Source organism: the organism of the source record quoted next, unplaced genomic scaffold (assembly GCF_019419815.1).
Source record: "Pyrus x bretschneideri cultivar Hongxiangsu unplaced genomic scaffold, Pyrus_bretschneideri_v1 Contig6, whole genome shotgun sequence".
In the NCBI taxonomy this organism is placed as follows: Eukaryota; Viridiplantae; Streptophyta; class Magnoliopsida; order Rosales; family Rosaceae; genus Pyrus; species Pyrus x bretschneideri.
The window spans coordinates 4,901,947-4,974,035 of record NW_025999798.1 but is presented as its reverse complement, the minus strand read 5'-3'; the positions used below and the strand labels follow the sequence as shown (position 1 = coordinate 4,974,035).

The 72,089-nt window shown below is 36.9% G+C and overlaps 4 protein-coding genes across 6 annotated transcripts; 3 read left to right on the top strand and 1 right to left on the bottom strand.

Annotated features, from left to right (window-relative positions):
• The first annotated feature begins 39,324 nt into the window (after window positions 1–39,324).
• On the top strand, window positions 39,325–40,594 carry LOC103935126. The gene is made up of 2 exons (XM_009344883.3): window positions 39,325–39,945; window positions 40,208–40,594. Exons 1-2 carry the CDS (start codon window positions 39,325–39,327, stop codon window positions 40,421–40,423), a joined length of 837 nt encoding a protein of 278 aa, XP_009343158.2. The 3' UTR covers window positions 40,424–40,594.
• A 3,680-nt stretch (window positions 40,595–44,274) lies between these two features.
• Window positions 44,275–45,682, top strand: LOC103935106. The gene has a single exon (XM_009344856.3). It carries the CDS (start codon window positions 44,687–44,689, stop codon window positions 45,518–45,520), a length of 834 nt encoding a protein of 277 aa, XP_009343131.2. The 5' UTR covers window positions 44,275–44,686; the 3' UTR covers window positions 45,521–45,682.
• A 13,052-nt stretch (window positions 45,683–58,734) lies between these two features.
• On the top strand, window positions 58,735–61,692 carry LOC103935107 (protein LAZY 1). 3 transcript variants are annotated; one of them, XM_048572285.1, is made up of 5 exons: window positions 58,735–58,866; window positions 59,211–59,277; window positions 59,473–60,278; window positions 60,415–60,694; window positions 61,418–61,692. In XM_048572285.1, exons 1-5 carry the CDS (start codon window positions 58,861–58,863, stop codon window positions 61,435–61,437), a joined length of 1,179 nt encoding a protein of 392 aa, XP_048428242.1. In that variant the 5' UTR covers window positions 58,735–58,860; the 3' UTR covers window positions 61,438–61,692. The 3 variants fall into 3 exon arrangements, with proteins under 3 accessions (XP_048428242.1, XP_048428244.1, XP_048428243.1); XM_048572287.1 differs by having other exon boundaries at window positions 58,738–58,866; window positions 59,497–60,278; XM_048572286.1 differs by lacking the exon at window positions 58,735–58,866 and having other exon boundaries at window positions 59,202–59,277; window positions 59,497–60,278.
• A 628-nt stretch (window positions 61,693–62,320) lies between these two features.
• Window positions 62,321–66,583, bottom strand: LOC103935108 (sphingosine-1-phosphate lyase). Its single transcript, XM_018644469.2, has 16 exons — window positions 66,426–66,583; window positions 66,080–66,301; window positions 65,926–65,971; window positions 65,396–65,547; window positions 65,048–65,107; window positions 64,735–64,959; window positions 64,514–64,655; window positions 64,294–64,344; window positions 64,074–64,165; window positions 63,849–63,975; window positions 63,701–63,716; window positions 63,297–63,404; window positions 63,144–63,198; window positions 62,879–63,025; window positions 62,683–62,761; window positions 62,321–62,564 (listed from the first exon to the last, which is right to left on the bottom strand). The coding sequence occupies exons 2-16, from the start codon at window positions 66,280–66,282 to the stop codon at window positions 62,442–62,444; spliced, it is 1,626 nt and encodes a 541-aa protein (XP_018499985.2). The 5' UTR covers window positions 66,283–66,301; window positions 66,426–66,583; the 3' UTR covers window positions 62,321–62,441.
• Window positions 66,584–72,089: the final 5,506 nt, after the last annotated feature.

The following is a 72,089-nucleotide window of genomic DNA, read 5'->3' as shown; positions in this document are numbered from 1 at the left end:
TCTACTATTAATATTTTCTTGCAATAACAATATAGAGCTCAGAAGTTCACTAAGTTCTCGAATTTGATCTATGTTTTATTTCTCGCTGAAAATAGGGCTGGGTTCGGTTCAAAATGGTTCGGTTTTTTGTCAAAACTGAAATCAAACTGAAATTTCAGTTTGCTTCGGTTCAGTTCATGTGTTTTCGATTTTTTTTTGTTCGATTTTGATTTTTTTTTTAATTTCTTTTAAACTTTTGTGAGTTCACATAGTAAGGAGAATGTCTCTAAACCTGTAACCAAACAACCAATCTCCCCTACATTCCACTCATCCGTCCTTCTCTTATCCCCAACCATGACACAGATCTCAAATCCAACCTAAATTTCTCCCAAACATGCCCACTCATATCCAAACCTCTTGTCAGCCATGGCAACACCTATGCATCTGCTCATTCACTGGTCGCAACTTGGCGCAACTTCTTCTCCTTGCTGCCATGGTTGCACCGAGAATAAAGATGGTGGATTGGGGGCAGCTTTCTCTCCTTGCTACCAAATTGGAAGATTATAATATGCAAAACTCAGTGTATCAAATTTCTTATAAATATGAAAAATCGAAGACTACATAAACGAAGTGTCTGCAACTTTCTTTAAAAATTTCCCAAATAGATACAAATTATAATACAAAATTTAATCTTTTTCTCTCAATGTTCACACAAATATCAGACAGAATCAATTCCATATAAAAGCTTCTACATTGAATCAATTCGAAGTAAAAGACTATACATTGAATCACGAGCAAGTTTACCTTGATCAGAATCTTGAAGGACAAAAGCCACAAACTTCCATCTCCTTCCGTATCAGTATCAAAGGGAAATACCCAATTGGCCAAATCTTCAAGCAAGTAGAACACGTCGTAGAGGACCTCAAGCCTATCGATCACGAACATGGCGTTCACATACGATGATGCTCTGGCCCTTATGTGCCCTTCATCGGATCTCCCAAACCCTAGCTCCCTCATGCAGTACCCCACTGTAACAGAGAGGAGATAGTGAGTGATTTTGAGGAAAAGAGGAATGAGAGAGAGATTAAGGAAGTAGAGAGGAAGAAAGCAGCGGAGGGGAGAGAGTGTGTGTGTTTGAGAAAATCAAAAGAAAACTGAAATGGGAGTGACGACTAGGGTTTGTAAACCTTAGAAATTTTATAAAGCATTAAAGATTAGAATACCTATAAATAACTTACTCGTACAATTATACCAACACAAAGCCTACAGTCAAGTTGGCTTGAAACATCCATCCCCAACCTAGAAGGAAAGGGTTCGAATTCTCATGCCACTAAGTTTTGGGTATTTATATATGACTTACATATATCGGTTCGGTTCGATTTTTGAACCTTAGAAACTAAAATCGAACCAACCAAATTCAGTTCGAATTTTTTTTTTGGTTGGTTTTTTTTGGTCTCGGTTGGGTTTTCGGTCTAGTTTTTTTTTTTTTTTTCAACCCACCTCTAGTTGAAAAGTAGAACTAGTTGTTAATGAAGAATCATCAAGCTCGACCTACTGGGGCAACTGCTGAGCCTGAAGCACACTATAACACAAACCAACGCCCAAAATGCCAAAAGAGGCGTGGTAGGGGCAGTCAAAAGCCACATCGCCAAGGTCAACAGAGTCAAGGCCCATTTAAGGGAGGGAACAAAGCCCAGAAGAGCCCTAACCTCGCTCCCAAGGCCCCAAACTTCAAGAATAATGGCAAAGCACCTAAAACCATGAATGCAGATATGTGCTATTGCTATGGTTCAAAGAACCATTGGTCCCGTATTTGCCGAGCTCCCCCAGAAGGTTGTAACTGAATATCATTCTCGTCGTAAGAAGTTTGAATTAAACTTTGTGCAAGTGGACGATCTGGAGAGTACAAAGATGAAGGTTTCTGACTTTCAAGAGGCTATCACACATATAGAAGATTAGAATCTTATACATAGACTTATTTTTTTAGTTGAAATAAGACAATGGGGCCGAATTCCACCTAGTGGCCAAACCCCTCCTTGTTTTTTGGTTAAATTTGAACAACTTACGTTTATGTTTAGATTATTTGTTGGTGATTTGTTTTTGGATATTAAGTTTTTAAATTAATTTCCGTCCTTGAATACTTAAAAATTATTTTGAATGGATATTTGTTTTTAGAACTTTTATACATGTGACCAATTCAAATTAATTATCATTCTAGGTATGACTAGTGGGGAAGTTAGTTGTTTGGCAAATAGTGCAACTTAGTTGTCTGGCAAATAGTGCAACCACGCACATCGTTTTACGTGAACGCACCTATTTCACTAACTTCATACCTAATAATGCACCTTTGACAACCCTTTCAGGCACATCCAACTTAATCGAAGGATACGGTAAGACACGTATAATCAGTGTTCTAAAAATTGGCCTAGGCGGCCACCTAGGCGGTGGATGGTGACCGACCGCTTCGATTAATTGTTAATTGGTCGTAAAATTAGAAAATGTATTAGGCGGATGCCTAGGTGGGATTAGACGGGTCTAGGCGAAGCTATATGGGTCTGGGCGGAAGCTAGGCGGGCCTAGGTGGTGTATGAAAAGACGCCGGGATTTGAAAATATTTCTAGAAAAATGATGTAGCAGGTCGCGAGGAAGAAGATGAACGGGTGGGGACCATCATATTAACTTTCAATTTAAAGTTTAAACGGACGGGTGGGGTGAATTCTTTATGGTCCCACCATGTCCTCTCTTTTGATTGCACGGGTCTTGGTCCCAATAACTTTTTTTACCAATTTTTTTTATTCTTTTATTTCTTTTAAGACGATTTACACAAACTAGTAAAGATCATTTACATTAGTATGTATTTAAACCCTAACATGACATATATTATTTTAAAAGAAAAAACATATTATTTATATATTATATAGTAAATTTAATTAATTTATCATTCTTTTATTATCTTATCCATGGATTTCATACAAGTATAATTTTTTGTAAGTTAAAATATACACAATAAATTTACCTAAATCCACCTAGGCCACTGCTTACCGCCCGACTAGCGCCTAGCGTTTTTTAGAACATTGCGTATAATGTTGTCCAATAGTACAATCTTGACCATTAATGAGGCTCTTTATTCTCCATGTTTCGGAAGAACGTTGCTGAGCTATAAGGATATTAGAGATAATAATTACCAAACTGAAACCCACGTAGAAAATGAAGTTAAATTTCTGTGCATAACTTCATATGAATATGGCCAGAAACGTATTCTAGAAAAGATAGAGCGTATCTCGAGTGGTCTGTATACTACGACCATATGCCCTATAGAATGCCACTATGTGGCCGGCCCTACCTCTGGGACCGCGCACAAAATTACACTTTGGCATGACCATTTGGGACATCCTGGATGAATAGCGATGCACTGTATCCTCAAATCATCACACGAGCATCCATTAACCCGATTCAAGGAATCGCATATCAAACATGTTCCATGGGAAAACTTATTACTAAGCCTTCTTATGACAAGATTCGTTCGAATCCTCCCATTTTTCTACAACGGATTTAGGAGGACATTTATTGATTGATTCACCCTCTATGCGGACCATTTAGATATTTTATGGTTTAGGTTGACGCTTCCACATGGTGGTCACACATGTGCTTGTTGTTTACAAAGAACGCTGCATTCTCCAAATTGTTGGCTCAGGTTATCAAGCTCAAGGCTTATTACCTTGATTATCCAATCAAATTTATTCGATTGGATAATGCTGGAGAATTCACATCTAAAACTTTTGATGACTATTGCATGTCGGTTGAGGTTGAATTTGAACATCCAGTACCCCATGTTCACACCCAGAATGGCCTGGTAGAGGCATTCATTAAGCACTTACAAATGATTGCATATCTAAAACTTTTAATGACTATTGCATGTCGGTTAGGGTTGAAGTTGAACACTCAGTACCCCATGTAATATTGCACGCAGCTATGTTAGTCCACCTGAGGCCTGTTGTGACCCAACCATATAACGTCATTCAATTGGTTATCGGATACGAACTTGACATATCACTTCTACGCGTTTTTGGTTGTGCGGTCTATGTGCCAATTTCACCGCCCTTGCGTACAAAAATAGGGCCTCAGCGAAGGATGGGAATCTATGTCGGATATGATTCTTCTTCGATTATTCGTTACTTAGAACCTTTGACAGGCGATCTGTTTACAGCTCGTTTCGCGGATTGTCACTTCTATAGGACAGTCTTCCCGTCGTTAGGGGGAGATAAGAACATCACCGTTCCTAAAGAACGACGCGAATCATCATAGACGACTCCCATTTTTTCTTACTTAGATCCCCGCACCGCTCAGTTTGAAACTGAAGTGCAGCACATATTAGATCTTTAGAGCATAACTTAGAGCATGCCAGATGTTTTCACCGATCTAGCACCCGTGACAAGATCACATATTGAGGCCCGGGACACCAATCTTGGTGATCCACATACATTAGCAGTTAGCCAAACATTTGACTCTAAACGAAAACGTTGCAGACTTCTTTGTTCAAAGGATTCACATCCTCAGAAAATGAAACTCATGGCACAGGCACCTGAAGAGCCTACCGTGAATCCAACTGTTGCTTACTCATTCTATCTAACTCATGAAAAAATTCTACATTATGGAAGCGTCCTTGAAGAGATGAATCCTCATCCCGAGAATCGTGAGATTTCGGTCTATTATGCTAGGTTAAATGACATGTGGTGTAGAAATGAGATGATCGTCGATGATGCATTAACATATGCAGTAACTAATGTGATCATGTTGAGCGATGACATTGAACCTCGTTTCGTTGATAAATGTCGACATAGAACTGATTGGTCAAACTGGAAACAAGAAATCCAAGTCAAACTCGATTCGCTTGCGAAATGTAAGGTGTTTGGACCTGTAGCTCATACTCCTCCACAAGTGAAGCCCGTTGGCTATAAGTGGGTTTTTGTTCGGAAGCGTAATGAAAAGAACAAAATTGTGTGTTACAAAGCTCGTCTTGTTGCACAAGGCTTCTCACAACGCCCCGCGATTGATTATGATGAAACTTATTCACCCGTTATGGATGTGTTTTCATTACCTTATCAGTTTGGTAGTTTCTGAAAAACTGAGTATGTAGTTAATGGACGTAGTAACTGCATAACTCTATGGGGATCTTGATACGAAAATTTATATGAAAGTTCTCGAAGGACTTACATTGATTGGATCAAATATTTCCAAACCCCGGAACACGCTTTCAATTAAGGTGTGGCGTTCACTTTACTATTTAAAGCAATCCGGAAAAATGTGGTATAACCATCTGAGTAAGTATTTAACTAGTCAGGGATATGTGAACAATGAATTATGCCCTTGTGTGCTTATTAAAAAGTCACATTCCAGATTTGCGATAGTTGCAGTATATGTCGATGACATGAACCTTATCGGAACTCCTGAAGAGCTCGCAAGAACTGCTGCGCACCTGAAGTAGGAATTTGAGATGCAAGATCTAGGAAAGACTCGATAGTATCTCGGTCTTGAGATAGAGCACCGTTCAAATGGAATCCTAGTACATCAAACGAACTACACCCAGAAGGTGTTGTGCCACTTTAACGAGGATAAAACAAAGCCTTCGAGTACTCTTATGGTCGTTCGATCGCTAGATGCAAAATGAGATCCCTTCCGTCCGAATGATGATGGTGAAGAGATTTTGGAACCTGAAGTTCCTTATCTAAATGCGATAGGCGTTTTATTGTATTTAGCTTAATGCACTAGACGTGACATCTCATTCGCTGTTAATCTTTTAGCAAGGTACAATAATGCACCAACATGCAGACACTGGAATGGCGTGAAAGACATCTTTTGTTACCTTAAGGGTACTACAGATTTAGGCTTGTTTTATACCTGTGGATCCTCGAGTGATGCCGCACCCTTTGCTTCTCGAGTCGATTCTCGCTTTGTTGGTTATGCTGACACATGAAACTTATCTGATCCGCACAAGGAGCGTTCTTAAACAGATTATGTCTTTACCTTTAAAGGCATCGCAATCTCTTAAAGGTCAACTAAATAGACCTTAGTTGCCACTTCATTTAATCATGCTGAAATTCTCGCCTTACATGAAGCAACTCGGGAATGCTTTTGATTGAGAGCAATTATGAGCCATATTTGAAGCTCATGCGATCTCTACCCTGTCGTAGACGTCCCGACGACGATTTTTTAAGACAACGCAGCATGCATTGAACATCTCAAGAAGGGTTACATCAAATGAGACAACACCAAGCACATTGCGCCGAAGTTCTTATTCTCACATCAACAACAAAAACATCAGAAGATTGAAGTCACACAAATCCGTTCACAAGATAATCTGGCCGACGTCTTCACCAAATCACTACCAAAGAAGCTAATCTCTTTGGAATTATGTCAAACTCAGGGGAAGTATCCTGAAGATACTTGCTTGATCTTAATGTACTATTTTTCCCTACGATTAGGAGCATTTTTCCTACTGGGTTTTTGCTGCCTAATTAGGTTTTAACGAGGCACGCACCTTGGGCTGGTCATATCCTTGATGACGTCCCATAGACGTTTCTTTTGACTTTTGCATTTCTCACGCATTTTTCCTTAGACTATGGATTTTGTCCATACTTGGGTTTTTGCCATAGCCTTAGGGTTTTTTAGCGAGACTTACTTCTTTATGCAAGTTCTTACCTTATTGAGAATAAGCGTTGTTCCCAGAATCAGTGCCTACGAGTCGACTTCCTCAACTTCTACATGATGTTGAATCTACCTTGAGTATTTACACACTCAAGGGGGAGTGTTGTGAACTTTTCTAGTTTAAGTGTGATTGTGTAAATCCTAGATTAGATTTGATTCTAGTTATTCTTTCCTATATGGACTTGTATTCCTTGGGGATGAAGGATTTCTTCTCTCCTTTTACTACTATAAATAAAGGCACTACGTAGGGGGATAACACATCCTCAATACACTTCCCCTACGATTCTACAAATACATCTCTCCTCTCTCTCTCCCCTTGCCGCCGGCCCTCTCCTTCTTGTTAGATAAAATAGACTACTACAAATATATCAAATATCTCAGATTCTCAGAAAAAAGGGACTCTGCACATGAATGACGTTTTCATTTCTTAACTTTAGTTTCTTAATTTTATTACTAAAGTTTCTTTGTTTTAGTGGGGGGGGATTATACTTCCCACCTTCTCCTCTCCCTCTCCCTTTCACTCTCTAACTTTGGACTATATATAGTTATTAAGTTCCGATGCCTTTCGCCTGAATGATCAGTCGGGCTTCGCAATTAGAACTTTAAGGTTTAAACTCATGCATTATTTCCACGAGCACATGAATTATATGATGCTTAATTATATGTTGATTAGGTATTTGACTATGTCACAGCGAGTAAATTATTATATATTAACAAAGAAGGTAGGTTTGGTTAAAAAAAAGTAAGAAGGTAGGCAGACTTTCAGCTTCTCACAACTTGGTTTTCTTCATTTTTTTTTTCCATCTCTTCGGAGCTAAGGAAGGAATTTCAGCCCTGGACATGAGCGTCAACATCAAACCCATGCATATAATGCTGAGTGCTGAGTGCTGAGTGCTGTGGTAGTTAGGGTACTTGCTACTTTCTACTTGCCACCCTAAAGCCTGCAAAATTCCCTAATCTAATACAGTACTGTTTTTTCCTCCAAATTAGAATGAGCACACAGGAATTATGACTTGTCTGAGTGTTTCTCCTCCTTTTTTTGGGTTCGGGTAATGGAACAAGTATTTAAACATTAATTTCCAGAAATTTAAGAATCTCAACAACAAAATTATTTATAAGCATGTCGTTATTGAGGGGAAAAGACTGCAACAGACAACTATGATTCAAATAAAACGCACAAGAAAGAAACATCAACTTGGTGTTTATTTCGTCCCAAGAAAGCATTTACTTATCAAGTATCAACTAATGGAGGATTCATCTAAAGATTATATATGCATTCAATTTAGAGATGTTTTAGCAATTCTATGCATTTCAAATGGACGATTCATCATAAGGTGCTACTTGTTATCAAAACTGTTGATTGGTTTGACACGTATGAATGACTCTCCAAATCGAATAAATTTTAACAGATATAATTTTTAAACCATGATGATAAAAAGAATAAACAGTTTTAATTATGATATTTATATGATGAAAATACGTTAAACATAAAAGAGAGAGACAAGTAACTTCCATCGTAAGAGGAACACGCGCATTATCCTTTCTTTATTATGCAGGCAGAGCATCCCATAAGGCGTCTCATGTTGTAGTGGTTATTTTTTCCCATTTCATTTGCCTTGATTTCTCCAATAACTAAATATACATGACCTCAAATGACATTACCACAAGAAACTGTTATTGTAAATTTGTAATCAAATATTAAATAACATTACATTTTAAGTACCCAAAAGAAAAGAACAAATAAAAAAAAACCCCCTCTTCTCAAGAATCATGCTTCAAGCCACTAATGCCATAGAATAACTATATACCCCATCTATTACATTAACCGAGTTTCCAATTTTCGGGTACTTCAACATATTGGTCATGCTTTACAACAAACCAAAAATCTAGCCTCAAGCCACCTTTGCTTATTAACCCTTGCAATGAAGTCTTCAACTCTTTTGTTTAGTTCCTCAGCAGGTATTCCAGCCTTTTCTTCTTCCTTTTCTTCCTCTATTTCCTCCTTTTCTTCTTCTTCTTTTTCTTCCTCCGTTTCTTCCTTTTTTTCTTCTTCTCTTTCTTCCCCCTTTTCTTCTTCCCCTTCTTCTTCATCATTATCTCCACATTCTTTAAAGTCTTCTTCTTCTTCATGATCTTGATCATCATCTTCTTTACCTTCATCATCTTCTTTATCTTCATTACTCTCCGCATTGCCCTCGTTTATCGGATTCAACATTTCCGGCACGGTCCTCTCCTCTTTCTTCTCTTGAAACGTGGAAGGTGGTCTCCTGAGACTTCGACTTCTCTCAATATACTCGTTGTACATCTCGGTGACTGGAGACAATTGCTTGCCACCGCTGAGCCTTGATTCTCCAATAAGGAATACGATTATAAAATTCACCACAATGAAGAGGCACTTGGGGTTGATAAACCCCGAGCAAAAGTTCGGAAGAGACATAAATAGCAAGTGTTTGATAGTGAAGAGAGAAGGAAACGAATAAGAGTATGAACAAAGCAAACTGCATGTCACTGCAATAAGGGAATGAACAAAAAGACTGTAAAGAAACTGACTATTGCTGTTGTAGTAGGTCTGCTTCTTCTTGTGGCATTTCATGGCGCGAAGCCTTTCAGCCTTGATTGGATCCATTAACTCCTCAAATGGAAGTATGAGGAATTTAGATGGATAGTTTGTCTATGTTAAGGTATATAGTGAGGAATTGTATTCACATCTGACTGAACATAAAGAAGGTAAAACGAGGAGGTATATATAGTGGGGGAAAAGGAGGGAGCGGGTATTTTGGTCAATTTGTGGGATCAAGGCATGCATGCATGCTACTTTATAAAGTTATTGTTAATATTTCTTATTAGTTTTGTGTTTGGGAATAGGTATTACTTTATGAAAAAGCCATGGCAGGATTTCGGAGAATGTACATTGATTGAGTGCTTTTGTTTTCCTGCCTCCGTTGTAATTGCTTTTCACAGTTTTCTTTTCGTGTGGTGTTTGATGGTTTTCAACTTTTCTCTTCTGAAGTAAGAAACGATACATTTGCATCAGCAACGATTTGCGAAGTTAGCTACTGGTTTTATGCAATTCGATAGGTGGTTTTGTCGTACCCGTTACATCAGCCCTATTTTATTCTTTATAATTAGGGTTACAGAAATTATAGAAAACAATGCAGCTTCCTTCCTGAGTATTAACCATTTTCTTAATTTATGCTGCAAACTAAATAAAAAAACATACGTACACAGTGTATATATACTATACGTAGTCGCATGTGCGCAAGCACGTCATACATGGTTTCTCTTATGTTCATCGATTTTCGAATAATATTTTTTTTTAAATTTTAATATGTTATATTTGCATTATTCATAGTATCGTACTGTGATTTAAAAGGTAGTATGTACTTGGAGTACTTGGACTTTTGCCATAAAAAAAGAGCTTGCCATTCCTTAATTATATAAGGTAGGCGTTCGGCATTGAGGCCATCTCCAATGATATTCTTGTACTTAGTCTTCATTTTTAAATATAGCACACCAGAAATATATTAGCTAAAAGGTGTAATGTCGGGCTATACCTTTTAATTTCCAGTGGTGTAAGAGTTATATTTTGTTCGTCTTAATATTTTATTACTTTTAGCATATTGAGAAGTATTCTAGTACATCACTCACACATTAACTATATGTATTGTTTAAATTACAGAATCACTGTAGGCCATTATCTCTCCAACAGCAGCACATGGGACGTGCCCATTGAACAGGGTTGGCACGGGGATGAGGTCGGCTATGTTGGCCTTTCCCAGCACCCCTTTCCCTGTGGAATTTTTTTCAAGACTTTATTTAGCCCGCCCATTAGAATGAGTTTTTGTCGAAAATAGGTTCTATCTCACCATTTAGCTCTTCATTGGAAATGGTCTGATGAGAGATCAATACGACATTAATATACCCGAGTTGATGCCCCAAATGCCATTTTTTTGCTTTTTTACCATAAAAAATTGATACGCATGGTTTGCTTTTCTTCTTATAATTGAGGCCAACAGTACATGTGCTTAATGAATAGAAAAAGCACTTTGTAAAGGAACCGCACACTTGAAGAGCTGGAGGGCAGGGGACGTCGTAGTCAAAACTCAAAACAACGGACTTCAAAGATCGACAAAATAAAAATGGAAGGTATAGTTTAGTAGTGACATTAACAAGGGTTAGCATGATCACTTAGCTTAATTTGATCAAATTGTTCTGTATAGTGCCAGATATATGGAGCCCTGTAGAAAGAGAATTTTGAGTATTATTTTAATAGCTATTGCTCTCCAAAAGGAAGCTAAAAGGAAAATTCCCAATCACCAAAGTCCAATTAAACCTACCTTCCACAAAGAGGGTATTAGAGAGTTACTGAGGTGAAAGGCTTTGAGGTGAAAGGCTTTAAAGTGATTTAAAGGAAGTTGAGGATTCATTTTAAAACTTAATTGATAAATATACATACATGTGTCTTAACTTTTTGAGGTGGAATAACATTAATTTAGATTCTCATATGATTTTTACATGTGACAACACTTATGCTAAATAGAGATAAACAACACATATTAGGTGATATTGGGTCGAACTCTCACAAGTGGATCAACTTGACATCACGAAGTTTGAGATTTCACCCCAAAATTAACTGACAAAAGAGAAATTTGCTCGATTCCTTATTATAAGCCCATGTAATGTTTTTTACTTTTTACATAGATAAACCCCCTACATCCTCACATAGCTTTAGATGGAAAGTGGTGGGTTTGTAAAGCAAGGCCATATAGGTAAATTGAGTTTGATTCTAATTAAGTAGGCTTTCTAATATTTTTCAGTAGCACACTTCCCTTCTCCTAATTCAAAATTCTCCATGTAACACATTAATTTGATTTTTGACCCATATATATCTGTCATGCATATTCATATACAACCCCAATTGGGCTTCCAATACCATATAGAGCAGGAGTATGATTCTCTTCCTTCTTAGTCTTCTTCCTCTTCTCTCTTCTCATATTTAAATGGTTACGGTTAAGTCACGTCAACGTTTTGTGTTAATTTTTTAATACCCAGAAGAAGATAAAAAACAATCTGTGAGAGGAGGGAAGGAAATGAGATGGGAATATGAGGGATGAGAATCCTACTCTTATAGAGCATATGCATGTTGCTTTTTTTTTTATTTTTTTTTATCATCTTTTGGAAGCTAAATGTTCAATGTATAGGCATTTGACCAAAAGAAAAAGGCATTTGTTTTTTACTAAATGGACGGCTTAGAGATTCTCCTACAAAAGAACTTCCACTTCTTACCCGAGAGAGATCGAGAGATAGTGGAGTCCATATGTATTTGGAGGTGACTGAAGCTTCACGGAAGGACTCAAAATAATTGCTCGTCTCTACAACTACAACCATGCATAGTATTATGCAGCAGATTAAAGAAAAAATTAATCTTGTGATGTCTTTTCCATTTTTTATCTTGTGACTTAGGTCGACTTTAATGGTATAAGCATACTGATGCTAGTGTATCCTTGATATTAATTACTGATGCGAAACAACTTTTATAACCCTCATTCTTGACTAAGAAAGATTCTGTCGTTTTTTAAAACAAAGAATTTGGCTATAACGAAACAAATGTGCTTAAGAATTAAGAAGTCTCCAAACGTGGGCTTATTTGGCACTTCAGGCCCTCATATAGCTCTAGCAATCAAGAAAAGCAATTCCGGCAGCGATGATTTAATTTGAATGATTAATATGACGAGTTAAAAGACAAACACACCGAATTGAAAACAAGGCATGTTTTGAGAATGTGTTACCTGAGATACAGTTGAAACTTTTTGTTCTGGTGGAGAGTGGGGTGTACGATGGGTGCTTTGGTTTTAGGGTTTAGGGTTTCAATTTTCTTCTTCTGAAAATAAGAAACGTACATTTGCATTAGATCATGTCATGTCAAACCCATTATTTTACCGGATCACATGATAACGAGTTAATCGGAAACTTATTATTTTGTATCATTTCGTGTCGAATTAAAAGATTATGCAAAAAAATGCTAAATTTAATTTGCATCACCAAACGACTTTATGAAAGCTAGCTAGTGGTTTTCGCAAAAGCTTAGGTGGTATGATCGTATGTATACTCGGTGTGACATCAGCCTTTTTTTAATTTATTCCTTAAACATTAGGGTGATGGAAATTAAATTAAAACAACATTGCTTCCTTCCCTCCCTATTCTCAATTCATTTCCGTTTCCACCCACCCGTGAAGATGCTAAGCTCCAAATGCCATTTCTCTGCCTTGTTTTTGTTTTACAATTTTTTTTTCTTCAAGTTTTGAGATGAATGGCTTGCTTTTTCTCCTTATAATTGAGGCTTGTGGAAGTATGGCACATCAATAAGGGCTAGCGTGACTCAAGATTGATCAAAATTGTTATATTTAATTTCCGTGTAACTTGGTGCCAGAAATATGGGGTCCTGCAGGAACTTAATTGAATATTCTTCAAAGAGTGTGAAGAAGCTAACTTGGGAGATGAAATGCTTTTAGATGGAATTTTAACTAGTGGTTGCGTGTTTGTAAAAGCAAGGGTATTCAGACAAACCCTAACATTTGATTGTTGTCCCATATTTCTGTCATGCAGATTGATTTACATGTACAAATCCAATTATCAAGCTACATGGGGAACTGATATTTGTACATATCTTTTTTTCTTTTACTTTTGATTTATTTATAACCTTTGAATTGAATAAAACTTTACATCTTTTGAAACGGTCAAATTTTTTTTAATATACTCCAAGACGTATAACTGTTGGATCCTTAATTAGTCAAAGATATAATAATTTAATAATAAAAAACCTTATAAATAAGATACTTCGTAGCATCATAAAATTTTCTTGAAAAGCAAATACAATGTAGGCAGTTGCTTGTTTACCAAATGGACGAGCTAACAGATTCCCCTATAAAAAATTCTTACCTCTTAAACACAAAGAAAGTGGGAGGGAGAGAGTGGATATTATGCAGCAAACTTAACAAGGGTCTTAATTGTTTTCTTCTAACAACTTGGAATATTATAACATGTCTTTGATCAAATTTAAGCTGTCTTCCATTATCTTTTCTTGTAAATGTACCGACTTAAGTTCTATTGCAAATGCATCTGACTCAGAGCTGATTGATAAAAAAATTTATAACCCTAATTCTTGACCAACCATGTCTTGAGTTTAATCACTTAATTGATAAGGGGTACCATTACTTTTTTTACTTCAATAAACCTAAAGAAACTACTCACTATAAAATAAAATCTTCACAGCAATGAGCTTGTACGTCAATTAGTTAAGAGCATTCTATCTTGCGTCCAAAATATTAAAGTCTCGAGTTCAGGGCGCCCAAAGCCCTAAGGTCTTGAGTTTGAATCCCCTCTCCCTAAAAAAATCTTCATAATATCAGACCAAACCAAACTAAATTTGAGATGTTGGAAGAGAAAATTGAATCATAAAATGCCCTCACATCGTTTTGGTGTTGCACTACATCACCATCACTTTTATGAAAAAAGCTATGGGAACTGGAACTTTTCCTTTTATGTCATTCTTTGGTCACAACAATCACGTTAAACAAATTTGCGTTAAATGTTCAGAAGTCTTTAAACGTGTGCTTATTGGCATAAAAGTAAACTCAGCAAGCAGACACGTGCACACAGAGGACTACATTTTCTCATTATCTTTGGAAGCATTAAAGTAAACCCAGAAAGAAGAGAGAACAATTGGGAGTCGATTCTTTCATTCAGATGATAAAAGCCAGCTTATGATACACCAGAAAGGGCAATATATGCACCCTCAAACAAACAAAAAAAAAAAAAAAAAAACACTCGACTACGACTACAACAACAAAAGACGGGAAAATCATTGGGAATACTACTATAGGGTAGCTCAAGTGCAGGAACGAAGCCTGTGAAGTTGGATTCAAAGATAACCGTGATTCTAACTAACAAAAAATTGAATGCTCTGCAATCAAATTCTCCTTGTGACGATTCAGAGAAGAATCGGGAGAGTTAGATTGTGTGCCAAAGACTAAGAACATGAGCAATGGTGTGGGATAAAACTTAAAAATTTTAAGTCGTAACCTAGAAACAGTTTTTTTTCGTCCAATGATTATGGTTTAAAATTTTGTCCGAGATTTTGCCCAACTTTTTTAAAAATAAAATTTATGTAGATTCATTTTCATGAACATTTTAATCTAAAAATATTTAAAGTCCAATAAATAATGAAAAATCACACAACCTACCCCATTCTTACAACAATTACTAATACAAATATTTGTAGCGATTTGGTTGACTTGGTGATGGACTTGGGAAATAGACATTAGATTGATCATTATTTGGATCATTAGATGGATCGAAGACATTCCTTGCGGCATGGCATCTTATAATTTGCGCTTGCTTATCACAGAAGAACTTCTTCCTCCTTGGATTATATTTGTTGAAGTCCTCCCTCGTTACCTCAAAATCAAACATTTCTTGTTCTAAAAGGTCTCTTGCATCTTCTTTTCCATTTGCTTCACCATGAGTAAGCACATTCAAACCATTCTTCTTTGGTCTCCTCACACCCTTCAATTATATTTTCAACTCCAGAGTAGTCAGATCTTGCATCTTTTCTTTTTTCTTTGCTTACTTTGTTTGTCGTCTCGACGGCCTTGGTATAGATGAAGATGGGGTCACCAATTCGTCAAAATCATCACCAACATTAATGCTTGAGCCTTCATTAGCAAATAATTTTGCCCATTTTTGGTCTGTATTGATTCGCCATCTTGGACAATCCTTGAGGATGTCCTAAGCATAAGACAATATAAAACTAGAGTTTTTGGGCGTACCCCTTGTCTTGTAAATCGACAATGCTTTCTCAGTCTATACGAGGAATAAATAAAGATCAGTTAGTTGGAAAATAAGATTGTGTACATGAAAAACACACTATATATGAAGGGAGACCGTCACCAGCTTCTTCTAAACTCCTTCCATTAGCGATGCTAACCACAACTTTATCCAAGCTTCCCTTCCACAAGTTGCATGCTTTGTTGATAGTCTTCCACCAATTGTATACACGTTCAGAGGTTCGGTTGGTGGTGGAGATGAAATTAAACTCATCAAGGATTTTACCTCACAAGAGCTTTTTATTTTGGTTTGTGAAAGCAACACCATCTTAGCTAATTGAAATCCTTGCCAAGTAAAAAACAACATCTTCATCATTTGACCAATTAGGTCCTTTTACATGATCATTTCATTTGGCATCTTGAAAATTTTGAAAATGGGAAGAAATAGTTTTGAAAATAGGTAGAAAGAAAAAATGGAGGAAATGTATGAGGAAAATGAATTGTTTGTGAATGTTTGAACAAATACATTGATATTATAGAGTTTTTGAGTGAATTTTGATTTCAATAATTTTTTTTAATTGTTTTAGCTGTTGAATTTTAATTTTGAGCCGTTAGATTTATTTTTTTTTATCATTAAATTTGCTCATGTTCGATTTCAACCATTAAATTTAATGTTTTATAAATTTGATTTAAATTTTTTTGAATCTGGAACATAGGACGTGTCGTCTTCACGTAATTTCCGAACTCCACACTTTCCGCTTGGCTAGTTATAATTTACTCTTTGCACTTTTCATTAGCACGATGCCTAGTGCTTCCAAACTCTTGATCTTTTACTTCTTTCTACTTTTCAGTTGCACGATCTCTAATGCTTTGGTTAGAAAATGAGAATTATGAGACAAAGGCTCATGATAAAAGGGGTAAAGGAAGATTTAAGAAAACTTTAATAGAAATTATAGAAAAAAATATTGAGTACTTGAATCTAACAGAAAACTTGTCACAAAACCGAGAGCAATTGCGTTCTAGAATTTAATTATACGGCTAACTCCACTTAATGGGATAAGGCTTTGTTGTTATTTTATTTAACAATGACAATTTCTGAAAAATTAAATGAAAAAAATCAGTAATTAGATTGGCGTAATTGCTAGCATGGAAAAATGAATCTTCTTAGCACGTAAATAAAATTTTAGAATTAATTGTGCTATCAAACATAATCTGGAATTAAAGGGTAAATGTTAGAGAGAAAATATTTGTAAACTAAATGATTTGTCATTAATAGAAATGAACATGTTTATCAACGTTTAAATAATAACGCACTCATCAACTTCCATGTCATTAATTTACAAAATTAGTCTGCCTAGCATTACCCGGAATTAAAACCTCTTCTCAATACTACTTGCATGTAATTCTTGATTATTATCAGACAATACACATGCATGGTCTGTTATCTTGCATTCCGCTTCATTCCCTCTTATTCTTGCATCTATTTTTTTTCTTTTGTCATTTTTTTCATGTCTCAAAATCTTTTTTGTACCATTTTTTATTTCTTCATATTTTGAGGGATGAAGTATTCCCTTCCTGAGTAAATCAACCTTTTTTTTTTTCTTTCTAAGTACAATTCCCCTCATCCCGTAGATGTCTTTTAAAAATAATTTCATTTACATATGCAGTTGAATCTAGTAATTCCTGGTTTGCTTCATCTTCTTTTTCCTCCCTGTGTGCAAACTTCATCTTCAATATGAAGCCTCCCATATTAAAACGCGAACACAACAGAATAATAGGTAAATCAACCTCAATTCAAAAAGCATTCGATGCCTACTTTATTGGATAAAAGCAAGACGTTCGATTACAGCTTACATAATTTAAAAAATACCCAAATTTCTTCCAAGTCTTAAAAACGCAAATTTGACCCGTAATTGTTATTAAAGCGTTGTGAAAACCAATATTCCACACTGGAGCTGTAATTTTTAATCGTCTCGCTATTAGGTGCTTAAATCATACCCGAGAAAATGCAGAGTCTATTTTTCTTGAGCTTACACTTACACACACGCGTGCACACACACATATATATGAAACTCTTACATAATCTGATCTGTTAATTGTTCTGCATCACATTTTGTCCTTATATTTCTTCCATAATCAACCTCCTTACGTTAACTATCTTGTTAGCCCTTCGGGGGCATTTGAGAAGCTTTTTATGACGAAATCTTCCTTCCACTATCACTACTTTGTTCACCTTATCAAGCTAACCCTTTCAACTTCTGACATAGAAAAAAAATTCATAGGTAGGCAGTGCCGCAGTGATATAACTTTTAGCTAGTTTAAACTAGAATATTGAAGTCAGGTGTATATACCTTTCGTCTTATTGCAGCCTTTCTTGACATCATCTGCACAATGTCCACAGTGCATGCTGAATTCTAGCTCAGCAAGCAGACACATAACTAAAACAATTTAAAACAACAAAGGGTCCATTATGAAACTAGATACGCAAATTATATTCATATGTATCAAAAGCAGTGTTGGAGAACAATTTAGAAACAATAAAATAACAGAAATACAGAACCCTTATACTTATACTTTATTATTCACAAATACTTGCAATACAGAATGTAATAACACAATAATTACAAAAAATTAATATGATACTAACTTGAATGAATTGAAGGTAAAGGCTAGCGCAAACGCTATGTCCTTCGAACAGTATTTCCGTCCCACTTGTGTGCTTGTGGTTCTACAACGTCTGCTCGACCAGGATACAACTACCTAATTCTACAACCCGCACTGGATTATAGAACTCTAGCGAATTGCTTTGTGTGTTTACTCTCTGGAAAGTTTGTACGGAAGATAAGGAGGAAGAAAAGATGATTTTTGATGGAACTGAGGACTCCAGTTATATAGGCTCTTTCATACCTCTTCAAACACCTTTTGGATGTATCTGAAGCTATACAGCTCTTTCCAAAGAGTTGTGTCTATTAATCAATACGTTTTTAATTAATTTAATTAAAAACTTAATTCGAAATTAAAACTAATTGATCAGATTAATTTTAATTCCTTGGCCCCAAGGCCCTTGTCTTGATTAATTAATATTAATATTATAGTATAATCATCAAGCCTAATCCACACAACCATAAGGCCCAAGCCTTCAATCCATTTCCAAATGGTCCAAGTTCTAATTACTAAGAAAAAGAAATAAGCCTATATAAAGGCTAGTAAAAAAATATTGTTGACCAATGTGGGACAAGAGGGTCTCAAACTCCAACAATACCCCACATTTGAGACGACTCTTTGGTCCTAGACACACTAAGATACGAGAGTAAACAATAGATGTGACATACATCAGGAGAGGTGTCTTTTGGACTTTAACCTACCTTAGTATATACTTATTGGATTTACTAGATGATGCAGTGAATATAAAATCTTGAACTGTTCATCTCCGCAGTAAACCAAGACAATAAGCAAAACATACGCCACATTTACACATCACAAATTCATACGTTTGTGTTCTTTTTGGTCCTAAACAATCCTGGATTCATGAGAGCTTTAGAGAATGTAGCCATGTAATTCTCATAAATGCGACCCCACATTTACTCTCATATAGGTGATATTGATTAAGAATAGGCTGCTACTATTCCACTTGATTTACAAGTATCAATATCATTAAACTAATGTATCCTACATCATCAGCAGTCACCACACTTCTTCCATCATAGGAATGGGTATGTAAGTGTGTTTCTTCTTGAATCTAGCCAAACCAGTTTGCCTATTGAACCTAGACCATGGGATCTCCAATCAACTAGGTTAGGTTTCCGTTTGGCGGTTTCATTTTACTCTATTGGCTTTAAACTCATTCCCCTCGATGTGTGCTTAACTTGCTCTCTAGACAAACCTTTAGTAAGCGGATCCGCAATATTATCTTTTGACTTAACATAGTCAATAGAAATTACACCACTAGAGAGCCATTGCTTTATTGTATTATGCCTTCGTCTAATTTGTCTAGACTTCCCATTGTATACACTATTTTTAGCTCGATACTGTGCAGCTAAACTATCACAGTGTATACATATTGCCGTTACAGATTTAGGCCATATGGGAACATCCTCCAAAAAATCTCTTAGCCACTCAGCTTCTCCTCCAGCCATATCGAGAGCTATAAATTCCAATTCCATAGTTGATCGGGCTATGCATGTTTGTTTAGAAGATTTCCAAGATATTGTTGCTCCTCCCAAAGTAAATACATATCCACTTGTGGATTTTGTATCATTACTATCCGATATCCAATTCGCATCAGTAAATCCTTCAAGCACAGGAGGATACCTTGTATAATGCAATCCATAATTCATTGTATGCTTTAAGTATCTCAATACTCGAATTAAAGCTTCCCAATGATCATGCCCAGGATTGCATGTATATCTACTCAGTCTACTCACTGAGTATGCTATATCAGGCCTTGTACAATTCATAATGTACATAAGACTTCCAATAACTTGTGAGTATTCACGTTGAGATATAGCATCACCTCTATTTTTCTTAAGTTTGCTATTTGCGTCAAAAGGAGTAATTGCATCTTTACTTTCCAAATGACCATATTTCCTAAGTGTAGCTTTTATATAATGGGACTGTGTAAGAATATATCCTTCTTGGTTTCTTTTTATTTTTACACCAAGAATCACATCAGCTAATCCAAGATCTTTCATATCGAAACTTGATTTCAATATCTTCTTGGTCCAATTTATTATCTCTTTGTTAGTTCCCATTATAAGCATATCATCTACATATAAACACAACATAACGCAAGCATTATTTTGAGTTTTTGTGCCTACGTCCCCGGTGCAGCAGTAGTACTTTCTTTCATTATCTGAAATAATAGGAATACAAAATAACTCTACCTATTTTCTCTTTTCTCTCTAGCCTGACTCACTGGTAATTTCTTCCACATCTCTCTTCTTTCCTCTTCTCTTCCTTTCCTCCATAACTCCTATTTTTTTCCTCTGAATGTTTTTCTCTCATCCCTTCCTTCTTTTTTTTCTCTTCCTTCCGTATATGTATTTCTTTCATATGCTCCTTTGTTTAATAGGCAACGCAAGAGCACCGAAAGCAAGCAGTGGTAGCTCCTAGTGGAAGGACATGTTCTGGAGGACAACCTTATTTCCACTTGCTTGTTTAGTGGACAGCTATCTTGATTCCTTTGTTGAGTGGACATCCACTATTTACAACATTCCCCCTTAGATGGCCATATGTCAATATCGGCTACCTCGTTAAAATCTTGATTTGTTTTGGATGCTCCTCCTGATGAGTATCTCCCCTTGATTTCGAATTCTTTATTCTGGCTGATTACTAAATTGATGTAATCCGATACCACGCATGGCATTTGGAGTGTTAGCTTCTGAAGGTGGTTCACAGGCCCTTCAAATTTTAATGGACCACAAGTATTAGCCAAATACATTCACGACTAACTTCATGAAGATATGTATTTATGAGAGATATGAAGATGCAGCAATGAATCCTTACTTTCTTGATCATTGCAGAGCCAATCTATTTCCATATGTAAATACAAATCCTTTCTGAGAGCTATTTGTATGCAGGCTAGAGAGGTATTCAAATTTTGCTTGCCCAATAAAACCATGGCTATTAGTGAGTTTTTTTGGAATAGAACAAGCATATGTTTATAATTTACTAGAGATATCAATAAATAAACTTTATTTCATTGTAATGCCCATTTATTAGTATTATGCTCCACATGAAGTGTAACATCTGATTCAATGTATTAAGCTAAATATAGTAAGGCACATACTTCACTAAGATATGGTACTCCTAGACCAAACATCAATTCATCATTTCCCTCACGAGGATGAATGATTTTTCTTAGTGTCTAAATATTAATTAACCACTTGAGCGTTCAATTCATGATCTTCAATCCATATGGTTCTTTAATACCATAAACATCATGGATAAGACTTGTGTTGGCATATTGTTCGATTTGCAGCTCAAGATAATATTCATTTCAACACTTTATAATCTTTCTAGGCTCTTCAGGAGTCTCATTCTAATATTATTATCTCTTGCAAAAGATTTAGTATGTTGCAACAACATCATAATGATAGTACTCACTAAGGAAATTCATATCATTCATTGGTATTGAGTATATAATTTATGCTTTTACCTTTAGAGGACTTTCTTCAAGCAATCTTAATCCTTCAGGGATTTTCTACACTTCATGACACATTCTCTTTTGGAATTTATATAGAGCAACTTGCTTCCATGTATACTTGAAGGATTTACTTGTGAAGATATGCTTTAGGCATTTCATAAGGCTTCGTGTAATATATAATTCTCCATTTAAATGAACAGTTTCACAATGGAAAATCATGTTTAGAGGAGTGTATTACAATTTCAAGTTTCAATTGGAAACCTTGTGTCACATCATCTGAGTGTATTTCATTGTATTACAAATGCCCGTATGTAACCTTCTGGGTTCAACATCATTTGGCGATTTGTACTATAGGTCTATTTTTCCACATTCTTAATAACTTGTAATGAAATTGCCTTTCTCCATTTTGGCCAATAATTTTGCTTTTTGTCGACGAACAAAAGAACGTGGCTCAATATCAACATAGCTCATTGATGAATTTAGTAGCTACTGTAAAACCAAAATTAACATTGGTAATCATCGATTCATGATCCCATAATTCTCATGTGCATGCACATGCATATTTATAATCATTTCATTACTTTGGATATCCTTGCCTCTTCATGGGTTTTACATTATCTCTTCTAGGACATTTATCTCTCATTAGAAGAATTGTTTGAGAATTTGGATCATAACCTCCTCTAGAGCGTTATAGAGCTTGGATTGTTAATCTTGACTTCTGGGGAGTTGAATCATTGGAACCTACACATCGATCATGTTTCAGGCATACAATATATTAAAATTGCCGTATCCATGGATTATTCCTTTTGAAACTTGAATCCATACGGCGACTGTCAAGCTTCGGGCATACAACAATTCATTAGTGCCAAGTCAGTGGATAGTCTGACTGAGACTTCAATCCATTTGGCATCTCTATAACTTGTAATAAATTAGTAATTTTCATTACCTTTTTGTACATCATGTGATGATATAAACTGGTAGAGTTTGATGGGGCTATGAGTAGAATTCCCATCACTGAACTTTGGTCCACTCAATCAGCCACCAATTTTCTCCATTTGGACTTCTATGGGCTCATCATTGATCATTTTGCTTTAGTCTCTTGCACAGTAAAAGTGGTGTGCAACATTTACCCTTGGATGGTCCATCAATTCTTGGTGACTCGTTCATGCTTGGCAGCTTCAGTGTAAAGAGCCAACAGCGTACCAATTATTTTGCGATGTTAGTGACTTGAGATCTAGCTCCAACAATAGTTAAAGATGATTACTCGAGAGCAATGCAAGGTAAGCAATCAAAAAAGTTTACAGGCAATCGGTTCTTGACCGAAAGTTTGATTTTAGGTTTCAACTAATTGCTTTCTTTCTTTTTACCTTGCAAGTAAGAGTAAGGGCAAAGGAAAAGACATGGAAAGAGCATGATATGAGATACTCTTGCTCTCGACCATGATGACATGAGATACTTTTGCTCTTGAAGAGAGACAGTAAAAGGATTTGATGTTGATGTAAAGCTTCTTAATCAAAAATATTTCTTGCTGAGAAAATGAGTTTGGCATTTTGAGGGACTTGGTTAAAGAGGTATTCTCAGAGAGAATGAATACTAAATATGTTGAGAAGTTTGGTTGCAAATGTATTCTCATCAAGGAAAGAGAGTTGGGCATTTTGGAGGTGTGCTTTTCCATGGAGGACGAAGGTCGACATATACAGGGATTTCCCAATATCAGGTAGTTATGCGGATTTGGCCTTGTCACTCACGCTTGTCGACAACAGTGGTATAGTTGGAATAGTGAACTTTACACATTTTAACTTTGCCAGAGATATTTTGACAGAGTTGTCCTTAATATTCGGAAAGCTAAGATTGCATCTAAGAAATGTTGATGAACTTTATTCAAGAAAATCCTGCTTTTGGAATTCAGGGAGCAGTGTCTTGATTTTTGAACAAGTGGTTGTGTTGCCTTTCCTTTTATAGAGGTATCAATTGTATCCAAAATGCAAACTTTGAAGATTGCCTATTTGAAAATTGTTTATGTTGTATTTATGATATTTCACTTTATCCAACCCTTTTCTTTCATCATTTCTGAAAATGACTTGCCCATCTAAACTTTGTTTAGATTTGAGTCTCGGGAGAGATACAGACGAGCCACGTCAGGATAATATATGGCGCTCATCCTTCTTATCTTCTAATGGCCCTTTTATAGTTGGAGACTCTATGATGAGAGATGATATAACAGCTACAGTAGTAGCTAGGAACCTTCTCACTCCTAGAGATAAAAGAATACTTTGAGAGAGGTCTGATGAATTGGCTGTTCAAGACTCATTGACTTTTAATGTTCAATGTGCGGGTTCTGTATCAAACATAGGCCAACGTCTACTTGCCCAAACTCGCTAAGTCGATGCATTAATGGCTGAGGTGGCAAGTCTTAGACAAGAAATTAAAGGGCTCAAGTACTAGAATAAAGAGTTGTACAAACTTGCAAATATTTACTCGACGAGCATGAAAAGAAAGTTCAACCAACTGCTGGAATCTGAAAGTTGGTTTCAAAGTGATCACTAAAGATTCGTGGCTAGATTCCAGGGGCAACTGGTGCCTTCCCCTTTTGGTGTTTTGCCAAGTGCTAGGACATCACATGACCAATCTTTAGTGCCTTCTCCTTTTGGGGTACTGCCAAGTACTAAGGCTTCACATGAGCAACCTTTGTAAAGCCCCCCCCCCAAAAAAAAAAATTTGTTTGTTTTTGTAGTTGTAACTCATGTGTATGTATAAATTTTTTTTCTTCCATTTGATTTTATTCATGTCTGAAAGCTTCTACTTTAGCTTGTTATATATAATAACCCATGGAAACTTCTGGTTTCATAATGAATGAATTAATGGGAAATGATGGAAACACCTAGTTCCAAGAATATAATTCAATGAGCCTTTAAGTACATATAATTTCTAATATCATATGCTTCCATATGAATCCTCGACATTATGAATTCATGAAAGTATCTTTTGCGTAAAATGCCGATGGTCACAAAATCGAGTTTTGTCAAGTTCACCATTTTCTTATTCCCAAAAGGAAGAAATTCATGTATGATAGAAATTGTGATAATTAAGTTGTACCACATATAACATATTTCTACACAAAATGTTAGAACTTCAAGTTATTAACATTATTCATATTTTGAACTTCAGGTCAAAACATTATTCATATGTACTCGAAATTTATTCTCAGAATCGACATCATTAGAACCTTTAGGTTCACATTTTTGGAATTCATACCCATACTTAATTTGTATATGGATTAAGAAACTTATGGTCCTTATTTACATAAACCAAGGAACTTTTGGCCCTCATTTAATAGTTTGTGGGCTGAGGCACTTATGGCCGTCATTTTAATTTAGTTGAGGAATTGCTGCTCTCTCAATTGATTCAAAACTTCAAGTTTTGATTTTTTATCAAGGAACTTTGGGTCCGATCTTTTTATATGATGAGGATCAAGAAACTTCAGGTTTTGATCAGATTAAGGAACTTTAGGTCCTTTAAATACTCATTATAACAAAATGTAATACACTAAATAAATTATAGCAATAAACAGTAATTCCAACCATGGTAAATAAATTGCTTTTAAGTAAATAAAGTTTGTGACAAGGGCTTTGATTCAGCACCATTCACATAAATATCAAAGCTTTAAAACAAAGGGTAATAATTCCACCCATTGTAAATAAATAGAACTTGTGATAAGGCTTTAAACCAGCACCATTCACATAAATATGCCAAAACAGAAAAGGCAATGATTAAGTCTCTATCTCTTTTTTTCTTTTTTCTTTGTTTGCCACTTTCTTTTGTTTCATCCTTTTTATTTTATTTTCATTTCACGGTTCTAAGTCATTTTAGTTACCCAAGAAGTAATAGTAACAATAAGTCCCAATTGGTGTTCCTCCTCCGGTGAGTTTCAAAAATGTCGAAACAGTTCCCATAAATTTTGGAGTCAAGAGTAATATCCGCAACTTATGAGAAGATCAAACCATTAGATTTAGCTCAAATTTTAGTATGATATGGATAGGAGGATACCAAACAACTTTTGTGAATAAACTATTTTGATTTGAGTTACTGAACAAGGAGTTTCGATACTCAAAAGATGGCTGTCCAGTTTTCTGCAAAATTGGAAACTGGGATGGTGTTTCAGACATTTGCGACGATCGCACAGTTGGAATTTTCTGAAAATTGATATGTTATAGATATTGGGCGCAAGAACAACTTTCAAGAAGGAAGTATCTCAGTCCGAGGTCAGCAAGTTGGAGTTTAGAGGTTGTTTACATGGCTGTTAAATTTTTTTACAATAATAATGACAATTATATAACCAAACGTATATTTACTTTAAGAAAATTAGCATACAGAGATATGAAGATTAAATGAAAATCTTTTCTTATCTGTAAGATTCCAACCGATAGTGTGAGAGGTAGGTAATGCTTCACCGGATTTATGGCACTTTCCACCGATACGAGAGCTTCTCATGCTGATAATGTCTTGTAAAGTCGACATTATGTGTGTAATGTAACATAAAGTAAATGAGACACAATATTTATGAGGTTCGGCAAGTGTGCCTACATCCTCGGGGCAGCAGTTGTACTTTCTTTCATTATCTAAAATAATAGGAGTACAAAATAACTCTCAATATTTTCTCTTTTTTCTCTAGCTTGACTCACTGGTAATTTCTTCTGCATCTCTCTTATTTCCTCTTCTCTTCCTTTCCTCCATAACTCATCTTTCTTTCCTCTGTATGTTCTTCGCTCACCATTTCCTTCTTTTTTTCTCTTCCTCCCATATATGTCGTTCTTTCATATGCTCTTTTGTTTTATAGGCAATACAGGAGCACCGGAAGCAAGCAGCGGCAACTCCTAGTGGAAGGACATGTTTTGGAGGACAACCTTATTTCCACTTGCTTGTTTAATGAACAACTATCTTGATTCCTTTGTTGAGTAGACATCCACTATTTACAACAGATCTTTTTTTTCTTCACTGTCTTCGTTTTTTTACTATTTTATGAACGAACGGTTTCTAACAGGAATCAAGTGGAATTCTGTAAATTCAAAACAAGAATTAATTGTAATGACCAACCAAAAGCAGAAATCGAAATGGAATGGTTTTTTTTACTCCTCTGTGAAAGACCTCTAGAGTGAACGCTTTTCTCTCCTTGGTAAAAGTCTTCGTGGTAAGTGTAACTAAGAATATTGGTTTGGATCTCTGGGTAAGTTCGGTATTCGATTATTGTCTTTTGGTTGGTTGAGTCGGTTTATTTTCGAGGGGCGAATCGGTTTTAGCTTCCTATGAAGTTTAGCAAGTAGGTGGAAGAGTTAATTCACCAGATCTGCAGTGGGTAGCTTGGTTTGGTGCAGAGGAATTGTAGTGGTGACTCGTATTCATTTTCTGTAGGGCTAGTAGGGAATTAATTTCCCTAACCAAACTTGTGATATTTGGTGGTTTGTGTGGAACCTTTTATCTTGGTTTTTCTAACTTTCAGATGGGGAGTAATTGCATACACACTGTTATCGCAATAAAAAAAGTCATGGCGGTAGAAATCAATATTGATTCAAAGAATAAATGTTTCAGGGACTCACACTCATCGACATCGAGGTATTTCACTCACTTTTCTACCTTACTGTTCTGTGTGGTTTTTGTATTTGGCGAACAAAATCAACAAGGTGCAGGTAACAAACAACGTAACCTTCGTCTTTCTAAGACATATTTGCACAAGGCTTCCACAATCTATCTTCTGTATACCTCAGTACAAGTAGTCCAAAAGGATAGATACAGTAAGGAACAAATGGCATAGCAGGAAGTGGAGGAATTAATGGTCCATTTAGAGAAAACGATGGATTTGGGGACCAAGGAACAAGGGATCAAACTGGCGGAAGCAGAGTTGGTACATCGAAACTTGAATAAATGGGGAGTTCAGAATATTCTTCGATCATCATGGAAGGAATTGGGTGAGGTTGAGGTCAAATGGGTACGTGAAAACATTTATATTATATTTGTTCCAGATGAAAGTGCGGCTGGAAAAATTCTGAGTCAGGTACCATAGGCCGTGATGAAGCAAAACTTTTCAATTCATAGATGGCTTCAAGAACTTGCATTGGAGGAGATACAGTTGGAATTGGTTACTTTATGGATTTAACTTCATGGAATACCTTTAGGACTTACATTAGAGGTAAATGTGAGACGTCTGGTTCGCGATGTTAGTGAATTTTTGGAATTGGAAGACCCATCCAAAGCTCAGGGTTTTCTTCGAGCTAGGGTTATTGTTAACATGTTGAATCCATTAATACCTAGGTGCTCGCTCTCAAGGGGGCAGAACACAAATACGTTGGTGGAATTTCGGTATGAACGATTGCAAGATTTTTGTTATAGATGTGGGAAAACAAGACATGTGAATACTGAATGTTCGTTTGAGCCTTCAAGGGGTGGTTCAGCTGGATATGGGGAATGGACTAAGGCGGCTTCAATTTGGGAAATGGTGGTCCCTCAACGATTACTTACTCTTGGGGGTGGGGTAAAATGGTATACGGGTGCTATCAGAAGTAGTCAAATGGAAGCTTCGCAGGGGAGTCGAGGAGATATAACAGATGAACCTTAAAAAAAGAATGACTACAGGGCTAAGAGGTTGAAACAATGTGCTCTGCCACAGCTTTCAGTGAGGGAGCGTAAAAGATGACATCGACTAGATAGGTCTGGTGTAGGCCTGAATCGTTAATGCATGCAACTATGTGGACCCCTTCACGACGATCTGGGGGTAGCCTACAGTAACACTTGAGGAGATTCTAAAGGGTAGTGTAGGGGAGGCGGAAGGTAGCCAATTAAAAAGAGGTGTCGAGGCGGAGGAGTTGGAGCCTATCCAGTCTCCTAAAAAAAAGTCTAAGAATATTAAAAGTAGTCAGGATAGGAAACAATGAGCGGTGGAGAGACTGCAAAGCATGAGTATTAGAGAACGATGCCTTATGGTGGAATGTGTTATTTATGCAGAGGAGGAATTTAAGAACTTCCCAATTGAGTATCAAGATATGTGGGAGTTTATGGATAAGGTCTCTAAGTATGAGAAGGTTGCCTTATTGGCACGAAAAGAATGAACGTTTTCCCATGGTGGTGGTGGCTGGCCTTTAACAGCCACAATGTCACCATGAGTTACATCTTCTGGAACTGTCGTGGTCTTGGGTAGAACATGATAGTTCAAGCCCTTCATGAGCTTATTCAAAAATAACGGCCCTCTATGATTTTTCTATCAGAGACAAACATGAACGATCATATAATTGCTGGAGTGCGAAGACGAATGGGGTTCAATGTTTCTCCAATTGGTAGGTCGGGTGGTTTGAGCCTCTAGTAGGATGAGTACTTGGAAGTGGATATTAGTGTGTCTTCTAAGCATGTTATTGATGCCGGGTGCGACCGGTGAGGGAGTTTCGATGGGTGCGTGTGACTGGAGTATACGGCATTGCTTATAGGGTGGAGAAAGCACAATTTTGGGATTGGATGAATATTCATTTTTTATCCTCTTGTGTTATTTGGCTGTGTAGCGAGGATTTTAATGAGTTTCTTTGGGATTATGAGAAATCTGGTGGATCAGCTGTTTTGTATAATAGGCATTCGTATTTGGCTGCTTTTATGAACAAGGCGGAGTTGTTCGATCTTGACTTTAATGGCCTTCCTTTTACATGGCGTGGTACACGAAATGGAGAGTTGGTGGAAGAGAGATTAGATAGTGGACTTTCAAATCAGTTATGGCAGGCGTCATGGCTGAACACTATGGTCATTCATGGTACTGTGTTTGGGTCGGACCATTGCCCTATAATCATCCAGTGTGATCCCCAGATGATTGTTGGCCAAAGGTTATTCCGATTCCAAGCTTTTAGGCGAAGGATGAAGAATGCAAAAGGTTGGAGGAAGAGTGTTGGGCCCATCCTTATGGTGGTGCTGTTTTGGATCGTTGGCATAAAAGAATCAATGATTGTCGCTCTCAACTAATAAGGTGGAGTAGACGCACATTCAAACAGCAGAAGCAGGAAATTGAGAAGCTGACATCCGAGCTTGGTGAGCTTCAAAAAAAATTGGGGTGCACATGTTGATGAGATTCATGATAAGGCGCAATTGATGGATAAGTTATTAGCACAGGAGAAAAGTGTTTGGCAACAAAGGTCACAGGTTAAATGGCTAAAGGAAGGTGATGTGAACACCAAGTTTTTTCATCAATCCACCATGCAACGATGGCGAAGAAATCATGTGTTGAAACTTAAACAAGATAATGGTTGTTAGGAGGAACGGCCGAAAAGGATAAAGAAGCTGATCGATGACTATGTTCTCAATCTTTTTACTTCTGTGAAGAGCAGAACATGGGGATCTATTTTGGAGTACATACCTACTTTCGTTTCTGATACTATGAATAAGTCCTTGTTGTCTTCAATATTAGATGTTGAGATTCAAGAAGCAACGATGCAAATGGGCGGTCTTAAGGCGCTGGGACCCGATGGTTTTCAAGGTGTATTCTATCATTCTTTTTGGGAAACTATTAGGGAGGATGTTCATGCTTTAGTTCGAATGATAGAATTTGGAGAGGTTAATCTTAACTGACTAAATGCCACTCATATTGTACTAATTTCCAAAGTTCCCAATCCATAATCTGTTTCTCAGTTTTGACTGATTAGCTTATGTAATTATTCTTATAAGATCTTGGCCAAGGTTTTGGCGAATAGGTTGAAGCTGCTACTTCCCAATCTCATTTCTCCCATGCAGAATGCTTTTGTTGGGGGTCGCCAAATTCAAGATAATGTTGGGATTGCCCATAAACTCTTCCATTTCTTAAAACTTTGAAAAGCTAAGAGTAAGTTTGAGCTTGGAATCAAGTTAGATATGCATAAAACGTATGATCGGGTGGAGTGGGATTTCCTTGATGTGGTGATGGAGAAGATAGGGTTCGTTGGCGAAAAATTATCATGGGGTGTGTGAGCTCAGTTACCTTTGCGATACTTATTAACAACCAACTGGGGAACAAGTTTGCTCCTTCAAGAGCTTTACGATAAGGGGATCATTTATCTCCTTATTTGTCTCTATTAGTCAGTGATGTTCTATCTAGGATGCTTCAATTGGCGGTGGAGTGGAAGTATCTGGATGGGGTAAAGATGAACCAACATACTCTAGTAATCTCATATTTTCTTTGCTGATGATACACTTCTATTTTTGAAGGCCACTAAATCGAATTGTTGCCATTTGGTCAAAATTATTGAAGATTACTGTGCTACCTCAGGCCAAGCTATAAATCTACAAAAATCGTATGTGTTTTTTGGTTCTAATACTCATCAACAGTGTTGACGGAAGTGGGACAAATTCTCAATATGTAGGTGGTTTCCGATCCGGGTACCTACCTTGGTGTTCCTGCTATGTGGGGTAGATCAAAGCGGCAAGGTTTGGCTTTTGTTAAGGGTTGAGTTTTGCCGAAAATACAAGGGTGGACATAAAGCACTATCTCTCAAGTGGGTAAAGAGGTACTAATTAAAGCGGTTGCCCAAGCAATTCCTACTTATCCTATGAATATATTTAAGTTCCCGGTAGTGGTGTGCAATGAGTTGGATTCTCTGATATCTGGATTCTAGTGGGGGAAGGTTGGTGAGGCTCGGAAAATTCACTGGGTGTCTAAAAACACTTTGGGTCTTTCGAAGCAGGAAAAAGGTATAGGATTCAAAAACTTTAATGATTTTAATGATGCCTTACTTGCGAAACAATGTTGGCGACTGATTCAAAACCTGAACTCTCTATGGGCCTTGGTCCTCAAAGCTTGGTACTTTCCGCATTGTTCTTTCTTTGATGCTAAACATGAAAGTAATGTCATGCCCCGACCCGCGAATAAAGACTATATCTTAGCTATAGAAATCAATTCTACAACCAAGATATGGTGGAAAATAAAATAAAATTATAACGATTACACCATACATCAACAAAATCTTACATAAAAAATTTCAAATACGCAACAAAACAACAATAGTGCACAAATTAATTCACAACAAAAACTACCAATTAGATAATAATTAAATTGTAACAATTCTTTCAAATGCAAGAAATATATGCAAATGAGATGGATGAATGTACTCACTCCCTTCTAATCCTGCTAACACATACCTAAGGCACCCAAGCTTGCACGTCCCATACCATGCTTATACCACTTGGCTCCGAATACCTTAGAATATGAGTTAACTCCCGTTCATCCCTTAAACCCAACTTTTTGTAGTTAAATTCTTAGTTTCCACTTTATTATATAGGCACTTCCCCTGACGCCCAATTGTATATTCAAGCCCTTCCCCCGATGCCTGACATATACAAGATTTCATTATTTTATAACCAACCAGTTGTATACTCAAGCCCTTCCTCCAACGCCTAACGTATACAAGGTTCATTATTTTATATTCAAGGCAAACTTCAGCCCTTGAATATTCTCACAACTCAAACACTTTACAAAAGTGAGCACTTGACACAACACAACTCTTTTTCTTGCCTTGCAATGCATGTGTATATGTACTGCACATAAAGATTAATAGTTACTTACTCGCCATATATAAATATGAGCATAGATCAAACTAATTTTGAAACCAATGTAATAATGTTTGATACTATCATTTAAAATATTGATCATTTACCACTCTATAGAAATTACCATCGTCTTGTTCACTTTTGTTTGGCTGGTACCTGTTATTATTTAGACAATAATTAGACGTCCATGTTAGTGAAGAAAATTTAAAGTGAAATAAATATCTCAAAAGCAACAAGGCATGAAACTCTACTTCTAGCTTTTCCCCTTCCAAACCTCATCTTTTATTTTTATTTCAACCCACCACTTCTACTTCTTCTTATCTCATTTCCTCAATTTTCTCACCCACAAAGTTGATCACCTGGCTTTCCTCTTCCTCCCACACAACACTCTACCCTTTAATGTCTTTTTATCATCTTTTTGTTTCTCCTTTTTATTCCCTTAAGAACCACTGCTTAATCATTTTCTTCCAAATTTTCTTTTCTACAAATCGACCCCCCTCCTCCTCCTTCTCTTAATTTTGGTTTGGAATTTGAAGTGAAGAATTGTCTTCGAGATTGAGATGAAAGATTGCAAATACTATAATAATGAACACAAAGATTTAAGTAGTTCACCAAATCGGCTATGCCCACTAGAGTTGCATATGCATTTGTGTTTTCACTATGTAAGAGAGATTTACAAAATACAATGAAGATGGCCTAGAGCCTTTACATAAGGTAAAAGAAAATGATGGTGGGGAGATTGGTCTGAGAATGAGAGATCTTTCTTGTTGTTGTTAGGTTCTTGTTGGTGTGTGTTCCCCCTCATGTTCTTTCCTCCCTCTGCCTTTATGGAGAAAGAAATGGAATCCTCAATTAAGCCTTTAAGGACACGTTTCACTTGTTTTGTAACACTCGGACATCAATCATTGGAAACATTAGTAATTGATCATCATTACAATGCATGTGGACAAATACATAAAGGCCTCGTCTAAACTCTAAGGGATATAGAGTCTCACCTCTCCAAATTTGGGGGATGAATCATCACCAATCATTAACCATGATATGTGGTCCAATAGAAAGAAAACAAATGTTAAGCTAATCATTAGCCCTATTATGTGTTCCAATAGAAACACACCAAATGTTAACCTAATCATTGATAATGGTATGTGTTCAAATGGCAAAGAGACATGTGTTAAGTTAATCAATATCATGCAAGTGAGATGCAAGCATCTAAGGCCATGTTGAGCTTTAGCTTAAGTTTTATTCCTAGATCAAAACACATGGATAAGTCTACAATCAATAGGCATACAAATGGAGTTTGGTAAAAGCTCCAATCTCATTGGAGTATTTGGAAGCTTGGTTGAGTAATATTGAAGAAAGAATATTTTCAAATGATTGAGATTCCCCTAAGCTAGTGAGTAAGCACTCATAATACCACAAAATATTGCCTATGCATGCTAATTAGCCAACGTATACATGCTATAGACTTCCCACCTCCACATTCAGAGTGGTGAATAATCACCAAATCATTAACTCGTAATGATTACAAACTTTCCACCTCATATTTGAGAGAAAATATCAAGACAAAACTACTCATTTAGTCCAACCTCAAATTCTCGGCCCTTTGTGAGAAAAAATCAAGCCAAACTCATCATAATCTTCTTCTCCAATGCAAACTAAAAATATCTCTAATTACATATGAACATGAAATAATACTAGCTAGTTTTTGAAATAATCTTGTAGCAAAATGAAATAACGTTGACACTAGTATACATATCAAAAGTATAAGTTCTTGTACACATAGCATATAAAAAGAAACCCAATAAAATTAGGGTAATTACATAAAATTACCTCAACTATTGGGTCAGTCACATTTTCATATCCCACCTTTAAAAAATTTCAATGTCATACCTCATCTACGAATTTGTTACAATTTCATACCTTCCGTCAGTTTGTCTGTCAATTATTCCGTTGAATAGTGACGTGGCTTGAGACAGAGCCCACTCTCTATTAAAAATTAATTAAATATTAAAAACTAAATATTAAGAAATGTTAATCTATAAAAAAAAAAAGTTAAAATAAAATAAAATAAAAAAATAAGATAAAAAATTCTTTAAAGAACAGTGGGCCTCACCTCTACCACTTTACTCATCTTCAACCTCTTATCCTCCGTTCCTACCCTTCCAAACCTATCTTCCGCCACACCTCCCCTCCATCTTCCTCCCCGTTGTCGTAGATTGAAAACCTCAGCGAGCTCCGCATATTCATCATCGCGTTGTCAAATTTTACCAACAGGAACACCTGCGCGTCACGCTCCCCATCATCATCATCGCGCTATCGGCAGTAATTTGAGTAACCAGCTCCCACACAAGCTATATTCCAATATCTCATAAACCGTATCATTCAACACCAGTAACTCCGGCAGCCGTGTCCAGGTCTTCTGCTTCGACCACAACATTCAGCTCCTTACCATCGGCAAAGATCTCAAGCTCTTTCTTCAGGTCAAGCCTAGCCTCTACAGTCAAGTCCCTGATCAATCTTCTCAATAAGGCTGACAGCCTAGTTTCCAAGTAGCTTCTTCACTCTCGTTCGCGTTGCAGCTACAACTGACCTTATGGATTTAGAGGGTGATGCTTCAGACCGCATTCTCCAGGAGAGGATGCAACTGTTTCTTGTTTGGAAATTGCAGTTTCGTTAATTTTTCAAAACTCAGTGCACAATTCCATTCACATCACATGTTTGCTTTGTTTTCAAATTTCAAAAGGTTATGGATCTGAAAAGGTTAGGGATTTGCTAAGTATTCTTTAAAAAAAATGGGTTGAAGATGGGTTAGTGGTAAGGAGGGGGATGAGCGCCAAGGAAGGGAGGTGGAGATGGAGGAATAGAGGGTGGTGGGGGGTTTTGGTTTTGGTGTTGAAGGAAGGTTAGGGCAACACTGGTTGATGGGGAAGAAAGGGTGAGGGGGATAAGGAGCGGGTCCCTCATGCAAAAAAAAAATTAAATGATTTTATTTTTTTAGTTTTTAATATTTAATTTATTTTTTTATTTTTTTATTAATTTTTTAATAGAGAGTGGGCCCGTTTCAAGCCACGTCACTATATAAATGAAGAATTGACAGACAAACTGATGGAATGTATGAAATTGTAACAAATTCATAGATGAGGTATGACATTGAAATTTTCTAAAGATGAGGTATAAAACTGTGACTGACCCAATAGTTGAGGTAGTTTTATGTAATTTACCCATAAAATTATTACATAAAATAACTTCACACATATATAATCATTTTTTTTTTTTAAATACGGGGTATTACAAGTAGGGCCTCTTGAGCTTGGAATAGTCTTTTGGTGGGTAGAAATCTGTTGATGAAAGGGTCACACTGGCAAATAATGGATGGCTGTACTGTCCGTCTTTGGGTGGATCGTTGGCTGCCCTCCCTTTTGTTGGGTCATCCTATGCCCAGAGCGGTGTCCATGACTAGGGATACACGGGTGGCGTCTCTCATGTGTTTTTCTCCATGCTCATGGGATTTAAGTTTTCTTCAACCATTCTTGTCGGCGGATGAGTGGAATACTATCTTAGAGACACCCATTGGGGATCCTCAGAGACATGATCGCCTTGTTTAGCCTTCTACCAAGAATGGGTTGTATGTGGTCAAGTCTGGCTATCATTGGGCTCGATCTTTGCAGGGTTCCCCGGTGGATATCCGACCATCCTCTTCCTCCTCTATATCGAAACAGGTTTAGCAGCTTATTTGGAAGTTGAGAACTCCGCCTAAACTTCGTAATTTTATGTGGCAGATTGCTTATCATGCTCTGGCTATGTTGGAGAATCTATTTTTACGTAAAATTGTCCCATCACCTATGTGTCCGATATGCAACGGTCAGGAGGAGTCTCTTGAGTATCTATTCTTGTTATGCCCTTGGGTGGAGACTATTTGGTTTGGTGGCATTCTAAATTACAAAGTTGATAGACGAATGATCTATTCATGGATGGATTGGTTTCATTCCATTGCTACTCGGAGGTTTGGGTCTAAGGAGGAGTAGGGTATTTTGCTTTCTCATGTCGCATTTAGGTGTCGGCATATTTGGAAAGCCAGTGCAATTTTATAGTCCAATCAATCTCCTATAAATCCTACCCAGGTTATTCTTGCCATTTCAACTTCCGTTGGAGTGTTCCTCGGCGTGATTGGTGCTCATTCTCTTTCCCTCCAAGCTCCCCCTTCATTCCCTTTCCTCAAAGTGAATGTGGATGCTAGCTGGTCTACATTTTCTCTATCTAGTTTTTTCAGGATTGTGATTAGGGGTGAGAGGGGTAGGTTTGTGGCTGCGATGAAGTCTGAGGTCCAAGCTCCTAATGCAGCCACGGCCGAAGCTTTGGCTATTTTGAGAGGGTGTGAATTTGCTGCGGTTTTGGGGCATTGTTGCGTCATCATAGAGTCTGATTCGAAGGATATGATTTCATCTTTATCAACTTCGTTGGAAACTGGCAGATGGGAGGCCTTTCCTACCTTAACAGTTGTTAAACGGTTCGGGAAGTCCCTTCAGGACTGTCGCTGGTCTTGGCTTCCAAGGTCAACCAATATGGCGGCGGATACGTTAGCGTCGCACAGTATACGAAGATGTGCAGTATTACTTGGGTCAGTAGACCTCCATCAACGTTGGTTCATGTACTCAATAAAGATGGCTTACCTTGTTCCCATTGATCTATGGTGGCAGTTGTAGGCGTGACACTTGAACACAGTTCTAGTGTCTTCACTGCTTTGTTTTTTGTTGCTTTGTTGTTTGTTGGCCTCGGTGTAGGCTTTCCTTGTACCTCTCTGACATCTTTGCCCTGGTAATACACTTCTAGTTTCCCAAAAAAAAAAAACACAAGAATTAATCGTCCGATTCCTTCAAATCTTCTCCTATAAGCCTGAAATGATTAGCCAGTATATGCGTGCATTAATTCGTAATTTTCATACAATATTACACAACAAAAGAATAAAAATAAAATCAGGTATTTAAAAGATTCTCTCAATTTTTACAACAATATATTTGCAATAAGGGATGGGGGATTGAGACTAAACCACACAATGACCAATCATAACAAATTGATATCGAACTCGTCTTTTACAAGAATCAAATCTAAGACCTACCAGTTACAAATAGAGAGGAATGTCACTAAACTTCTAATACTAACACTACACCATAACCTCAACTAAATAAATAAATACGCATTATTTGTAAGAATAAATAAACATTATTTGTACGAATGAATTAATCTACTATTCATGTTCATGATCACTTGAATCAGCTTCGCTAGCTCGATCATCATCTTCTTGGTCGTCTTTAGTTATGGAAGCTATGTTTTGATGCTCCTGTTTCTTCATTTTATCAGATACGTATTTTTCAAATTCTTCATAGTCAAAAGTTCCCTTCACTACCACTTGTAACTGGTCCTCACTGACCACAATAAACCCTAGCATACAAAAAGTTTCACAATAAGTTGGGAAATTTTCTAAATATGTATACGGAAATTAAGGAGTATGTAACAAATTACGGGGAGACATATGTATATATAGGGATGGATGATAGGAATTTACACACCTTCCATTTTCTTGCCCCATCTCTTGACATTCTTCACACAGTTGTCACAGGGTTTCTTAAATTTTAACACAGCATGCACCTGTCAGTAAAGAAACAGCAAACGGAAAAAAGATTGTGATTCAAAGTTAAATATATTCGTCATACATGCATCCATAAAATATCAACAGTAAAATGATGAACTTTCTAAATTCCAATTCCTGCACTAATCTTAATGGCAAAATTAATTAGCATTATCACGACACCTCATCATCTTCTGAGGGAAGTCGCTCGTATTTCCAATAATTTGTTTTCTTCATTTTGAAAAGAGAACTTGTTTTCTTTACCAATTTACAAAAAGTGTTCATGGTTTCATAAACCCTCGATATCTCACTCTAAATTTCTTCTCTTAATCTGTCATTTATCTTATACAGTTTTATGGTACCATCTGTATGTATTCATTTGTTGTTATTGAAAACGAAAATCTCTCTAAGCAATCAATTAGGCTTGCTAGCATTTAAAAATTGCACCTGCTTGAATTGAAGTAGAATCTCTGCTAGGAGATCACATCTTCTGCACTCCAAAATAAGTGTGATCTCTTTGTGGTCCATTTCGTGACTAACATGTGTTTATAAACTTAATTTTTCTTAATTTTATTATCAGTCAATTGCTGATTAGGACGACAGAAATACCATATTCTTTTTGGGTGCAGAAAATTTGATTTGCTCCGGCTAGGCTTTAGACTTGGAACGGGTCAAATTTGGAACCGACGGTTTGTGGGCCAAAAGAATTAATCCAGCTAATTATTAGTTTGGGTTGTCAAAAAAGAATTGCTAGTTTGGGCCTCCACTATGGTACAAAAAAATAAGAAGACCGTGTTGTTCGACACGTGTTGCTCCAGTAACTTTCCACGTTGGCATGCAGCCAAGTGTCGTTAGGGGGTTACTACACGTAAAAACACAGGAGGATATTCTGCAGTGAACCCGCCTTGTAATATTTTCACATGATTGCTCTCACCGTTTCCTTCGTCTTTTCATTCGGAGACCCTTTCGTTTTGGCTTTTGAATGAATCAATTCATTTGCTTTCCTTCTCACTCATCACACGTACAGAAAGATTTCTCTCTCTCTCTCTCTCTCTCTCTCAGAGTAAGTTTCAATTAATTTGAATAATTTTCATTAATATTTGTTGTGGCCAGTTAATTTGCTTGTGGCATTTCATTTGCTTTCTTTTGCTTATTGGATCCAATCAAACATTAACGCTTAATCAAGATTTTTTGTTAGATCAATGATTAATCGAGTTAAATCTTTTATTTTGAAAAAAATATGATTCAGATTAACCAAGTTATATCCTTGTTGGAACAGTTCCAATTGGTAATAATTAATATATAGCCAATTCTCTTTCATGTTGGATTTGTTTGATTCAGATGATTTAATTCTATTTTGTTTGTGTTTGTTTTTACTTTTCAGGTTCTGTACGAGCAGGAACTCACTAACTAAATACTTATATTATCTAGCTAGTTTGATTAATACCCATTCAGTCACCCTCTGAGACCAAAATATTAAACATCTGCAAAAAGAAGACATGTCAGGTGTATCTCTTGCCGTGGCTCCTAGATCGGAGCCCGACACAACCACCACAACCCCAGGATCCAAACCCCAACAGAAACCGCTCCGCCGCCAACAGCACCAGCAGCCTGCAGTAGGCGGTGTAATGGGCTCTCTGCGAGTAATAGAGCTCCAACTCGTGGCCTTCATCATGGTTTTCTCGGCCAGTGGCCTTGTCCCGCTTTTTGATTTGATCTTCCCGGCTTTTGCCACCGTATACCTTTTAGCCCTGTCACGTTTGGCGTTCCCTTCCCACGGCGCTGTCAGCACTGGTTCACAGGAGATTTTCCATGGCAGCAGATTCTTCAGGTTCTATGTGATTGTGGGAACCACAGTTGGGCTCTTCTTGCCGCTTGCATACGTGTTGGGTGGCTTTGCGAGGGGCGATGAGCACGCTGTCCGCTCTGCAACGCCTCACTTGTTCTTGCTCTCGTGTCAGATTCTGACTGAGAATGTGATTAGCGGGTTGTCACTGTTTTCAGCGCCGGTGAGGGCATTGGTCCCATTGCTTTACACTGTCAGGAGGATCTTTGTCGTCCTTGATTGGATGAAAGATGTTTGGCTTAACAAAACTCTGCCTGCCAATGCACAGTTTAAGGTAATTATTATATTGCTTGTGTTTTGGGAGAAAAACTTCTGTGGTATGTTCATGCTACGTGCCAATTGTAGTAATTAAAAGAAACATGACGGTTAAATGATGGCACGAGCTCAAAATGTGGTTCCAGTATGAGTGCACGTAGGAGGAACACCTCCACATAGGTTTTTCTGTTGTTTTGGAAATTTGCTTCTTAATTAATTTTCTTACTTTGTGCTTTGGCTAGTGTTTACTGATTGATGTTATGTTGGGGCACTTGTTGTAGGATGTTGCATGGTTTTGGTTTGGGAGAAGCCTGGCTGTAGCCAATTTCTTATATTTCTCGATCAACCTGTTCGGATTTTTGATCCCTCGATTCCTTCCGAGGGCGTTTGAGAGGTACTTCAGGGAGAGGGATGAAGTTGGGGCCAAGATGGTAGAGGACAAGCGCTCCGCCGCAGCAAATAAGCCGGAACCATTTGCAAATAAGAAAAGTGATTGATTTCGGGTTTGGTGCCATATATATTATATACTACGATGTTCGGTTTTCCTTAACATCAGGAGCGGGAGTGCTGGCAGAACGGCCGTTCGGGTCTAAAATAATTGGAGGCATCAACATTATTAGAATAGTATATTTATATATGTTTTTATAAGAGTATAAATTTATAAAATTTGATTCAATGACCAAGAAATTAAACTAGAATTGATGGTTTTGTTGTTTGAAATTGAAGAGAGTGCTTTGGGTTCAAAATACCGTTTGTGCTTATTTACTTTTTAATTTTTACAAATTTCTTTAAGTTTAAAATGTTAAGTGCATGTTTATTATTTTCAATTTTTAAGAATTTTTGTTTCGTTGTTAATTTATTTTTAATTAGTAGTTAGTAGCTATGTGGGTTGTTATTTTTAAACATTTGTTTCAATTCAAGTCTAATTTTCAACAAAGAGTAATGCGTTGATCAAATTTTGAGATCAAATTTGCAAAACATATGACGTGTCATAAAAAAGTTTAATTTAGTATCAATTTATTACTTATACATGTCAATTAAAGATTTAAAAATATCATTATTTTTTTAGTTACATATTGACAAGGTTAGTTAATAAGAAAAAACACATCACGATTTACACAAAAACACTTTAAAAGTTCAGATGGAAAACAAAATTTATGTCTATCTACTTGTGAACCCAAATTTTTTTGTTTCCTTCTCATGATACAAAATAAATTAGTTTTCTGTGTTTCTAAATTATTAAGTTTAAAGTGTTTTTCTAAGTATAATTTTATCGATGTCTTACGTGTGAAAATAAATAATTTTCTTATATAAAATAAGGGCACGTTTTTTTAGCATCGTCCCAGATCTTAAAAAACTCTAAACCTGCCCTGCTTAACATGGATACAATGTACTGCTACTCCCTCTATATGCATGGATCATTGATCTATATCAGTTTGCTTTGTTCAACTTTTGTTGATGTTGTCTCGCTTGCTGAGGTAGATACCTCGATAGATTGGAATGCAAAAGTAGTTCATTTTAAAGTTCCAAATGTATTGCAATCGACCGGCGGAATTGCTTGTTTTTGTTTTAAGTGCCTCTTTCAGTACAAGGAGACCGAGTGCTTGAAGTGCTAGTGGTTCAAGCGATCTGTGACAAGTTCAGACCCTTTTCAACAACATAATGTGAAGACCGAGCGCGAGTAGTTCTTTTTTGGTAAGGTAATTAGTTCATCCAACAAAGTCCGAAAAGACAACGTTATGCAACAAGTAAAATGTCATTCGCAAAACAAAAATTCTTGCGGACCAAGGATTCATACCTTGCTCGTTGCAATTTCGTAGTCGATTTATTCATTTGATCTACCTATGCTCATTTCTAATTAAAATAAATAAATAAAAACACGGATGTATAGAAAGAGAAAAAGAGCTTGCGGATGAAATTTTTCGAATTTAGAGTCGATGATAATGCAACTCCAAAATTTACATCATTTTGGAAAAGTTAACATCAAAGCCCATTATGTTTTTGTTTTTCTAGGTTATAGACCTATCCTTATTTATTCTCTGTAAGAAAAAATATTGGCCGTTGATTTTTATTGTAAAGTAGAACGGATGGGATTTGAGAGGTAGGAAAGACAATGCATTGAGGAGGAGGCATCGTTTTTTTTATGTACTTAATATCTTAGTGAATTGCGTCGTGTCAGACTTATTAAAATTAATACATAAGAGGACCCGATTCAAACTCGATTCGTTAAAATTAACAAGTAATTTGACCGAATTTGTTACTCTCAAAGAAAATATATGTTACTTCAATAAATAATCAAATGAAATGCATCATACTAAAACTAGTATCCATACACGACATTGTCACGTAAAAATTACTTTTATACAAAAAAACGCATTTGTCTTTCAAGTATTTCATACCCAAATAAGAGTTTAATGAAAAATCATTAGTACACAAATACAAAATATCAAATGTACAAGAATATGCAAATTGCAAAATGAAAGAAGTTTTTTTCAAGGTTGTGGTGCGTTTATCAAAGTTATAACCTTGTCATTGAGATTCAAAACCTTTCAATTTTCATCAAGCATCAAGGTAAATAGTATTGAAACTTTGGCATGATCTATTGCTTCAAAGAGTTAGATTAATTGATGATGTTTTTGGTAAACTATTTAAATTTTGAGAAATTTACCAATAATAACTATGAAAACAAATAGAATAACAATATTATATTACATACAAGATACATTAACTTTTTTTGAAAAAGTCAATCCGGTATGCATAACAAAACTTGAACCATATTTGTAACAATAAAGCACGATGCTAATTTAGTACTTTATATCCCATAACAAATATAGATTTTGATGCAACAGTTAAAATATTAAAAAACATATCTTGTGCTAAGTATCAAATAATGAAAACGTTTCATTTGTCACCAAGAAAGAACATATACGTGCTATTGTAGCAAGATTTTCTTATTAGCTAAAAATTATTAAATTAACATTTTTTTAACGTGTTAAAATGAATTAATAGTTCTTAACGATAGACCTAACAACGACTTGAACAATTAAAATATTAATCCATAATATTTATCCTCGTGTTATTTCAGTAGCCACTCCACAGTCCGCCTCAATTGGCGCTTCTCATAGTACTTTCGGTCGGTTGTCATCTTGTTCTTATCTTTGCAATCGGGAGCTAAATGACTATTGTACCCCAATCAAAATTCAGATATTGGGAAATAAACCTTTTCCGCCACATTCAAACTGCCAACAAAGCCCACGCGCGGAGATATACTCTCCTCCAAATGAATCTCTATTTTTATAATTCTATTATTTATCTATTTAATTATCATGATAAAAATTCTTTATTTCTTATAAAATAAAATATTCATCAATTTCTTTTAACTCAATTAGATATATATCTCAAATATTTTTGAATAGGCTAATATTTTGTTAGAATGATCTATGAAATGCAACTTAAAAAATAAACACTTCAAATCGTTAAAATTCAATCTGATGTGGGCTCCTCGTTTAAAAAATAAATATATAAATAAATAAATAAAGGGGGAACCCCTTCCCTTAAGGGCATCCTACAACTAAATGTTGACCATATGTTTGATTATTTTTAAGTAAAATGCAAACTACTAGATATTGATCCATGTCTATGTGATAACAAGTTTGTTTTCTTTAGCTTTTAAAGAAATTTTATATATCTTGCATGCTTTTTACTATATCAACTTACTTTAGTTATAAACGTTCAAATTGCGCACGTTATGTTGCTTAATTGACACCATAAATTGGTTGACACACAAACAAAATTTTACAAAGGATTTAGGCATTCAATTAATTATCCATTTTTCTTTGGTTGTCGCATTACGGTTTACTTTTTGATTGTTGATGGTTAACAAGAGAACGAAATTATTAATTCACAATTAACTGAAGATGGATGTTCTTTTTTATTTATTCATTGAAGATATAAAAACTATTGCATTTTCTATGTTAGTGAGGTATTCTTATTTAGTATGTGTTTACATGCAAGATTAGATAAGAACATCCATTGACGCATGTAGAGTCATGTATAGTTTAACTTGGTCCCATTTTTTTAGTCCTTAGCGACACCTAACTTTTTTCTAGTACAAACAGTATATCACACTAATTTACATTAAGGGAAAAGGTGAATGTTTGCATAAGAAAACGAGGGCATTGTGAATTAAAAAGAATATTCTAACTATTAAGGTAACCAGCATTTTACGGTTGCACCAAATATGATATTAGGATCCAAGTTAAGACAATCCTCTTTAATAGTGCAACAAATGGGGGTTTCAAGAGCAACAAGAATACAAGTATAATGTTTGGTTTCATGGGCAACAAGACTACAAGTACAAAACATTTGCAATAATACCCAAATAGGTGTGTAGTTCATCACATTTTGCAAATTAAAGAAGTGAAGAGTTTGGGTGTAATTTCCCCTAAAGAGGAAAGGCCTAAAAGGTACGCGCCCCCGCGCGTACAGAAAAGCTAGTTAACCTGAAAAAGGAGGAACGGTGACGTCTCTCTGCTCCGCTCTCGACGTGATACTGCGCGACTGCTGTCCTGCCTTTTGACAGCCCCATCCCCCTTCTGTTTTCAAAACCCGACGAAAAATAAAAAATAAAAACCCTACCACTATTCACCGCCTCTCTCTCTCTCTCTCTTCTGTCTCTCTCTTAAGTTTTCACCATTCCAAAAATCCCTCTGCCTATTCACTAGCAGTTCCCAACTCTCTGAGGCAAAACATCAAACACCATGAAGATAAAGAACAAGGGCAAAGTCTACCCATCTCCCTCCTCCTCCGTCCCCGTCGGCTCCTCCTCCTCCGACGGGTATGTTCTCTCCGTTCTTCAACTCCTCCCAGCGGCCATTCTAGCTCTAGCCTCCGTCCTCTCTCTCGAGGACCGCGAGGTCCTGGCTTACTTGATTACCCGCTCCATGAAAAACACCCCCAACACTACTTCGTCTTCAATCCCGGCCGCCCAAGACCCCCAGAAAAAGACTTCCAAGAAAGGTCCTAAGAAGTCCGCCAGCACCGCCGCCGCCCATCAGCCTCCAATGTTCGATTGCGACTGCTTTGACTGCTACAGAAGCTACTGGTTCAAGTGGGACTCTTCCCCCAACCGCGAGCTCATCCACCAAGCCATTGAAGCCTTCGAGGACCACTTGGCTAACGGCGAGCGGCCCAAGAGGAACGCCGGCAGAGGCAAGAGAAGAGACAAGCAGGGCCGTCGGGACGCCCGCATTCCGGCCGATGTTTCTGCCCAAAATGAAATCTTTCTGGAAAAGAACGCCGTTCCAGCTTCGCCGGACTTTGTTCCAAACTCTGGTGCCGCCGTGGTGCCGGAAAATGAGGTTCTTTTCGTGGGTTCGCCTGAGAAGGCTGGTGGGGTCGAAGTAAATGAGGGGAAAGCGGAAGACTTGGGCGTGGATGTTACGGTAGCGCCGCCGGATACGGCGGATGACATGGCTGTGATTCCGAGGGCTGCGGCGGCGAGCAACCACAGGGGTTTGGCAAGGAAAGTGCTGCCGGACGTGTTGGGCCTCTTTAACTCTCGTTTGTGGAACCTTTGGAGTCCGAATGTCTAAAAAAAATGAAAAAAGTAATGAATTTCTGTCATATTTCGAGCCTCAAAAAAGAAAAAAAAGGAACGTACTATATGTTTTTATGGGTAGGTTTATTTTGTGCTCGAATATAGGTATGTTCCCCCCCCCAAAAACTCTCTCTCAATGAAAATGTTTATTTATTAATTTTTCTTGTTTTTAAAGGGTTTAACTTTAATCTCCATTTATCATAATATTCTTTCTTTATTTTTGCTTTGGAATCAAGCTATTTAGCTTTTTAACTTGGGAAGGATAATTTTGATTGTTTGAGGTGGGCCAATGGGTATCGAGTTTTTTGGAGTTTAGCGATGAATAATTAAAGAATTAGGATTAATCTAATTAATTAGTATTAATGTGATGTGATAGTTTGCGATTTCCTATGCTTCTCTGAGATATAAAACCAGCCCTGCAAACCACCTGGATATCAAGAACTGCCCTTTTGCTGTCTCTGTACCAGCAATCGGATGCAGTCTCGTTTACTAGGTTAATTTCGTCTTGTAATGAAGTGGAGGGAGACCTCTGTAGTTCAATGTGAATGTGGCGTTCCGAACTATTAATACAAAGAAACATATACGGGTTTCTTCACATGACTTTGTATTATGATCAGAATCGACACGATGACGGTAAACTCGTTAAGTCTTTGTCGTAATAATGAGCCAAGTAAATACCGTGAAATTACAGAAACAAAGCAGACACGGTTCCTTTTCTAAATCAAAGCGGACAAAGGCAACAATTAAATGCTTGTGAATGAATTGTCTGGTTTTATTTTGTTAGCTTTGAGACGGACAAAAGGTTGTGTCGCAAACTTACAAGTATTGCAGAAATAATGTGACAGATTACCATGAGGGAGAGGACCACTAGTAGTAGCAGACTTTTTATGCAAAATAGAGACAATTGGAACTGTAGGATGTGAGGGATAAAATATGAAATTATCCCTTATCTTCTTCCGTTTTGTTCACTTCCGTTTGACGATCGGAATTGTTTATCTTGTATATTACCCTTCAAAGATATTTTATGCAGAAAACCAACCAAATTATAAATGGTTAATCTTATAATTATTATCAAATAAGTAGACAGTTTCAACGTTTTGAGCAAGAGTAATGCTACGTATATTACATATTTATACCACATTAGTGTTTCATTTCACACCGAATTAGCACATTGTTGATTTTCTTTCGTCTTTTTTCTTTTCTAAAATTGATAGGGGCCTTGTGAACTTGACAATGTCAAGTATTAATAAAATTGTGCAAAACAGAGAAAAAGTGTAAATAATTTCTGAAATTAGAAAGAAGCAAATAAAGTGAAAAGCTGAATCTAAGGAGGGGAAGTGATTATTACATGTTTATTTATATTTATAATCATCAAATTGAATAAATTTCACAAATTAACGGTCAAGATTAAATAAGAGTATGTAAAAAACTAAATAAAACATGAGAAAATTTCTTTTATGAAATAAACAATGACATTTCTGAAACCGCAAGGATGCTGAAGAAAGCTACCACCGAATGCACAAATCTTGGTTATTATAGGCCCACTATTATTAAATAAAGCCACACTTCCTACAATATCTTTTCAATAAAGTAGTTCTTTTTTCTTTTCTTGTTAAACAAAGGGGCTAATAGCCCAGCAAAAGAGGATTACAAAATAATGTTGCGAGGTGGAGAGACTTCAGAAATATCAGATAATAATAATTGCTTAATTGTAAGAGAATGGAGCTTGCTTAAAATAGACCGGACCCAAAGGATGAGAAGGGCTGAAGTAAGGTTGACCAACTCATCAGCAACAAATTTCATCTCACGACAGATATGTTAAATATTACATTCTTAATCACGCAATAATATCGCGAGACAAGCTTTAATCTATTCACCAATAGAATAATTATCAGTGGCATCATGTGATATTAATTAGACAACAATTGTAGAATCAGACCCCACCAAAAAGCAATAAACACCTTTATTCCAAACAAATTGTAATCCAAAAAAATGCCTAAAAAGAATCCCTTGGGAATCTCTTCACGCCCAAAATTAACACAAAACTCATCATCCCTTGCTCCAAAGGAGTTCCTAAGAACACCACCTGCTTAAATAAAACTAAGAGGGCCTTTTCTACGATACATTGAGTTTAAACCACCCTTCTGGAAGCGGTTCCAATGAAAAAAAGTAAGGCCTTGGGTGCCTTATAAGAAGTAATAATATCTGCTCGTAGCCATTCATGACAGTAAAAAAGAGTAATAATTTTAGGATCACTTGGAAAGACAAAATCACTTTGAGAAAAACTCTTATTTTGCCAATACCAAATGAACCAGCAAGTGACACAAAATACAAAACGCCAAACAAAAATTATTATGTAGTCATTCAAAGACATCCCCTAAAAGCCGAAAAAAGAAATTGAAAAATTGAGACTTTGCCAAATCTGAATAGCGATAGGTCCATCTCTTCGTACATGCGCAATAGAATGTTGGCTTTGCAGAGGAGTGATACACCGATGACCGATCAACCTTGATTATGCTTTGGGAGCAATTAGGCTTTGTAGATACACTTATAGCAACCTGGTTTGAATGTAAACCCTTATGTAACTTGATTCACATCAGGAAGCCTCTTATCCTACTGTTTGGACCCAATTTTGCACCATCGGTCTGAGTAGTCGAGGTCGTTAAATGAACAGGGTCCTAAGCCGTTGGATGTGAATATTAATGTGATTTTCAATTGCTTTACATTATTATGGTTACGATAAACCATGGTAATTAAATAGTTGGAATTATCCTGATCATTTGAAGATTATGCCGTGCATTCAGGTGTTGAATGAGGGTGTGATCAGACGGTTGTTGAAGAGATAAAGAATGAAAGAATATTCTTTTTATTTTCTCATCTAACCAAAACAACAATTTGCATGCAGACGTGGAATAGTTGTTATATAAGGGAATAGGGAAAATAAAGATGAGAATAAGGAGTCAAAGGATGGAATTACATGCAGACAGATTGTGGCACGTGGCTTCGTCTTGGGATTTGGTGATGATATTTCATCAGTTATAATTACGTTTCAAAGTTTAAGTTGGTGAAGGAATGATCATGCATGCATGTGGTCTTTGCTAGGGGAAGTATACATGATGGATTTGATTGGTGAGGTGATTGCATTGAGATAAACTTGTGGTGACGTGATAAGTTTTGAATATAAGGATACGCCTTAGCCTATGGCACGGATCAGCTTCACTAGTTTGAGTTGCAAAGGAACTCTACGTAATCATCAGGCCAGGCCAAGGTAAATATGTTCTATAAATGCAGAAGCATGAACGACTAAGAAGGGACCTTCGACATCAGCATACAATTGCCCTGCGCAAAACCTCTCAAACACCTTGAGATTTTTTTTCCTTTTCTTTTCCTGCCGACACACCTTCAGTTTGGATAAACAGCACTGTGGAAGCAACCGGTGAGCACCTTCAGTTTGGATAAACAGCACTGCTGCCGTAGAATCAGCCGACCGAGAAACACCTTCAGTTTGGATAAACAGCACTGCGTCGAGGTCGACCGATTATCTATCTAAGTCTCGGTCGAGAAGAGTTTTCGAACCTTTGTTGGTAGAGGTCATCTGACTAAGCCTTTTCGGCGTAGTTGGGTGTTACGAATTACATTGCTCGGCGTATTGGACGCCGAGTGAGTTTATGATTGGATACTCGCGAGTAAGTTTCAGGGTTCGGCATTCCGACGGCCGAACTACGTTTACTATCAAGACATATATCACATTCGAGTACCTGTGCCCGTATGTTTGGTCTCGATTCGGCGTGCTTATACTCTCACGAATATAATCACAGTGACCGAACCAGGCTTCGACGATTTGTGAACTCCGTAGAATTAGTAGCCTTGTCTTCAGGCTATAGAATCCAGAGACCGAGAGCGTTCCTTCCTCGGTCGCAATCACAAGATACAGAAGTCAACAGCGCGCTCAACGTGACTACATCAAATTTTACTCCTCGGCCGAGCTCGGCCGACGAGTTGGCACGCCCCGCAATCAACCGAAGGACGTAGTTAGCTCATTAGTTACTCGGCCTGCGCGCCACGTAGGTTTTGTAATATTTAGAGCCAACATTTTGGCACGCCCAGTGGGACCCAGTGCTAGAACTACGAAGTTCATATGATATATCAAGATTTCAATTCGGCTCCACGTAGCCAATTGTACGAGCTCCTAGAGGAATTGAAAAAGCGCAATGAGGAATGAAAACGATCTTTGGAAGTGGAAAAAATTCTTCGTGGCCATACAGAGATGGAAAAGTCATTCGTTTACATGTTGAGAATAAACGCTTCTGTTACCCTGCAAGAGCAATAGGTAAATGAAGACAGGGCTCGATTTAATACTTGGCTAGATGGAAAATATTTTCCTTATGTTTTCGACTACAAATCGATTCCATTTGAGGATTGGTTGGTTGAAAAAACCGGGGGGCAATTTTCCGCTTCGGCCATAATCAAAATTCGGCCTAAGAAGATTGTCGAGATGGCCGAAGAAGAACCTAGGCCACTTATTTGTTCGGTCGAGACTGAAAGTGTAGTAGGCCAAGAAGAAAATGTTCAATTTTCTGAGCCAAAAATTGACTCAGAAAATGATTCGTCAGAGGAGTGTTCCAATGACGAACAAGACCGATACACGGCTTCAAACCATAAAACCACATCGATTGATATGGTAATTGGAGATATGGTCTTGGACGCCGAAACCATGACAGTCGATATGATATTTGGCGATAAAGCCGATATGGAGCCATCCCGTTTGGCTCAGTTGTCCGGGTTAAAAACCGAAATTGGCGAAATTATCATGCGTGGGGGGCATAATAATTGTCCAACACATTTAGTGGCCGAAAATGAAAAATATTTCGCCGAGTCAAAAATATTTGGAGAAAATTCTTTATTCGGCCAAGAGCAAAATCAATTTGAAAATTTTGTTATTACACGATCTCAACTAGGAATAAAACATCGTTGGCCTCCACCTTCTCATGGATCGGCCACTCTTGTTCCCATGTGTTAGATTTCAGTTTTCTTTTTATATATTCTTATCCATCTGGCTATTTGAGCCGATGATATATAAGAAAATAAGGGGATATCAACAACCATCCTGACTTATAAAAAAATATATATATATATAGAAAAATGAATAAGAATTTATTTTCTTAACCATTCGGCCTTTTACGTCGATGCATAAGAAAATAAGGGGGCAATAAGTGGTGCGGCAATCCAACTAATGGTGTGCTCGACAATTGTGATTGAAGGAATGGAATTTTAATGCTGAATACATATTTTCGGCCACATGGCTCGGCCAATTCTCACATTTTCTGAATTGTGTTCATTTAATTATTATTGGTGGTCTTCGGTAGACTACTTTCGGTCGAAACCCACGCCGAATCAATTTGTATAAGGTGGGTATCCTCGACGGTTAAAAACAATATTTACAGTATGCTCTACACCTGCCCATCTTCGGTTGTTCTTCCTTCCCATCGCTCGACCATGGGAGTTCAGTTTTTCCATGAGAAATTATTTGGTTTACATCTCCACTTACATGAGCTTGGGTGCGCCAAGGATAAGTTTTGTCACGGTGTAATCAACGCACTTGGACTGGGGTGTGACTCGGAGACTAAGCGAGTTAAGGTGGTCAAGCATGGTGGTTGGTCGAGTTGGGTCGACGATTCGATGACTTACTTTTACAGAAAGGGCGAGAAAATTGGATTCCACTTCGGCTAGCACATATTTTTTTTTTACAACCGTTGGTCTGCAAAGTTTATTGCCAAGTTTCGGTTCACCCAACAAAGTTGACGTTCAAGTAATTGGAAGCCGTGGATGTTGTTTGCTGAATTATTTTGTGTTCAGCGGAGTTTGTTCTCATGGAGGTCGGCAATGTTAAAACTAATGTGGAGCTTGGATTCGGCCCATGGTGTTGCATACACTTTGCTTCTCGCCGAATCAACTTGTTAGTTTGGTGGAGGTTTGGTCTTACTCTCACCGAATGGCCCTAAATAAGAAGTCGGGATTTACTTTATTCAGTGTAGTATTGAAGAAAAAGAAGTATTCCCCCTATTGCTTGGTGAAAGATGGCAGCAAAGAAAAGAGATGTGCTTGGTGATTTCAAGAAATAATTCGGCGATTTTGTTGTCCTACGAAGTATTCGACCGACACCATGTTCAGTTTGACACTGGTTAGGATTGAGTTTTTGGGTTCCTGGCAAAAATGGTTTTGCAGTGAGGCAGAGATGGCGTCAGTTATTGATCTGCTATAAAAATAGTAGTTGTTCGAGGCTTCTTGACAGTGTTGATTGATAGCCATGAAAATGGAATTCCAGAATTGTTTGACCAAGCTCGGTTAAATCTGGAGTTCTGTTTCGTCTCTCACGTTTATAAGTGCTGCCATGAAACCTTTCAATAGGCCAAACCGTATTATATTCGGTGAGGTTTGCACTGAAGGAAGAGAAATGTGGGAGCATGCTGACTTGTTTGCCCAATCACAAGTGAAAATAAATCAGAAAAGAATGAAAATGTGATCGACATATGCATGTGGATTAGCATTACTCCAGTTTAGAAGGTGGAGCTTGCCATCATCCAAAACATGAGATACCATGTGCTTTATTGGAGTGCATGGCATTCTCTCTATCCACATGCTGGAATTTGTTTTCATTTGAAAAGAAAAGTGTCTCTGCGCATGTGATGTGATTTCGTCAGATGGAGTCCCCAGAAAGAATAATGTGGTGCTTGGTTCGGCGATATTTTTCGGCCTTTCATACTCAGACCGAGAAATTTGAGGATATCAAGGAAGAACAATCAATTTCCTTAACCGTTCGGCTTACGAGCTGAAGCCCAAGGAAACTGGGGGGCAATGTTTGGACCCAATTTTGCACCATCGGTCTGAGTAGTCAAGGTCGTTAAATGAACAGGGTCCTAAGCCGTTGGATGTGAATATTAATGTGATTTTCAATTGCTTTACATTATTATGGTTACGATAAACCATGGTAATTAAATAGTTGGAATTATCCTGATCATTTGAAGATTATGTCGTGCATTCAGGTGTTGAATGAGGGTGTGATCAGACGGTTGTTGAAGAGATAAAGAATGAAAGAATATTCTTTTTATTTTCTCATCTAACCAAAACAACAATTTGCATGCAAACGTGGAATAGTTGTTATATAAGGGAATAGGGAAAATAAAGATGAGAATAAGGAGTCAAAGGATGGAATTACATGCAGACAGATTGTGGCACGTGGCTTCGTCTTGGGATTTGGTGATGATATTTCATCAGTTATAATTACGTTTCAGAGTTTAAGTTGGTGAAGGAATGATCATGCATGCATGTGGTCTTTGCTAGGGGAAGTATACATGATGGATTTGATTGGTGAGGTGATTGCATTGAGATAAACTTGTGGTGACGTGATAAGTTTTGAATATAAGGATAGGCCTTAGCCTATGGCACGGATCAGCTTCACTAGTTTGAGTTGCAAAGGAACTCTACGTAATCATCAGGCCATGCCAAGGTAAATATGTTCTATAAATGCAGAAGCATGAACGACTAAGAAGGGACCTTCGACATCAGCATACAATTGCCCTGCGCAAAACCTCTCAAACACCTTGAGATTTTTTTTCCTTTTCTTTTCCTGCCGACACACCTTCAGTTTGGATAAACAGCACTGTGGAAGCAACCGGTGAGCACCTTCAGTTTGGATAAACAGCACTGCTGCCGTAGAATCAACCGACCGAGAAACACCTTCAGTTTGGATAAACAGCACTGCGTCGAGGTCGACCGATTATCTATCTAAGTCTCGGCCGAGAAGAGTTTTCGAACCTTTGTTGGTAGAGGTCATCTGACTAAGCCTTTTCAGCGTAGTTGGGTGTTACGAATTACATTGCTCGGCGTATTGGACGCCGAGTGAGTTTATGATTGGATACTCACGAGTAAGTTTCAGGGTTCGGCATTCCGACGGCCGAACTACGTTTACTATCAAGACATATATCACATTCGAGTACCTGTGCCCGTATAGTTTGGTCTCGATTCGGCGTGCTTATACTCTCACGAATATAATCACAGTGACCGAACCAGGCTTCGACGATTTGTGAACTCCGTAGAATTAGTAGCCTTGTCTTCAGGCTATAGAATCCAGAGACCAAGAGCGTTCCTTCCTCGGTCGCAATCGCAAGATACAGAAGTCAACAGCGCGCTCAACGCGACTACATCAAATTTTACTCCTCGGCCGAGCTCGGCCGACGAGTTGGCACGCCCCGCAATCAACCGAATGACGTAGTTAGCTCATTAGTTACTCGGCCTGCGCGCCACGTAGGTTTTGTAATATTTAGAGCCAACACCTACATTCAGCAACTTTTGCAGATTATTGCAACTTTATATTTTTATACTAAATTAGAGTATGTGCTTGAATACAAATTTACAAAACCTAGAATTATTGTATCATTTCGTCCGTATTATCAATTGAATAGTGAGAAGATAAGCAACAAGGTATATCGTTTTTCTTTCCCCCTTGTCTTCTTGATGTGGACCCAGCTGCCCAAGGGCTTAACAATTGCTGTCTTTCCTTGTGCTTTTCTTCATCAGCCATTCTAAACAAGAGTGAGTTCGGAGAAGCTTCATGGCCCCATGCTCTGATCCATGCCTGTAAGTATAGATTATTCTATAGCATACTCTCTAAGCCTTGTTCTTTTAGCCACCTGATAATCAATTGGTTAATTATTTTTTAATTTGATTAAAGGTGGATATGGTTTTAATGTTTTAATTTTAATCTTGGTATCATATTCAAGAATGAGCGACTATAAACGAGGTCGTCTAATTTCTAAAATCATTTGTATACATTCTCTAAGAGAAGTGATTTATGTACTCCTTTCTGACTAAGAGTTCAAAAGAAAATCAAAGGATAAAATTACGAGAGGAATGCATGAGATAAACAAGAATGCATAAAAATCACTCCTTGATGATCACTGATGGTTAACAAATGGGTTGCTTATGCTTAGTTTCATGGTTCTATCCTTTTTTTTTTTTTTTTTTTATTTGCATAATAAAAGTTGATAAAATAATAATGAAAATGTCGGCACCAAAATCCTGCAATTTTGATTTTAATATACAAGGAGATGTCAAATGAGTGTGCCTGTTTGAGCTTTATAGGTGGCAACCAATGTCCACTAGCAACTTCATAAAATAAATATAAGCATAAGAGCATGACGTTTGCAAATTAATCACCCTCCATTTCTATCCAAAGGTCAGAGCAGGTTCACCTGTAGGTCAAAGGTACCTGTCGTTTCGGGTGATGTGGCTTGAATTTTGTTAATTTTGTTTCTACAGTTTACTGGCATTTCTAATTTTTATAAGCTGCTATAACTCGTACGCATCGACGAAATTGAACATTTGGCCAAAATTACTGACCAAAGTAAACCCTACGGATAAAATTGACAAAATGCAACCGCAATACCTGAGGTGACAACGATATTAAAGCACCATACCATTTGCTACTTTTGACCTAATAATTAAGGGATGGTAGAGTAGAGGACCAAAGGTGAAAGAGCTGCAGGCATTCGGACAAACAACCCTGCCCTTGACAACACAATGTGTGTTGATATCACACTTAAATTTGGCAAGTGGGACTTTTTGGTAGGCGTTCAAAAGGATAAATGATTGAAAAAGGTCAAGTGGGGATGAGGAATGTGCCTTGAACACACATTGTGTTCCCCTCATGATATCTGCAGAAAAATTATCCACCAATTCGTATTCTTGTTTGCTGTTGGTTTCTTCTGAGGAGAAGTTCCACTTGGGTCCCGTTTTCCTTGGACAATACCATCTTTCTCAAAACATGGATCCGGAAAGACATCTGATAGAATTGTTTTGAGTCTTTTGACCTGCACAAATAAGTAACATGCTGATCCAGAGTTCTTAGTTTAGTTCATTGAAAGCATTGTACAGCAGCAATCTTATGAAAATCCTAGAATGGATTGAGATTCATGGCTGCTAAATTCTTCGCAATGATCCAATGACTAAAGATCTAATAACCATGAATTCCCGTCCATATATACTTGAAAAAGTAGTAATTTGAAACAAAATGCTCCATTCTCACATCAATGACTTAAAAGTTGAGAAAGAAGACAGTAAATAAATAAAGTGAGGGATTCAAGACAGGTATGGCTCTATTTAAAAAACTTGCAAATAATAATAAGTATATTTCTCAATCCAGCTTTGTAAGATAACCTTAATTTTTTTTTTCCATTTTTGTGCAAAAAGATAACCTTAAGTTGGTATGGTTTTTATGTATATAATAGATAAATATCAGATACTATTGTGAGAGTTATTAACTTCAAAAGCAAGATTTAGGTAGCCATCATGATCAAGTGGACAAATCCATGGTCATGTCTCCTGCTATTCAGAAAATTTAATCAATTAGTAAGGTAGCTAGAATCTCAACATACCATGTAAGATTGAGATAATACACAGAGAGACTGCCAATATCTGAACAGGCGTAAGTACAACTATTTCCAGCCAAAAAAACAATGAACAGTATATAGTACAATTATTTGTGATTGAAATCCACTCTCTTCATTTACGATAAACATTTTCAATCAGTTTGAAATAAGGAAAACTAATGAAAATAACTTGAAAACTTTAAATTTTAACGATAAAGACAAAATAAAGGGTAAAGTAAATAGTATCATGATTGATTTTTTAGTGTAAAAATATGGTTTTTCGTTAAAGTAAACAGTACCGGAAGTTTTTCGTTAAAATTTCCTTTGAAATATTATTGTAATCTTTTAGGTTAAAACTGAAATTACAAAACAAGATGCTAAGAAAAAGGGTTTGTTTGTGTGGGGAAAAACATAAAGGAAAACTAAAGAGGGAGAAGGGAGAAATTAAAGAGAATGTATGAAACAAAAACTTTTTTAATTTTTGGTTTTTAACTCTTATTTTGTGCACCATTTCATATATATTTCCACATAACTTTCAAGATCCTTTTTATATTCTTTTATCTCTCATTTTCCATAGATTTTTTCTGTACCTTTAAAAAAATTAAAGTTGAAATAATTATACCCTATCATTTTCACAGAAACTATTTCTTGTATAGTGACACCTCAAGACTGAATCATGCATGTTTCCTCTCAGTTCCCATCAAAGGATACACCTGTTAGAGTTCGGTTATTACCTTCGTCTCTAAGCTACAAACCCTTTCTCCTTTATCACCTCCTTCATATTCGCATACGGGGTGTTTGCCAGGACTTTCCACATGTACTTCCTGTGAGAAAACGAAGATAGTGAGTTGTGAGTACATGAACGTGAATGGTTAGTAAGGAGAGAGGACAGCTTGGTAAGTTGTGGCATGCTTACCATCTCTAATTTAGACAGTTTCTGAATATTTGAGTTGACGATAAGGGACCTGGGGCAGGCATGCACCAAGTGATTCTACGTTACGCCAGAAAGACGGTGAAAAGTGAATGTCATTGACTGCAACTATCAAACAGAAAACATGACAGAAATTGAAGGGAGATGTGGAGTCAAGACCTGCAACCGATCCCATCAAACGCTGATATCCTCCAAACACAGAATAATATGGCCTAGTTTTGGTACATAGGATTGGATTAGTTTAAACTTCGAGTATATTGACCGAAATAATAAAATAAAATGAACTTCCAAAACATGTTCAACCTTATAATTGAAGATTAAAAAGCAATCATATCTTAACATTATTTATCAGCTAAGGTTTTTTTTATTTTTTTTTATTTTTTTTAAACAAACGAAGCAATAATGTGGTTCAATTTGCCTTTGATAAGAATCAAACCTAAGACCTCTCATTTACAAGTGAAGAGAAATACCACTATTAGAAGTATTTTACAAGAAACTTAATTTGAGTCTGACAGTTATCGCCATGCAATATTACTATCCATGTGTTATAATTCATATGTCATGAATCTAGGTACATTATTCGAAATGCACACAAATCTTATGATATAAGTAGATAAGTAATGCCATGTAGTAGTATGATTGTCACACTACTCACACCGAAATATTATTTGTATTCCACCTGATCAAAGAGTAGAGAATTATATTGTGTCCCCATTAATATAAAAAATACTTAATTGTCGAATTTTATGTTTGGCTCCAATGAGGTCCGACAAAATATTCCCTGCTGACCCTACTGTTCAAGTTAGGGACTTCCCAACAAATATACCTAGCTAGTAAAATAACGAAGTAGTAGAAATAATTGAATGAAAATTACATTGCCATCCTCTGCAGGAAGCATGTGCATGAACATGATAATTAAAGCGGGAAGCCCCATTGTAACATGGTACTGATATGGGCATTTTCTTCAAAATAGGACGTGCACAAATACCATATTTAGAAATCTAAGCAATTAGTAGTTAGAGGAGAAAAACTTTAGTAAGCAAGTCTAATTACGTGGTTGGGCAAGACACTCTTAAAAAGGAACGTGCTCCTCTATGTTAAGAGATCATTCAACTCCAAAGAAATAGAAGGGAGTTGATTTTCATACATTTTTTTTTGTCTCACATACATCTCCTTATTTTTAACCATCGAACTGAATAAATTTAACATAAACTACAAACAAGACTAAACACGAGTGTATAAAAAAAAAGGTACTTTATCCTTATAACCACTTGATCAGGTTAACATACTAAATTTTTTTTTTCATACACACACTAACACATGTGTATGGAGTCGTGTATTACGAATGAGGATCCTCTTCGGATCCTTTTTATGAGAATCCGGGGTCTTCTAATCGTGTTCATTCATCGTACATCATGCGGTCATAAATTATTTTAAATTTTCTTATTTAAAATTGAATACAAATAATACCTGACGAAAACTGACCGTACGATTTACAATGAACAGATACGATTAAAGAATCTTCTGGATCCTCACAAAAAGAATTTGAAAATGATCCTCATTCGTGTATAGTGATACAGAAAGATATAAAGTGGTTGTCCCTGAATTATTCACGACAAATTGATACTATGAAATATAAACCCTACAAATTTCACACAATATAATATATATATATATATATATATATATATATATATAAACCCTACAATCAATCTCACATTATTGACGTATTTGGGGTCGGGACCCACTTGCATCCATTGGCCTCTTGATTTGATCTTGACAAAGGACAGCCAGCCCAGGTTTGTAACTATCTGTTTGTACTTCTGTGCCCTCATTCTCTTCAGAGGCTGGAGGCTTTCGGGTAATCATTTGACACCTTATTCATAAATAAGCATAAAGACTGACTAGTAATGAAAAGAAGTTACACTTTCAGCCTCTCCTAGCAAAGCTCAAGTCATCTAAAAGAAAGGTTACAAGATGAAGGTAAGAAAGAAAAACCCTAGTATTCTCTTATTCTTTTGTGAAATGGGCTGAAATTATGGAAACAAAAGTTTGAATTGTGGAAATTATCACTTTTCGAGAATTTTCCAATACGCTCATCAATATTTGAGGATTTTATAGAATACCACCATTGCATAATATACTCTAACATTTGTGACCGTTGGGATTCTTGAGTGCACATCTAACGCTCCATTCCTCAAGTGCATATTATACACCATAGTAAATAGAATTTTCGTAAATTTGATCAATATGATGTTGTTATTTGATTTTTATCCTCATTTCAGTAATTGTAATTTATAAGCTGATCTTGCATGCCGATGTTGCAGTTACTAGGTTGGATGCATCGTAAGTTTCGGCAGAATAGCAACGATCCATTTAAAGTTTTCGTCGTTGGTAAGTCGCGTGATGCCTCACAGACAATACATTCTTGTAACACAAGAAATTCACTCCCAAAAATGCAGTTAAAACAGTTTAAAGAACCAATTATAATCACATGAGATACTATGCATAACAGTAAGATTCATTATTAGAGACGAGATGTTCATACCGGCATGTTCAGCAAGTTCCTTACAATGCTTTTTGTGTCAGAACATTCTTGTGGTTGTCTTTCAGGGCAGCCATCGCTCGACGATCAACAATACTATCCGAAGCCAAACTGCGGCACGAAATCCTTCAAACAAGTCCCAAGAGATCAGCACGTTCGAAAATCTTTCAACGGTCTAGAAGCAGCTAGGACAGAAGAAGAATACTACGAAGAAGAATCATCTGCTGAAGCATCTGAGCTCTTCCATGGATTTCTTGCAATCGGTACTCTTGGCAGCTCGGACCAATTGACCACTGAACCATCAACTCCAACGCTTGGAATCTCTGTGGAGAACATAACCGAAAAAGAAACTGAGGCCACGGAGAACGAGCTGAAGCTCATCAATGATGAATTGGAGAGAGAGTTGGTGGCTGATCCGGCGAAGGATGATATTTGCAATGATTCATCTGGAAGAAACAGCTATGTCAGCAATGGAAGAAGTAGCCATGGAAGCACCATTACCCTTAGTGGGAAGGCACTGGAAGGCGCAGAGAGCAACGGGATCAATGGCACTGCGGTGTGCCCGCTCCAGGGATATCTATTCGGGTCGGCATATGAATTGTCTGAAACAACAAGCGTGACAAAGAAGGAACACAGGACATCCCTTGGTGAGCTATTTCAGAGGACTAAGTTGGCAGAAGAGATTTCTGGAGCAAAATTAAGCAAGGAGGAGAAGCGAGCAGAGAAGGAAGCGGATAAGTCCGCCATGCACTTGATGAAAAAGATGCTCAAGAAAAAAATGATTCACGCTTCTTCTCGTGGCTCCGGCGGAGCTGCTGATCACGCTTCAGCAGAAACAAAACTCAATAAGGTACCTCTAACGAAAATAACGGAAAGACTTTGCTTCTTACATCAAATATTTTACGTGTTATATTCCGCACTTTCGTACCGAAAGAGTAGTTTGAACTGAATTGGGGTATATATACTTGTATAAAATCTATGTGTAGATCCTTCACATGTTTCATAGAAAAGTTCACCCTGAAACCTCGGCGGCTGAGCAAAAACCTGGTAAGTACGAAAGGAACCAAACCAAGAAGAAAACAAGCAGTGAGGGGACTTACAGCAATGGAGATCAGGAGGATGATATTATCTTATATCCTCAGCAAGGATTTTCTTCAAATCCGAGCATGCGGCGCTACAAGAGCCAATCAAACCCGCCCCAAATCGCGCTTAGCGGCATGGATTCAAATGATAACAGGGAGCAATGGATCAAAACGGATGCAGACTGTAAGCTCACTATGCACTAATTCATTTCAAAATACATTATCGAGTACCAATCAAGTTGAACCCCCTTTGTTTTTTTTTTTTTTTGTTTTTGTCAAACAACCCCTTTTGTTTGATCTTGGTCTTTCCTCAACAATGACTACATGCACATCACTTAAAAATGAATACTTAATAGCATAGTCTCTAACAAATATTAATGTTAGCAAGAAACAATTCCGGAATCAAGCTATAGAAAATACGAAAATTATACTTTTACCACATTTTCCATACCATATTTGTATCACCTCTCTAATAGAGATGAAACATACATATGCTGGTAGGCCCATCTCTATTTGAGAGGTGTTACAAATGTGGTATGAAAAATGTAATAAGTGTAACATTACTTTAAAAAATAACACCTCACATATCTAAGTATTAACGTCGAGTATAATAATAGTTGGGTCAGTGTCTTTTTGTTTGAAAATGTGCTTTACTTGTGAAGAGACCTAAAATTATGAAGAAAAACTTCTTACCTCAATTGTTAATGTCAGGTAAAATAGTAATCGCATTGTGTCAAATATTTTTTTTTTTTTCCTTCTTGAAAACAGTGTTTTAAGTGTTTGACTTAAAAACGCTTTGAGATGCTTATTTGTAAAGAGCCTAAACTAATCGAGTATTAATTATTTGAATTGTGAATCAATTTAATCGAGGATTAGATCTGATCGAGCTGTATTGTGTTTATTGTAGACCTAGTCCTGGAGCTGTGAAAGGAGAAGATTCAAAAGTCGTGTTTTTCAAATTGTGATGCTTGATTAGTAAGAAGTGATTCTCTACAGATTTCAATATTATTTGTAAGAGTGAGATTTTACTTGTTGGTAATAATTATCAAAGAATATGAGTGGAACAGATGAATAAAAGAGGCATTGATTCCTCTTATGAATCTATCTGAATGGTGAATGTAACTTATAAGATCGATTATGTACTTTTGCTTGGTGATCATAGTTATAAAAAATTTTGAATTTATGTTTTCTTGATCCTTCCATTATACATGAGCTTCAGATTACTTCCATCAATAAACATAACAGGAATATACGGTTTTGCGAACGTACTTCATGATTTGTACCGCCATAGCAGCCGGTGATAAAACTCGGAATTTGAACGGAACCAGTTACCGGCGAAAGGGTGATGTGCAAGGCAAAGAATTTATGGCGTGTTTGCTGAGTAAAAATGGGAAAAAGAAGGAATCATCGAGCTTTAAAATAGAAGGAAAGAGAATCAGATCAATCTAATTCTTGTTATTTAGATATTTGATTGTAGGTAAAAACCAAAGAATTTAGCCTGAAGTCCCATTTGCAACGCTTTTAGAAGGGTTTAAACGTGTTTTCATATACCAAGATCGCTTCTGGCAGTGTTTTTTCAGATATTTAAAAGTGCTTTATTTTAAAAACAAATTTTGCTTTTGAGACGCTTCTGGCAAAAGCACTTACAAACAGAGGTGCTTCCTACGGAAGCATTTGCATACGATCGCACAGTGCAATTTTACAAACAATTGTGGAGGCTCCAGCAAACGATCGCATTATATATTTCATGGAAGTCTTTAAGACAATGAACCCTTAAATTGGCACAAACATGAGGTTAAATTGTAGAAAATGAACGAATGGATTTTGGTCTCTTATTTATTTTTTTTGGAAACATAATTTTCTTACAACGTGAACAAAGAATTCTGGCACAAAACATGAAGCACGAGAAACAATGTGGACAGAGAGCACCACTAGCATGTACCGTCCATGTAATTTACCAGCAACTCCTGAACCATACCTCTGTCCGGCATCCTCCCTGCAGCACCATAAATGGGAGCTAGCCCTCCGCTTATCGGTCCTGGATTTTCTTTGACCTGAAAGAGGTAACAGATAATTAATGTACGCATAAACGGGTTTCGGTACAGAATGAAAGTGGGGTGTGATCAAATGGTAGAGATGGTTTGGTACTTTACAAAGTTTAAAACTACTTACAGTTTTCACGGATCCCCTTAGATCCCTGAGAAAGTCATCAATGACGGGTACATGTTGAAGCGTCACGCAGATATGAATGCTGAGTCAAGCACATTAGACAAAAGAATTAAGTTTCACACCTTGACTGTTGCGTTAACTAATCATGAAGCAAACACATGCACACACGCAGCCACACAAACATACGCACATAGCCTACCTGTTGGGTCTTTGCAATGCATTCAAATGCCAGCCTTTAGATGACATGATATCATTGACTTCAAATATGTCAACAACATTAGATCCCCATGCTACAACTGTCATGTCTGGCTTTCCAATGACAAACAGCTCCGGAATTTCCTCTATTCTGCACAGAAAGTTGCCATATTACCAGAAGATCAATACCTCTGCTTCCAATCCCCCAAGGAAGACAAAATAACTGAACAAAAAATACACCCTTATCTGATGAACAAGGGAAACAATACCCTTTCTGAAGTCTTTTTGATGCTTCCATGATGTTTTTTGTGTTTTCCAAGTACCCTGCAGAATGTTGGAAAGTAATGAACATAATCAATCACAAGACAAGAATTTGATGAAATATTCAGATTAGCAGAAAGGTCTGGCCACTACATGCGTACCTTCCTCCCCTAAAGACATCATAGCTGCCCAAGCCCCAGCAATCAAGCCACCAGGCCTGCTTCCGGCTATGGTTGGAGACACGTATAGCCCTCCGGACCACTCGGTAACTGCAACATGGATATAAATACAAGATGAACATAAAAATCAGCAATGACTGTTATATACGTTAACTCCAGCAAATAATAAAACTATTTATTCCACTTATACTCTTTCTCCTCTTTTAGTCTGTCAGAACAAATTTAAAAAATAAATAAATAAAATAAAATCCAATTTCTGCAATAGCTTTTGAATATGAAGCACAGATGATAGCTCCTACTGTACACTTAAGTAAACTATACTCATGAAACAAAGCAGATGAAAAACTCATTAACTGGATATTCATTGTTTTCTGATGAAAACTTACCAGCAACAAATTGATGCTGAGATAGAAAATAGAAAGCCATAAAGCCCAGCATTCCAATGAACCGACATGAAAATAAAAACACATTAGGAAGGCTATATCAAATGCAAACAAATGCTTTCTGAAAGTTTCACCAACATCAGTAGATAACCTTTCTGATGTCATGGTTTCTGTACAGAACTGTGCTAGTTCCTTTAGGAGCCAGCCCATATTTATGTACATCTGCTGATATTGATGTCACTCCTTTCACTGAAAAATCAAAGGGTGGAATTGGATACCTGAAATAAAAGTTGCGATAGATAAATTAACAATTAAAAACTATAATTTCAGATAGTCAAAGTTATAAACAACTTTTGCCAGCAGACCCAAAATATACCCGAGCTTATTAGCAAAAGGTAATACGAAGCCGCCAAGACAAAGGTCAACATGCAGACAGATGTCAAAGCTAGAAGCCAATTGACCAAGCTCCTGTATGAGAAGTTCCAATATTTTCTCAGTTCGAAGTTCTTAATCTAAGAGAACACAACTAAAGCTAAGATCAAATGATCTTCCCAAAAATTAATTTAAAACACTCCCCTCTGAAAAAAATTAAATACCTCAATAGGATCAACAATGCCATGAGGAAAACCAGGTGCAGATCCCACAATCTGCAGCATCAAAATAATCCAGGTCAGTTTAACTCAACTGAGAACTTAGGAAAAGCATATGATGGGTTAGATGGAGATGACTTTCTTCTTTTGGATCCAATAAAATACAACAAAATTTCATTAGAATATGTTCCCAGAGATACAGGTGAAAGTATGAACATCACATTACCAAAACGGTGTTCTTATTAATGTGTCTTCTAATTGCCTTGACATCCGCTTGAAATTCTTTATTTACAGGGACACGCCAGAGCTTGATGTTAAAATATTGCGCAGCCTTGTCATATGCAGAGTGAGCAGATTCGGGTATTATCCTGCGCTGGAATAAAATTAGTTACATAAATAACCTCACATGCTACAACAGTTAGTATAGAGAAGTGTAACATGGCATACATTTCAGGTTTCTTAATCCCCTTCCTGGTTTTCATATAATCTCGTGATGATTTCACAGCTAATAATATACTTTCAGTTCCTCCGGATGTCATGTTTCCACATATTTGTCCTCCAGAAGACTTCTTTTTACTTCCAAGCAGTGCAGCAGTCATTGCAACAACTTCCGATTCAAACCGTACCACACTTTTGAAGACATCCATATGCAATGGATTGGTATGTGCAAACCTGAAGGCCAAATCCAAACAAGTTCAGACCAGAGGTAAAACATGAGTCACTTCCTCCAATGTACATATTGTAAAATAATCTTACTTACATTGAGCATGCCTCATTAATTACAGAAAAATGTCCTTCAACCTCGCTTCCCCCAATGTAGCTGCAAAGAAGAACCCAAAAACAATCAAGCTCTCGGTCAGAAAATAAATACAATCTCAATCAATACGCATACATATGAGGGTGTTTTTCTTGTGCACAACAAAGATACACAACACCTCCTCAACAGAGACTCGCGCCATTGATCACATTGACTTCACCATGCGATCAACGGCATGTTCTCATACCTAATGTTCAGGATGTCCCACAATAAAAAATCATATACGCACACATAAGTGTGTGTTGATGAATGGTTCAACATCAATTTTCACAGCAAAAATAACAGACATACACTGCACCCGAGCATTTTCCTTGCCAAGCCACATCTTTACTTTTCTCGTCTTTCATTTTCTCTATGACTCCCACTCCCAACCCCGTGCTAGGCAATTCAGTTCTCCAACTTTCTCTTCCAGATTTACCACCAGACTGTAACTTATCCACAACCTGCTTGTTCAACAACAACATCCACAATTCCGAAAAAATGTTACCGCCACGAGATGAAAATTTTCTCAGCAAGATTAATCCCCCCTTAAAATTCATTTCTTTGCAGTTAAGAACTAAAGGGAGGGGAACCAGTTCAGACAGTTAATACAATAAAACCCTTAAGAACAAAAATAAATCACAACTGAGCTATTGACTGCACATCAACGGCCTCTGAACAAACTGCATTGAATGTTCATCTTCCAAGGGACAACAAAATGCTAAGTTCGTGTGGCACTAATATTCCATCTCCCAAGAAAAAGAATAAATTGGCACCAGAAATATAAAAAAAAAAATTTGAAATTGAATTAAAGATGAAATCTTTATATATAAAAAACAGACCTTTTGCTTCTCAGCGTCGATGTAACTCTTGACGCCAGGAACCAACCTGCAGTTTACCAAATTAAACAAAACCCAACAATTACAATTACAGATTATATCCAAAATTAACAAATATTAGCAGAACTGAGTGTTATTATGCGGAAAGGTCGCTGACTTGATGAAGCTCATGAAGAACCCTAGGAGTGTGGCTTTGAGTCCCTTCTCCTGCAGGCCATGGATAGCCGATTGAAGCGTGGAAGCGACAAGAAGAGCAAAGAGAGGAGCAGAAACCAGAACCAGAGGCTCGTACTGCGACAACAACGAATTCGCAGAAGCTCTAACATCGAGCAGGAACGTTTTCACAGAAGCAGAATCCATGGCTGAATACTCCGACAAGCTGCCGCAGCTCAAGAAAACAATAATTTCAATAATTTGATTACAAACGAGAAGGCTTTGGTTGACGAAATTGTTGTGGTGTAAAAGCAATCGGTTTGGTTGCGTAGCTTGATCGCGCTTCTTACCAGTTGAGAGTTTTGAATTAGCACATGGAGAGTCGTCGGACTTTTCGAGGCATGGGAGTTGTTTTTTGTTGTGGAAGTGGTGGCGTGCGTGTGGTGAGACAAGACGTTCAAATTCTTGTGATTGGTCGGTCTGCTTTCTTGATCAGAACGAGAACATATTCTAACCTTTTCGTTTTTTCTTTATTAATGAAGAACAGATTCTAACCTTTTCGTTTTTTCTTTATTAATGAAGAACATATTCTAACCTTTTCGTTTTTTCTTTATTAATTTGAAAGTACGAGTGAGTTATAATCGATATGTCAATCTTATGTAGATTGATATATGGAGTTTTCATATGTCAAATTTGACAAATAAGAAAATATGATGTCAATTTTTTTAATTATTTTATTATTTGGATCCTATTAATGCACCAATTATAAATTTTGGAAAATGTATTTTAATTTATTTCTTTTTAACATGAGTCTTACAAATATCATTTATAACAAAGAAACACATCGGTTGAAAAAAGAGAAAACCTGACATTGCTACATCAGCCATCAAATTAACATTTGACATTTATCTTTTGACATCTCATTTGAAGATGTTAAGTAATCTTGATTTGATTTAATGATTCAAAGAAAGTTTAGAAGGAGATTGGTTACTCTCACCACCAACATTAAATATATCTACAATCTTGATAGGATTTTTAGTACCTAGGCAAATAGGGTTAAAATCACTGAAAATACTTGCAAGAATACAAAGTAATTGTAGTATAACCGCTCATGAAAGGTTATTGTCCCCAAAGATTGTTTGACTAATTCGTAATTAAATCAACTCTTAATTAATTATTAAAACATATTTTTATCAAAGATTTGAGATTTTCAAATTTAAAAGGATTAAATTAACAATAAAAGAAATTTGAAAGTTTGGAAATAATAGCAACAAAGAATAAAAACGTTTTTAAATTAAAATCAATTTAAAGAAAAACTAGGGTTTAGCCGTCACCGTTACAATCCTATGCAATTCTACTATTTACTTATGAATTTCCACATACATGCTTTGAAGGTTAAATTTTCCTAATACATATTTTCCTCGTGATGTTTAAGCAAAAACATATATATAATATGCAACCCGTATATAATGTTCAGATCAAATATAAACATGCAATAATCATTAAGTTTTGTGAAAACTCTTTAAAAAATCATGCAACCCTTAAAAGCGTGATGTTCGCCTTAAGTGAACTTACGATTATCAATCACAAGAAGCCCTCCTCAATTCTAGGGTGATGTTCCAATAGAAATTGCATCAAATTACTTGTCTAAATATTCTAATGGTGATCAATTATTAAAATATATAGATAGTTTTAATTGTGGTGATTAATAATTCAAAGCAAACATGCATCTATTCATAAGCAAATTAATAAAATTACATATTCATGCTAACGTTCATGGCCTAACCCTAGCAAAATGAATTAGTTACGCATACTTGTCGATGCAAATTTTCGTCGTCTTCAGTCTTGACGAAAACGCACCTGCAAAACAATCAACACATTTGATCATAGACCTAAGCCTCACGCGCCCACGAGGTGGGGGGGGGGAGGTTAGGTCAATGGATCTCCAAGCCTAAGTTAGTTTCTCTGAGATAGTAAAGTGTTTAGGGCTTTTTTTAGGATTTCAAAAGCTCTCCAAATTTGGTAGAATATAAGGTATTTATAGGGTTAGGGCAATCCATATAATGTTTAAGGGAGAGATGTTCTCTAAATATTCCCAAGATATTTTATAGGAACTAATATCTTAAGATAATGGGGTAATTATCCCTAATTGATTTGAATTAGGATTACTTACTTAATTGGAGTCAATCTTCAATTAGGAATGTATTAAATATAGGATTTAGGTAATTAATCCTTATCTTTAATTCATTGCCAACGGCAGGTAAGCTGTGGGCAGCGCATGGGAGCATCTGAGACCTCCAGGGATGTGAGCTGCGCATGGGAGCATCTGAGAAGCCTGTCCATTTATTGAGGGTAATATTGTCTTTCTTGAATAAAAGTCCACGTGTCGCCTCTAGAATTTTTGGGATTATTTTAGGCTCCATAATACTCATAATAAAAATCAAAGAAAGTATCATTAACTTGAAAAAGAAAAAAAAACACTTTATAGGTAAAAAGTCTGAAATTCTCCAAAGCTTGCTAAATTCTCTCAGTGTTGCGTTCGTTCCCCCCTAGGGCTGGCCAAAAAGGCTTATTTATACTACTCTAAATAAAATCCTCCTAGTAAAAGGTCTTAGAATAAGACTAGGAAACCTAATAAATTGAAATAAATTAGGAAACACAATCCTAAATTAACTTAGTAAATTTGCCCAAAAATATGCACAACCACATTTTGGACCGAAATCAACTCCAAAATCGACCCAAAATAGCTGGATTTAAAGCTTGAACTATTATGAATATTTCTCCCAGCGAACCCATTTGAGGTCATCTTAGGCTCCAAAAACACAATTTAAGCCCAAAAACGTCACTTTCCAGCATTGCGCAATGTTCTTTTATTCCATCGCCAGAAAATAACAGCTTGGTAGAAAAATCCCAAATTTTGATACGAACAAGCCAAGGGACACACGAACGTCCTCCAATTTGAATCACTCCAAAATTCATCCGTTTGATCATGTTTTGCTCAAGAGGAAGTCGAATGTCCTGTATTGAAAATATAAAGCAAAGTGTCAAAATTCTACCAAAATAATTACCAAATTATACTAAGAATGTGGTAAAATATATAATATAATATTGACTCATCAAAATACTCCCAAACTTAGCTTTTTGCTTATCCTCAAGCAAAATAAAACTAGAAAACAAAAATATAAGCTAATAAACTAGAAACTTAACTAAAACTAAAGGACGAAAAATTTCACCTTCAAAGTTGCAATCTATAGAATACGTTAAAAATTAGATGATCTTTTCAAAAGTTTCAGCTAATCCCATTACAGAGTCCAAGCTATTTAGAATCGATTAGAAAATAATTCACAAACTTCCTTTGGTGTAAAGTGAACCAATATAGCTAAGGAGAATCAACTAAAAACCCTTACCTCTCGTCATTTTTATTCCACACCTACTAACTTTATATATATATATATATATATATATATATATATATATATTTTTTTTTTTTTTCTTTTTTTTTTTTTCTTTTTAATCTTTCACATTTTTTTTTTTCATTAACAGTTGTGGTCGTGCAATGTCAGTTCACTTAAGCTTTCGATCCAACCCATGTAACGAGCTTTAGATCAATGACTTCCAAACCACAAAGGCTTTAGGGCACTAGGTGTAAAACACCCATAAGGACTTACTAACTCGAGTTGAAAAAGCTATGAAACCAACTAACCACCCTGCCTTATGCCAAAACTCTACCGTTTGACGTGAGAATCAATGCTGATTAGGTAGGACTGGTGTGACAACCCGTTCCAAATTTTACGTTTTTATTTTATTTTAAAAGCGTGAAATTACGAAATTGCCCTAGAGGCAAGGACTTTGACTTCCGTTGACCATCGACTTGAAAGATGTGGGACTTATTCTTTTAGCATATCCACGTAGTACTCATTGGTACGAACGTATAGGCGAAAGCCGTTTGCGAGTCCGGATTATAACGGTATAGTTACGGACGTTCGAAATTGGTTATTCAAGGTGAGTGTTTATTTAAATTAAATGGAAGCCCAATCAGAAAGAAAGAAGAAGAAAAAAAAAAAAAAGGGGGAAAAGGGCTTCCCGTGCACCCATACCCGCACCACCGCGAGGCCATATTCCAAGGCCGATTCCGGCCAACTCCGGTGGAGTTTTTCGATGCCACCACCACCATTTTGAAGCTCTCATTCCCCTCTACAAAACCCACCCAAGAACCACCTTGATTGACCACGGGATGTGGAGGTTTGAGGCCACGAAAGTTGACGAAAATCAATGGTACTCCGGCCACCCTTCTCCATTTTCCGGCAAATCGGCAAAGCGATGGCCGATGCCACCACTTGGGCTTTGTAGCCCATCATCCCAGGAGCAAAACCCAACCAACCTTGACCCCGTTGGACCACCGTAGACGACGAATCGACGTCGGGAAGTTTTAGGCACCCGCCGGCTTCGTGGGCAAAATTGACCATCTTCCGTCCACTTTTGGACTTCGTGGCAGGTATGAAAGTTGCTCCACTCACTGAGATCTTCATTTCTGTGAAGTTTGATAATTTTTGGAATTAGTTGGATTTTCCGGCGAGTCGGGGCGGCCGACCGCCACCCGCGGCGGCGCGTGCGGCGGCGCGTGGCCGGTGAGCCGCCAATGCTATTTTTAGGCTATGTCGAATGTTTTGAATTCAGTTTTGTCATTTGAATGACGTAGGTTGATCGTTGGAACCTAAATTCGTTATAATACGCTACTTGATAAAAATGTGAATCGATGATCCGACCGTTGGATCGTCACCAAAATTGGATACATTATATTACGTAATATTTAAAGATCATAGGAATTTACGGATCGGGAATCCGACTTACGGATCTTCCTGAATTGGATTTGTAAGTTAGTAAAATAAATGTTCACGGCCACTTGTTTTAGGCAATTGGCGAAGATCTGACCGTTGGATCGTAATGAAATTTTAAGATGTTATTCTAGAAACATATTGTGGATCATTGGAAGTTGCAGATTGGAAATCTGATATGCGGATCTTCCGGGTCAGGTTATACAGGGTTGTAAACCCTACCGTCGATCTTTGATCGACGGTTGACTTGTGGTCAATAGGTCTCAACCTATTTTAGAATGTCGTGGAGGTTGTGTTTTATGTGAATTGCATATTCTTCAGATAAGAGTTCTGAGATGTGATTTGATAATTGGCCACAGGGACCGATCATTCAGGACGCCTCGATGCGCGTGCTAGAGTAGTATAGCGTGGACTCCAGGTGAGTGGATCTTTTCCTTTTTATTGTGCATATTATTGAGAGTTCTATCGACACCTTTAAATTGATTAGGCATATTACTTTCATATATAATTATTGTGAATGCTTGAAGTACAATGTGAACTACGAATGGCTTGATCCCTGTTTAGGGTACGTAGGCAGTCTAACGAGACGTTAGATGCAGCCATAAAATATTTGAGACAAAAGCCTTGCTTGGGAAATTGAGTAATGCGAAGGAAATTGGTAAAGACAAGTTTTAGTTTTGTGAATTAGTTAGTTAAATTAGAGTTAATTGGATTGTTATGGATAATTATCCCTGAAAATAAGTAGTTTGGGAGTATGGCGTTATTGATTGTACACTTCACACCATATTGTTTATAATTGAAAATGCTACGACATGGTTGAGTAGTAGATTGCATCATGATATATCCATATGTATATTACTTGCTTATAATTATTGGGAATGCTTTCAAGTGCAAAGGTGAACTCAAGACACCCAGGTAAGTTCAGGTGAGTTTATGGTATTAATTGAATCGATTGAGTTATAGCATGACTACAGTTATGAGTTAGGCAACTTCGATACTGTCGTACTGGTTGCCATGTGTTGCACAAGATTGATGAGATGTGGATAAGTCGTATAGGTCACTATAGGTGACTCCGACTTATATACTAGCCATGATTGACGAGATGTGGATAAGTCGTATAGGTCACTATAGGTGACTCCGACTTATATACTAGCCATGATTGACGAGATGTGGATAAGT

Excerpts from the sequence above, each read along its gene's own strand:
- LOC103935126 (XM_009344883.3), top strand. The coding sequence starts at position 39,325 with ATGTCAGGTGTATCTCTTGCCGTGGCTCCTAGATCGGAGCCCGACACA. Across the intron at positions 39,946-40,207 it reads CTGCCAATGCACAGTTTAAG|GATGTTGCATGGTTTTGGTT; the intron begins GTAATTATTATA and ends CACTTGTTGTAG.
- LOC103935106 (XM_009344856.3), top strand. The coding sequence starts at position 44,687 with ATGAAGATAAAGAACAAGGGCAAAGTCTACCCATCTCCCTCCTCCTCC.
- LOC103935108 (XM_018644469.2), bottom strand. The coding sequence starts at position 66,282 with ATGGATTCTGCTTCTGTGAAAACGTTCCTGCTCGATGTTAGAGCTTCT. Across the intron at positions 65,548-65,925 it reads TCGACGCTGAGAAGCAAAAG|GTTGTGGATAAGTTACAGTC; the intron begins GTCTGTTTTTTA and ends TTGAACAAGCAG. Across the intron at positions 63,199-63,296 it reads GATGTCTTTAGGGGAGGAAG|GGTACTTGGAAAACACAAAA; the intron begins GTACGCATGTAG and ends AACATTCTGCAG.
- LOC103935107 (XM_048572285.1), top strand. Across the intron at positions 59,278-59,472 it reads ATTTAAAGTTTTCGTCGTTG|AACATTCTTGTGGTTGTCTT; the intron begins GTAAGTCGCGTG and ends TTTTTGTGTCAG. Across the intron at positions 60,695-61,417 it reads GATCAAAACGGATGCAGACT|ACCTAGTCCTGGAGCTGTGA; the intron begins GTAAGCTCACTA and ends TGTTTATTGTAG.